Source organism: Chinchilla lanigera, unplaced genomic scaffold (genome assembly GCF_000276665.1).
Source record: "Chinchilla lanigera isolate Chin_1 unplaced genomic scaffold, ChiLan1.0 scaffold00032, whole genome shotgun sequence".
Lineage (NCBI taxonomy): Eukaryota > Metazoa > Chordata > Mammalia > Rodentia > Chinchillidae > Chinchilla > Chinchilla lanigera.
Window position 1 is genome coordinate 13,450,527 of NW_004955433.1, and position 51,548 is coordinate 13,502,074.

The window sequence follows — 51,548 nt, forward strand, 5'->3', positions numbered from 1 at the left end:
TTTTTTTTTTTTTTTTTTGGTTTTTCTCCGGTACCAAGAACCGAACTCATGGCCTTGCGCATGCCAGGCAGGCCCTTTTGCCACTAAGCTAAATCCCCAGCCCCGGAAAACAGATATATCTTGAGACCACAATATTAAGTGAAATCAATCAGACACACAAGTTTTAATATCCTGTTGTATCTCTTATGTGAGAAATATGAAATATAACCAGAGTGTAAAACATAAGAGATAATAGGAAACAGGGAGGTAGATATTTTGCCAAAGAGGAGACCAAGAGATGCTGAGAGTGGGAAGAGAAGGGAGAGGAAGGGTATGAAAAAATATTTAAGATCTGTTATCTATGTGTCACCAACTCCCCACAAGGAATGTAATCATCACTATTCCAGACATGTTCTAATAAAAGCTGCTCGTCTCCATTATTCCACTGATACCTGCTGACTGCGCTGAATGTTTCTGCATGTGGCTTCCTCCCCATAGGCCTGAATTATCCCTTGTCGTGGGGAAGAGAGGGTAACAAATTCCCTTACAAGAGCAACATCTCCTGGTCTGCTGGCCCTGCCCCACCTAAATAATAATAAAACAAAAGTGTACAAAACAAAACTTCTGGGTAAACCCAAAAGGGAATTTATCAGATCTTCACCTCAATGAAGTTAATAATAATAAAATTCTGAATGCAGCAGAATGACCAAAACTACCATATATGTAAATGGTTGAGTATTTTTTAGTATGAGATCCAAAATAGATTTGAAAAATGTCAAAAATGCTGGTTTTAAATGTTTATTTTTGGGGAAAGCAATTTAGCACTTCCTTTTTTCCATTTTTTTTGTATTTTAAAAATTAAAAATACTAACAAAACAACAATGAAGACAAAATCAAAACAACACAAAAACAACAAAAACAATACACACCTCAAAACAAAATGATAGGAATTAACAATGGTTGCTACATTACCTACTGCTTTTAAAGAAAGGAGAGGATATAATTTCTATTCTCAAGTTCTTCTAAAAATGGCGAAAAATAAAGTTAAATGAATGAACCTACATTTACAAACAAATACACAAAAGAAAACAGTATTTTGACAGCTGGGAGGAGGAAAGAGCAGTGAGAACTGTGTTTAGAGGAAGTGGAAGTCAGTGAGAGGAAGGAAGGAGACCTCCAGTAAATAGGCAAAATGGAGACAGAACTTCCATAACTGATAGTAATATAAACCTAAAAAGTAGGGGTGAGACACGTATCTCACCTACATCCATGAGGAACGCAGCCCTCACCTTTGAGATCCATCACAGATAAAAGTTTCCTACAGCCTCTCTGCTTTCAATATTACATAACTAACAGGGATGACCCCTGAAACTCTGAGCACCTCCTTCCATCTGAGCATCATAAGGTCCTTCTCAGGGATCAACATAATATGATTTCAGTCCAGAGATCAGAGGCTTAAAGTAAGAAGTTTCTGAGGTCAAGGATGTGGTTGCAGTAACTAGGACTTTAATGGGGCCCATGTCTGGTCACCTAACAATTGGTCACAGAGGTTATCCTTGCTCTTATCTTATTAACAAACATAGATGGTGCTCTTTTCCTGGTTGAGTGACTTTCTTAGGTGGAATGATTTACTATTTTTAAGCCAAACTAATTAAGGAATTATAAAGTCAGGAATAAGCAATGAAGTGTAACAACTATTTCTTAAAACACTGTGTATTACAAATAATGCAAAGTGACTCTTCTTACTCTGCTGATAGGAATACAAATTGGTACAACCACGTTTGAAAAAATTTTGGAGTATTTGTTTTTAATATATGGAAACTTTATGACCAGCAAAGCCACACTGAAGTATAAATACAAAAGTGCCTGCATGTAGGTAGTTATTAAAGACAGATTCTAGCCAGGAATGGTAATGCACACCTGTAGTCACAGCACTAGAACTGATGAGGCAATAGGACCCCCACGTGTTCAAGGTCAGCCTGAGATACATAGGAAGATCTTGTCTCAAAATAGAAGTTCTAGAGTATTAATGATATTGTTCATAATAACCTCGTTAGAGACTATCTGTAAAAGATTGAATTAAGTCACTCATCAGATTTCTATGTTGAAGACTGAACACCCAACATGAATGTATTCAGAGATAGAACATTTATGGAGGGTCCTAGTGAAGTCACATTGAATTGATGTCCTTAAAAGAAGAATACATATCAAAAAAATTCCCTTCCCTAAACACACAGAAACACATATACACACAGAAACCTGCAAACACACACACACACACACACACACACACACACATACACACATAAAAGACCATGGGATGGACAAACAAATGAAAGACTAGTGAATCACAAAGAGAGTTCTCACCAGGAATCAAATCAGCTGGCACTTAGTGTGGAATCTCTAGCTATCAGCACTATGCTAATGTGAATTTATATTGCTTCAGCCATGCTCTCTGTGGTAATTTGTTATGGTTACTTGAGCAGATACATATGGAATCCAAAGGCCCACTGCTGTAGAATGGACAAATGATGGTTCATTTCCACCATGAGTGACTTATACACTGATCAGGAGCAGCTTACAGCAATGTACAATGTACAGGGGAATCTCAAAAAAGTGGTGTTTATAGATTGAATCCAGGGGCAAGAGGTTGCGTTTAAAATAATATAAGACTCAAATGTGGAAAAACTAACATATTCTGCCAAGAGCCAAGTTAATAGTTACCATTGTGAGTAAATGAACTGGGTGGGGGCACTAAGCAGAACATGGTATTGATATTTGGACAGTTTCTAGGATGCTGATAATACTCTTTCTTGACCAGGGTACAAATTCCATAAGTGAAGACAGCTTGTAAAGCTTAATCAAGGCATAATGTTTATATTTCATATATGTCTGTGTATATGCATATATACTTTAATATGTTCCTCATATGCAATTTAAAACTTAAATATTTATACCAGTCATTAAGACCTTCATATCAAATGGGGAATACAAGATTGGTACAAATAAATTTACTATGGATCATATAAATTAGAAAAGAATATAAATTTTCAAATGTGTCAATTATTTTAATAAGGACTCTATTGTATGTACTAATGGAAATCCAAATTAAATTCATCTGAAGAATTCATTAAATAAATTGCAACACATATTTATATAATAAAATTCCATGTGGTTAATACAGCTTTAAGTACCATTTTATAAAAAGACAGTGATAGATAAATGATTGACAGACAGACAATGGTAGACAGACATGTAGATAGCTGAAAGAATAGATAACATAATCTTTGATCACATCATACTATGATTTGGTTTGAATATGGTTTAAGTGTGCTGCCCAGAGGTCTGTGTGCTGGAGCCTGTGCAGCACTGCTTCATTGCAAGGTATTGAAAAATGATGACACGGGCCTACTTTGATGTAATTTTGTCATTGGAAGCACCATCCTCAGGAGAGCTCAGTGTAGATTTCACAAGACCAGGCTAGTTCTAGTAAAAGTGGTTATTATAAAATGAATTGAGCCAGGCCCTTGCCAGGTCTCTGGCTGCCTGTTGCACCATCTGCTCTTTTCAGAACCTGCTCTCACCACTGAAATGCCCTGCAGTCCTCACATAGGCTAGCAAAACCCATTATCATGCTCTTGAATCTCCAGACCTATGAGGTATACAATCCCGTCTCCTTTATAAAGTTCCCAACCTCAGACATTTTGTTTTAGCTTCTTGAGGGGAAATGCCCATTTTCCCTGTTACACTGCTGTGTTCAATTGCATAGATATTAGGCAATACACAAGGGATGACTGATGTGGTTTGTTTCTACAAAAACGTAGGACTATGATTTCTTTGTGCTTTTTTTTTTCAAAGTTTTTGCATAGGTCAATATAAAAAGCCCAGCTTCCCAAGTCCCCAAGGTTTTCCACAGCAACATCATCAACATAACCCATATGGCTATCTGGGTTGGCTCCACATCACCCTGCACATTCACGGCCATGGATCCACCACATCAATTCCCTTTTCCCCCCTACACCAATACTTCAGTTCAGTACTGAGCTCTAGCCCATCCAGGGAGCACAGCAAACACTTCACCAGTGAATCCATGTTGTATTCTGACACAGTTGAATGGCAAGACCATTGTGCAGGTTTTCCTCTCCTTGCCTTTTCACAGCAAAGGAATGAGGTGTGATCTCAACACAAGTTAGCAGATCATAAGCCTGAATAGGATCCATTCCAGTAATGGAAAAGGAGACTCATCTGACGCTGAGTCACCTGGTCAACACAGGCAGGTCTGCATCCCATGAGCAAAGCCTGAGCTAAAATTCCTTCTCTACCCATCTCTGCTAGGGCTGGGAAGGAGGAACACTGGGCTTCAAAACTGGGGAAAAGGTCGAGAGTACAAGGGGCCCTCAATAGAAGAGAAGACAGAGAGAGCCCTGGGCAGACAGACTCCTTTATGACTTTACCTGAAATTCCTTAGGAACTTCCCCAGAAAGTATAAAGATTAGAAAAGAAGAAAGTGCAGAGAATTTAGCCTTTTAAGGTCTTGAACAATACATTTTGCTGTTTTCAAATGTGATAGAGAAAGAAGACACTATATGTGATATAGGTTTCTTATTGAACCATTTAATATCCTCCTATTCTGCCCAAGTTCTACAATATCTCATCACCAGAAGCCCAGGAGCCTCCCACTGGACAGATGCTCATTTTTCCAATTACACTGCTGTCTTCTGTTGTATATTAGGGACTACACAGGAAATTGTATATTTAATGTAATCTGTTTCTAAAGTTTTGTTGTGTTGTGATTAACAAATTGGATCCAGAATTACTTGAAGGGAATGGGAAGTAATTTTGTTACTTAAATTTTTTACAAGTAGAAAATGATTAGATATTTCATGTTTTTACAATGATGGAGATACTGACATGACTGAGACATGAAATATGCATTCTGGTTGCTAAAGAGTATAAAGTGATGTGGCTTTTTAAAAATGTGGACTTGCAGATCTGGGCATGGAGGTACATGCCTGTAATATCAGCATTCTGGAAGGCTGAGGCAAGAATATTGCAAGTTTGAGTCCTTCCTAGCCTACTTAGTGATTAATGATAACCTGTCTTAGAATAAAAACAAAAAAGGTTGAACATGCAGCTCAGTTCAAAGAAAGAAAAGAAGGAAGGAAAGAAGGAAGGATAGAAGGAAGGAAGGAAGGAGGGAAGGAAGGAAGGAAGGAAGGACAGAAGGGAAAAAAAGAAAGGAAAGAAGAGAGAGAAAGAAAGAAAAAAGAAAAGGAAAGAAAGAAGGAGGGAGACAAGAGACAGAAAGAGAGAGAGAAAGACAGAGAGGAGACCCAGAGAGAGATGTAGGAAGGGGGAGAGAGTATTTCAACACATAAAAAAAAATTCAAAGGTGCCTGGCATTTGACTCACTTTGTCTTCTGAAAATCTGGGGGACATAAATAATAATGAGAAATGAAAGTAATAATTCCAAAATTTGCTCACTAAAGTATGTTCATAAAAGTACAGGATATTAAAGCAGAGGTTTTTAACTGACTCCAGCAACTTGCAAAATACACATATTGCACTGTTCAGACTCAGTAATTCTGAATGAAAATGTGAATCAGAAAGTTTGAAAACTGAAAATAAAAATATATGTCTCAATCCCACTCAGTACCCAAGAAAATTTTACTTTATTTGTAGTAGATAGTGACATGACCAACCATTGGTATTTTGGGAGGGGTGAGTAACAAGGAATCAAAACCATTGGTAGTTTGAACAATGCCTCCAAAGAATTTCTCAACATTCATTCATCTAATATTAATATGGCTTCCTAATGTTCTTTTTTAGTGATGTATTTTTGTGGCGTATCTTTTTCCATATACATTTAACTTCTTTGCTTATGTTAATAATATCTTTTCACCAAAAGTTTGCTTTGCAAGTCAAGACTGATAATACTCCCTGCCAGAAAAATGAAAAATTTTATGCCACACAGTTCTTACAGTTTTGGTGCGGGGGTGCAGGCCTCTCAGGAAGGATCATGTGGTTTAACAAAGCAAAGCAAGACTGCCTGGGGTACTGATGGGGCTGGCAAGGGGATCATGGTGTGGCCTGTGAAGTGTGCATTCTCCCCTATCACCAAAGTACTCAGACTTTCTTATCAGCTTCTCCAGACAAGGGTCAGGTGAGGGCAGAATGGAACTGAAGTTAAAAGTTTTCAGTAGACAGCAATAAAAAATTATACAAATGTGTCCCTTTGATAAAGCATACTGTTGGGGCCTGCCTTTTAAACCCAATCTGACATTGTCTTTTTATCGATGTGCTTAATTATTTTTATTTCATATCAGCACCTTAGGCTTTTTTGGTATTTTTTTCCTATTTGCTTGCTTTGACTTTGAAGTTTTTAATGATTTCATTTTATGTTCACAATTTAGTTACTATGGAGACCTCTTCTAAAACATCTTTAATTGCAGGAATGACCCTGGGTCCTGAAAAGCTTTGAGAGCCTCAGTGAGCTGCATGGGAGCCCAAGACCCCACACTCCACTCCCTGCTGCCTTCGCAAGAATGACGTTGAGTCCTAGGAACCTAAGGAGCCTTGGGAAGTTGCCCAAGAGAGCTGAGACCTCATGCTCCACCTCCCACCACCATCAAAGCAAAGACCTTGAGTCCTGGAAAACCTCAGGAGCTTCAATAATGACAAAATGAAGGAGCAAAATACAATCTTAGCCTGCCACCACACCTAGAACAAGTTCAGGAAACATCAACATGGAAGAACATGGAAGTAACACACCTGAAATTTCTGAAATGATAGCAACTGATGTAAAGAACCAACTACATCAGGCTATAGAGGAAATCAGATCAGAAATAATCTCTCATGTAAGAAAAGAAATCACAACCATAATGAAAGAGTTGCTCAGCATATCAAAAGAAGACAGATTAAAAAAATAGATGGCACAGAAAAATGATGGAAACCTTGAATGAACAAAATTGGAAAGAATTAGAATGCAAGAAAAAGGTTCATAGAGATATTCAGGAGATTAAAAATTCCATTCAAAGTTGGGAAAACCACTTGAACAAAACTGAAGACAGACTTTCAGACCTTAAAGATTCATTGCAGCTAGTTATCCTGAAGGAAAAGTCTCTTAAAAATAACAAGGAAGCCAGGGATATAGCTTATTGGCACAAGCACCTGCCTGGCAAGCAGAAGGTCCTGAGTTCAACTCCCAGTACAAAAAAATAAAAAAACAAAACAAGGAATGAGAAAATAACAATTCAAGAGGTGCAAAATGAAGCAAAAAAATATAAAACTGGTAGATGTCAATGAAAGAGCAGGATACAACATGAATGATGTAAAAAGGCTATTTGCAAAAGTAATAGTGGAAAATTTTCCAAATATGGGGAAAAAAATCTGACATACTCTTAAGTGAGGCATATTGAACTCCAACTAGGCATAACCAAAATAAATGTACAGTCAGACACATAATAATTAAGATCCCAGAAATTCAGCAAAAGAATAAAATATTAAAAACTTTTTTTTAGAGAAAAAAAACAGATCACCTATGAAGGAAAATTCATCAAAATCATGGCATATTTCTCAACACAAACCATCAAGTCAAGAAGAGCTTGGACTGAAGTATTTCAGGTCCTGAAATGAAACCACTTCCAACTCAGATTGACGTACTCTACAAAACTATCTTTCCAAATTAATAGAGAAATAAGATACTTCCACACAAAAATCAACTGAATAAATTCATGACCACCAAACCAACTGTACAAAGACTATTGAAAGATATTCTATAGAGAAATAAAAATGACCACAATTTCAAGAACAGCTATAGAAAAGAACCATCAAGTAGGGCAAACAATAAACAGAGGGGGAAAATATGGAACCAACAGCAGAAAAATAACATGACAAATATAAGCCACCACATATCAGTAATAACCACTAATGTAAATGGCCTCAACTCACCAAATGAAAGAAACAGATTGTCAGAGTGAATAAAAAAAAAATACAACAATATGCTATACACAGGCAACACATGTAATTCAAAAGGAAATTCATAGACTAAAAGTCAAAGGATGGAAAACAATACTCCATGAGACAGGAACCCAGAAAAAAGCAGGGGTAGCTATTTTGTTTGCAGACAATATGAACTTCAAACCAAGAGTGATGAAAAGAGATAAAGAAGGTCATTATGTTCTTGGTAGGAGAAAACTGTAAAATGATGAAATAACAATCATAAATATCTATGCACCAAATACAGGAGCATACAACTATCAAAGACAAATTTTAACAGACATGAAAAATCAAATAACCAATAAAACAATTGTAATGTGGGACTTTAAAACCCATTGTCACAGAGAGATAGATCAATTAGACAAAAAATGACAGAACTAAATAAAACTGTAAACAAATGGACTTAGTAGACATTTAGAAAGCATTCTACCCAACAACATTACAATATACATTTTTCTCAACTGCACATGGGACATTCTCTAAAATAGACCATATGTTAGCACACAGAACATGCGTAAGTAACAGCAAAGGCACTGAAATTGTGCCATGCACATTATCAGACCATAGTGCAATGAAATTGGAATTTAATGACAAAAGAAATCAGAAAAATTCCATAAACATGTGGAAATTAAATAACACCCTCCTGAACAAAAATGGGTCACAGATGAAATTCATGAAGCAATTCAACAATATTTATAGTCAAATGAAAATGCAGATACAACCTACTGGAATCTGTGGGATGCAAGGAAAGCAATTCTCTGAGGGAAATTAGCAGTGGATTTCCACATCAGGAAAATGTAACAAGCACAAATAAACAAATTCATGCTGTATCTCAAGGCCCTAAGAAAAGAAGACCAAGTCCAAAGCCCAAAGACAGCAAGAAATTATAAGGATCAGAGCAGAAATTAATACAATGGAGACAGAAAATAATACAAAGAGTTAGTGAATCAAACAGTTGATTCTATAATAAAATAAGTAAAATTGATAAACCCTTAGCCAACCTTATGAAAAAAAGGAAAGAAAAAACCCAAGTTCATGCACTAAGGCATGAAAAGGGTGAAATCACTGCAGATCCTGTAAAAATTCAGAAAATTGTCAATACTTCACCAATCTTTACTCTTTTTGGATGGAAAACATAGAAGAAATGGACAGATTCCTAGATACATATGAATTACCAAAGCTGAATCAAGAAGATATAAAAGTCCTGAATAATGCAATATCAGTCACCAACATTGAAAATGTAACAAACAAAAAAAAAAAACTAACTAACAAAGAAAAGCCCAGGTCTTGATGGATTCACAGCTGAATTCTACAAGAAATTTAGAGAAGATTTAATGCTAATTCTTCTCAAACTCTTTACAGAAATAGAAAGAGAAGCAGTACTCTAACTCATTTCTGGAAGCAAGTATTACCCTGATACCAAAACCAGTGAGAGACCCAACCAAAAAAGCGACTTATAAGTCAATCTCCCTAATGAACATACATGCAAAATTCTCAATAAAATAATAGCTAATAGAATGCAGCAAATTAGCAAGAAAATTATACACCATGACTAAGTGGAATTCATACCCAGAATAAAGGGATGATTTAACATGAGCAAAATAATAAATGTGGTACAACATACCAGCAGACCCAAAGACCCAACCAAGAAAGAGAACAAGAGACCAATCTCCCTAATAAATATAGCCACAAAGATACTCAATAAAATATTAGCAAATAGAATGCAACAAATCATCAATCATCAATCATCAAATCATACACCATGATGAAGTCAGATTCACTCCAGGAATGCAGGGATGGTTTAATATTTGCAAATCAATTAATTCTATACACCATATCAATAGAACCAAAGACAAAAACCACATGATCATCTCAATAGATGCAGAAACAGCTTTTGACAAAGTCCAACATGCATTCATGATAAAAACCCTACAGAAAATAGGAAAAGATGGTCTTTACCTCAACTTGATCAAAGCCATCAGTGACAAATCAACAGCAAACAATATACTAAATGAACAAAAGCTGAAAGCTTTTACTTTAAAATGAGGAAAAAGACAAGGATGACCACTGTCACCACTCCTATTCAACATAGTTCTGGAAGCATTAACCAGAACAATTAGACAAGTGAGAGAAATAAAAGGAATAAGGATAGGAAAGGAAGATAGAAAATTATCACTATTTGCAGATACCTGATAATTTACATGGAAGACCCCAAAATCTCCACAAGAAGACTCCTGAAATTAATCAACAAATTCAGCAGTGTAGCTGGATACAAAGTCAATAACCAAAAATCAATAGCATGCCTAGACACAAACAACAAACAGACTGAGAGAGAAATTAAGGAAACCACACCTTTCACAATAGCATCCAAGAAATTGAAATATTTAGGAATCCATCTAACAAAAGAAGTAAAAGATCTATTCAATGAAAGCTACAGTACTCTGAAAAAAGAGATTGAAGAGGATTTCAGTAAATGGAAGAACATTCTTTGCTCATGGATAGGAAGAACAAACATTGTGAAAATGGCCATACTACCAAAATTTTTGCACAGATTCAACTCAATTCCCATCAAATTACCATCAGCATACCTTACAGATCTAGAGAAAACATTCCTTAAATTCATCTGGAACCAGAAGAGACCCAGAATAGCAAAAGCAATCCTAGGCAACAAAGACAAGTCAGGGGGAATCACAATCCCTGACCTGAAATTATACTACAAAGCTACTGTAATAAAATCAACCTGGTACTGGCTTTAAAAACAGACCAGAGGATCAGTGGAACAGACAGGAAGAAACAGCTGCAACCACAAACACACTCAGCCACCTAATCTTGACATAGGGTCCAAACAAACTCACTGGAAAAAAGCTATCCTCTTTAATAAATGGTGCTGGAAAAATTGGCTTACCACCTGCCAAAGATTGAAAATAGACCCAAGCCTATCACCATGCACCAAACTAAAGTCAAAATGGATCACAAATACCAATATTAAAACATCAACACTAAATCTATTGCAAAAGAAAGTAGGTAAAAATCTTGAAGATATAGGGGTAGGCACAGAGTTCATGAACAAAAAGCAAACTGCATGTGAAATACTTCAAAGAATCAACAACTGGGATCTCATCCTACTGAAAAATTTCTGCACAGCTAGAGAAACCACCAGGAGAGTAAAAAGAAAACCCACAAACTGAGAAAAAAATTTAGCTGACTGTCCTTCAGACAAAGGTCTTCTATCTAGAAAATATAAAGGATTAAAACACATCAGTTCCCCTGCAATTCAAAGACCCAAGGCAAAAATGGGCAGCTGAGATGAATATACACTTCTGGAAATACAAAATGGCAAACAAATACATGAGAAAATGTTCAACATCATTAGTCATTTGAGAAACGCACATTAAAGCAACATTCAGATTTCATCTCACCCCAGTAAGAATGGCTAGTATTAAGAAATCAACCAATAACAAATGCTGACAAGGCTGTGGAGAAATAGGAACTCTTCTCCACTGCTGGTGGGAGTGCAGGTGGGTGAAACCACTGTGGAAATCAGTTTGGAGACTCCTCAGCAGACTAGGTCTAAAGATCCCATTCAACCCAGCTATTCCCTTTCTGAGTATTTTCCCAGAAGATCTGAAAACATCATATCACAGCGATATACGTGCACCCATGTTTATAGCAGCACAACTTGTAATCGCTAAATTGTGGAAGCAACCCAAATGTCCATCCCCTGAGGAATGGATATAAAAGTTGTGGTAGTTTTATATAATGGAATATTACTCAGCTATAAATAAGATTAACTCGAGGCTTTTATAGGTAAATGGTCACAAAGAGAGACCATACTCATAAGTGAAATAAATTAGACCTACATGTGTAAGCAACGTATCATCTCACTAGTGTAAGAATCTGAAAGAGTGAACAAAAATTAAGAGGTATGACAGACATTGTGAAATGAGAGGAAAACGCTCAAAAGTAAAGAGCAACTGGGGTAAGGGAACAGAGAAAAGAAAGAAGGGGAAAATATGTATGTGTGTATGTATGTATGTATTTGCAGGATAACTAACATAGTTGTACTACTGACTTTTATCACTTTACTGAAAGGAACAGTTAATGATTATTTCATCAATCTTGCATGTCTCTATTTGTTTTCCTGAGAAACCACTTTGAAGATATCAATATGTAATACAACAACCATTGTAAATTTCCTACCACTTTGCCTGTAACTCTGCATTGCAAGTGTTGTTCTTATGCTATTTCGTAAATGGATGTCTGTTTGCTAATGTTTTCCTTCTTTTATTCTTAAAATAAATTTATATACAGTATATATATGTACATATATATATATATATATATATACACACACACAGAGTAACTAAAGTAATTGTACTACTAATTTCTATTGGTTTTTTGAAAGGAGCAGTTAATGTTTAATTATTTGATCACTCTTACATGCCTATGTCTGGTTATGTCAGTAACCACTGTGAAGATAAAAATATGCAATACAACAAACATTGCTAATTCCCTATCACCTTGCTTTGAAATTCTGTATCCTTTTTATTGTTTATGTTGTTTTGTTTATGTCTTTGTTTTTGTTATTTTCTTTTTGTTCTCTTAAAACTAAAAAAATAAAAAACAATGTTTAGTGATTGTCCTCAGTATATAATACCTATCTTCAAGTGATCATGTCATACATTCAAACAATGCAATAACATTTAAATGAAATTTTAAATCCTTGTGACACTGTACTTTAAACTATTATCTTTTTCTCTTACACTATTCTTCATAAATGTTTTCTCTAAGGCTTTAAAAGGGCACAAGCAGATTTCAATTACTTGGTATGAGTCTGTACTTCTACTGAGGACTGATTTCCGTAGTGTTACTCATTTGTCAAAGAGGAGATCCCCTGTCCCCAGTCTATGATGTGGCTTTCTCCATGAACCTGGCCTTCCCAAGAAGTTAAAGATCTCTTAGATTCTTATCCAAACATCTATACAAAACCAGAAATCTATACAAAACAGAAGGAACAAAGCTTTAAAATTTTCCTCTTGCTCTTCCTCAATAGTTCTCCATCAGGGACCCAAGGGAAACAGCTTCTGCTGATCTTTCTGCAGGATTTTAGAATTTTGTCCCTGAGTAGAAGATTGTCAGAGCGGGATTTCAGACCTGCACACTAGTGACAGGTTTTCTCCAGTCTTAACACCTGTCCCAATCTTTCTCATGTTCACTTGACAGATGTCCATGGGGAACAGTCTATGACAGGTGTAAATATTCATGTGACTCTGTGGCGCCCAAGGATTTTATGTTTTCGTTCTCGCCTACACTTGGCATTTGTTACTTTCTTAAATGTTTTAGAGGAATTCTCGCAGGAATGCTTGCATCAAGCACTTGTAGGAGGAAGCTGACCAGTATTCACATCTTGCCTCTCCTCCAATGAGTCATCCTCCTTGAAATTTCAGGGTGATCATTCACCAAACCACTGCTGTGGCAAAACTGAGACCAGGAAAGGAAAGATACCCAAGAAAGTCAGGAGGCAGTGAACAGCTTTCTTTTACACTAGTGCCTTGGCTGGAATAACTTCCAACAAATGCCAGGTGGTGAGTGTTTGTGAGCCAGCCTTTTATATGAGGCATAAGCAGGGGTTACAAAGGCTGGAAACGATAGCCTGGTAGTTCTTCAGAGTAGTGAGCAGGGTGAGATTGTCCGTTACAGGGTTAGTTTAATGGCCATCAGTTACATGATGAGATTAATAACCACAGAGCTTGGTATCCAGAATGTTCAGGTATGTACTCATGGTTACAGGGGTCAAAGTCATGAAACAGTTACAGAGCTAGGCAGCTCCAGCTCCAAAGAGAGTAAAGCTTTGAAAAAGAATAATATTTCCTTGTACAGTTTTCCCCTTCACCACCACTGTGAAAGCGTCTACCTCCCATGATGCCTCCCATCATCCTTCTTATATGAGGAAGATTGATTCATCTTCAGATCAGGATACAGACACGGATTTTTGTGTCAAAATAACATTTATCTCCAAATGTGGGCCACAGTACAAACATAACGCATCCCTGGACTCTGCCAACCCTCCTCAATAGATCTGAAAACATCATATCACAAACAATCCTTCAACCGCTACAAACATATGCAAGCTTGGCCTTCAAACAGTTGCTGTGGAATACACCTGTGTTGATTGTTCTAGGCTCCTGAGACTGGCTGGATTTTCCCCTCAGAGCTCTATGTGTTCTTTCTGCAGTGGATTCACCACTGTTTTCTTGGCTAGAACCTCGGTCTGGAAAGCCACTTCTTTGGCTTTCAGTTTCTGGGCAGGCTGGGTGGTGGCGCCAATCTGCAGGTATCCTTCCTTCTGGTCGTACTCTGGCCAGTGGGGCAGCCCCTCCCCATTGGGGTTCCTGGGAACAGAATTAAAGAAAAATACGCCAAAGAACACCATGGGCCCCCAATATTTTTCTCAGACTTTCAACTTCCCACTGGCTAATTTCTACAAATAGACCCATGCACCTCCAGAAATAAGAGACAGCCCCATCTTCTCCAGCAGCTTGTGTATTTACAGGAAGCTTTCATTGTCACATTGCTATGGTCTACCTGTCTGGTTTTTGATCACTCCAGTTGTACAACACACCCTATGCCAGTAGATATGCCTACCCCCACACCACCACCAATTCTTTCCATTTTTGCCACCAGCCTTACCCAGTCCGAGCAAAGTTGGCCCAGAATTTCATCATCATCTTGCTGAGGTGGGTTTCCTCTTCTGAGGCACCTTCTGCACAGAAAAGGTAAAAGACAAACAACAAAAACCTTTAGTACTCAAAATGTTGTTCATTGGGCCATCAGCAGTTACAGCACAAGGGATCTGCTAGAAATTCAGACTCGTGGCCTTTATTCCTCACCTATGTAGTCACAACTCTGCAGTTTAAGAGGATTCTGGCTTTTGGTGTGCACTTTAAGCTTAAGAATCATGTACATAGGATTCAGCCATGGACCTGAAGTCCAGTAATATGCTGGCTGCTTTTGTCTCCTGCGTCTGCTCCTTGCCCTCATAGTTACAATGCAATATACAATGTTTTCCTTTACCTTATAAAATTGCTGAATGCTATATACACGGTAATTTTCTAATACACTTCTACATTTCATAGAGTCTGAAAAACATCCTAACTGCAAAAGACCTGAAGAACCACCCAAATGAGAGATACAGAGAGGCCCGTGTGTGCCATGAATGGTCCTAACATGCGTCACAAGTCAAACGGAAGGATTTAATACATTTGTGAAAAAATGTTATTGAATATTATTATATTAAATATATAAAGGCTAAAATACATGTTTGGGATACATGAAATGAAGACTGAGAGATGGTCATATAACGTATTAGACTCAAGGTCAGCCCTATTTTTAACCATCTCCTACTCACATTATAGAAGATTCTGCAAGTAGAAAATCAAGCAATAGGATTTTTGCCCTCAAACAGGTGCCTGAAGAAGATCTAATTCCTCTCCAATTTATGGCAGAGGTCAGGACTGCGAGGCAACTGTGGCTTGGACATGTCACCTCACGTCTTCTTTCATGCACACTAGAGCAGGGGAAAGGCTCTATTCTGCCAACATAGTTTAGTCCTATGATATGGAATCAGGCATCTAAGAACAGCAGAGAAGGAGAAACTTGGTGAAGGTCATCACACAAAGACTATTAGGTCTCCTACCTCCAAGTTCATAGCCAGAAAACAGCCATTACCTTTTAAAAATGGACTTCCAAACACTGAGAAAATCTCATCCCCATGGTCTCCCATCACCGTCTTGGGTCTCATATCTGGTATGAAGCTTGGACAATACTGGAACTCATACATGTAGGTGGGGGCTCCAGCATCTAAAATGTCAGGGATTATGCACAATTTATGGTGCTGTATATACACTTAGACAGTTCAGGTTTCTGGTTGTGCAGGAAACGCATGGTAATCATCAAAGGACAGAAAGAGTTTCAAGAAAGTTACTAGGTAGGCAAGCATAGGCACACACAGTTGGCTGGGGTAGAACTTGGATTTGAATCAGATGTTTATTGAATGAATAAAGGCAATGCATCCAATAAACATACTAGATGTGTTTCACTGATAGCCCATAGTGCTCATTCGTGTAAAAACATTTACAGTCAGGTAGGTGTCTCTTCATCCTACTTTTGAACACTTCCAGGTTTCTTCTCATCCATTCTGAGGGAAGTGAAGCAAATGCAATGGCTTTTCCAAAAATGAGAATCCACTAATACAAATATATTCTCATGAGGACCAAACTGTATATTATTGTAGGAAACCCCAAAACTCAAGGTGTCATATTTCAGGCACCTGACACATCCTGCTTTTTTCTTGGTTCAAGGAATGTTAAGGTAGTAAGATGATAAAATTATGATAAAAAAGAAAATGTATAAGAGGAGGATGAGGTTGGTTCTCTGTTCCCCTGTCTTTCCCTCTGTTTTCTTAGCACAAATGCAAATATCTCCAAGCCCCCAGTTGCTACATTTTCTGCTGACTGGATGATTAGAACCAAAAATTCCTACTACTTTATGACTAACTCATGGAAACCAAGTCCGTGGAGTTCAGCAGGTAGCACCAACCATACTGCCTACAGAAAAGTCAGACTAAGAGAAACAATGTGAAGTCCCAGTCAGGCTGGTTGAGTTTTCCATTGTTCCCATGAATAAAGTAGGAAAATGTAAAGATGAAGAAAAAACTATATAACAAAAACAGCGGGCTGAAACTCTCATCTGTGACCCAAATATTTTTTAACAGAACTCAGAATACATTTATGAAGTACAGAATTGTTATGAAGGAGAGAAATTATTTTAGGCAGGGTCCTGCCAACAATCTAAAAAAAAAATAATTTGCCCAAGATCAGATGGATTTTAAAATTTCCTATAACTACCAGTTTTCAAAGGAAAGGAAGCCATAGGTTTAGGAAATAGCAATTATGAAAACAAAAGAAGCACAGACAACCTGATACTGTGAAAATACCAAATATTTGCATAATAACAGACACAGAAGTAGAAAAGATTAAAAGCCCAGAAGATACACTTTAAGATTGTGGCTTAAAACTTCCCTACACAGGGATTGTTGCCAAAATGTAGATGCAGAAAACACAGAGGACTCTGGTACATTTCATTAAAAAGAGTCTATCAAAGCCACAGACTAATGAAATTTTCAAAATTCAAAGACAAGGAAAAATTGTTAGACTATCAAAACATAAGAATCATATCACATGAAAAGACATGCCTGGGGCTGGAGGTTTAGCCCAGGCATGGTCAAGAGTTTGATTCCCCATACTGGGAAAAAATAAAAAATGCATACCTATATAATGATTGGCAGATTTCATAGTAGGAAAGCTGAGGCCAGAGAGAATAGGATAATGTACTTAATGTGCTTAAAGCACAAATATCTGCCGATGCAGAATACTGTATGGGAAAGCTTTCTTCAGAAATAGGGAGGAAATGACAACTTTTCCAAACACACTTATGAAATCATACCCTCTAGACCTCCTTCAGTGGAACTGCTAATCAGAATTCCCTATGCTATAACAAAAGGATACTAATTAGTAACATGGAACATATGAAAGGACAAAAATCAATTTATAAGTAAATCAGAATGACATTCTGAATATTCTAAGATGAAAATGACAATATACACAGGAATTTTCCCTCTGTGTAAGAGTTAAAAGAAAAAAACTTACAAAAATAGTTCAAATAAATCAATTATAGCCAATACAAATTTTCATCATAAAATGATACACATTTTGATATCAAAAAATTAACTGGGGAAAGGGCAAGGGGTATAGCTCAGCAGCACAAGCAACTGCCTGGCAAGTATAGGGTCCTGAGTTTGTTTCCCGGTACCAAGTAAATAAAAATATAAATAAATAAACAAATTGGGGGAAACACAGTTACTACACTCAATCAAAGTTAAGTTGTTACCCATGTAAAACAGACTACTGTAAGTGTAAAGTGCTATATAGAGGCCTTATCATACCCAAGTAAAAATCTGTAGGGAAATCATACAAACAACACACAGAAATGAATAGACGGGATTAGAAGCACACCAGTAGAGAAAACCATCAAATCACAAGGGAGGACAGTAACAGAGGAAGAAAGAAGAAAATGTATTTACAAAACAACCAGCAAACAACTCGTAAGATCATAGTATTTATAAATTCTTGTCTTTCAATAATTACCTTGACTATACCATTTAAATTCTGTAATAAATTTTATATACCATTTAAATTCTGTAATAAAAATTCTATAATAAAATTATGCAAATTGACTTAACACATTGTTCAAAAACCCTGATTATTTGATACCCCTTCAGTATGTAAGAGACACATTCCACCTTTTAAAACATGTGTAAATTCAAAGTAAAGGAATGAATACATTATTATACCCAAATGGAAACCAGAGGACCATGGAGATAGCTAGTTATAACAATAGACTGTAACAAAAACTGTAGAAAGAAAAATAAAGACATTTTGATAAGGAGGTCAAGTCAACAAGGGGCCATAACAATTTTAAACCTATTCACACCCAACATCAGAGCACCTAAATACATAAAGTAAATGTTAAAGGATCTGAGCAAAAGATATATTAACATACAGTCATAGTAGGGGATTTCAAAATACCATTTTTAACAAGGGAGAGATCATCCAGATAGAATATTCAAAAGGAAACATTGGATTTAAATAGCATCTTTGATCATAGGGACCTAACAGAAAAATGTAGAATATTCAATGGAATACAAACATAGCACATTCGTCTGAAACACAGACAAAATATTGTCCAGAATAGATCACATGTTGGGGTTCAAAATACTCTCCACCTAATTTTAGAAATCTGAAATTTCACCTAGCATCTTTTGGGACTACAACGGAACAATGCTAGAAATTAAAATAGAATTTTGCAAAATTTTAGCAATTCATGAAAGTAAAGCATCATCCCCCAACAAGTCAACAAAAAATTAACGTGGAAATTTACAAATTTTTTGAGATGAATGAAAATGGAAGCACAGAATACCAAAAATCATGAACTACAGCAAAGTAGTTCTAAGACAAAGGTATATATCAATAACAGCTACATCTACAAAGAAGAAAGATGTCATATCAACAACTTAAAGTTATGCTGCATGGAACTGGCAAAAGAACAAACCAAGACCAAAGTTACTAGTAGAAATCAAACAATAAAGATCAGAGGGCAAAGGAATAAGAGACTATAAAAGTGTACAAAATATTAACACTTGGATACTTCAAAACATAAACAAAACTGACAACTTATAGCTATACTAACCAAGAAAAAAAGACAACACTCAGGTAATAGTAAAAACACATTACAATTGACACTATAAAAATTCAAAAGATCATGAAATTATTAATAATACCACATGCCCACAAATCTGAAAACATAGAAAAAATTAAAAATTTCCAGTCCAATAACACTGACTTAGGAAAAATAGTCTGAATTTATTACTAGCAAGTAATAAAATTATTTGGTGATGAAATATATATTCAAAGAAAATCCCAAGACCTGATGGCTTCATAGATGAATTATTCCAAAATTAAAAGAATTAATGCCAGTCTTCTCAGTTTCTTCCCAAAAGCAATTAAGAGGAATATTGAAAAGTATGTTATGTTATTGTTACACTTCTACCAACATAATATATTACAAAAAGAAAATGACAATCCAATATTCTTAGTGAATATAGGTGTAAAAATCTTATTAAAAGGCTAGTAAATTGAATTCCAAAATTCATTAAGAGAATAATCTACCACAATCAAGTAGGATTTAACCCTGTTTTAAAAAAATGTGATGCATCATGTTACAAAATAAAAGACAGAAAATGGTCATCTCATTAGGTATAGAAAAAAGAATTTTAAAAGTTTAAGAAATAAAAAAAGAATAGAAAAAATCCAACACTTTTATGATTGAAAGGAAAATATTTGCCAAATTAAGGAGAATGAATGCATCTTAACACAAGAAAGGCTGGGTCTGAAAAGCTCTCTGATGATAGCATTCTACAATGTGAAAAGATGAAAGCCTTTCCTAGAAAATCTGGAAGACAAGGGTGCTGTTTCTTAGCATCTCTGCATTGGAAGTCCTTGCCAAAACAATTAGGCAAGAAAAAAAAATGTAAGGTTATCAAATAGGATAGCTGAGGCTGTCAATCTTTGCTTATGTCATAATATTATTATAGCTGCAAAGCCCTATGAACTTCACTAAAATTGGTTAAAACAAATAAATGAATACAATAAAGTAGAAAGATACAAAATGAATGTGCAAAACTCAGTAGCATTTTATATACTAACAATAAACAATCTGAAAGGGAAATCAAGTAAACAATCCCATTTTCACTAAGAAATACAAATATCTAGGAATAAATTTAATCCAAATGGTGTAATATCTGTACACCAAAAAGCATAAAATTTTAATAAAATAAACTAAAGAACATAAATAAGTGTGGAAACATGCTATGTACCTGGACTGGAAGAATTAATACTGTTTAAATATTCATAGCATCCAGAATAATCTGCTATTTATATGAAACCTTTCTCAGTATTCCAATGTCATCCTTCAAGAAAATATAAAACAATCCCCAAAATCATATGAAATTTTTTAAAAATCTCAAGTTATCAAGGCAATCATGAACATAAGGGACAAACTTAGAGATAGCATACTGTCTGATTTCCAACAAATATTACACAGTTACAGCAATTAAAACTACATGGAATTGACTATAGATACACCTACACACAGAACATGCACACACACACACACACACACACACAGGCATGCACGCACACTGCCAGAGGATAAGGTACCGATCCCAGGAATCAATCCAGGCATACGCAGTCAACTGATTTTTGACAAATGTGCTCAGAACATTCAATGAGAAAATCAGGCTCTTCCATAAAATGGTTCAAGAAAAATTGAATTCCTACATGCATAAAGATGAAACTGGACTGTTATCTGATACCATACAAAATCAAATAAAAATGAGGTAAAGATTCAAATATACCATCAGAAACTCAAAAATAATTACAAAATATATAGAGGGAAACTGCATTGCAATGGTCTGGGTAAATGTTTTTTTGGATTTAACTCTAAAAGTATAAGCAACACAAATGGAAAATAGATAAATGGGATTATCTCAAACTAAAAAGTTACTTCACAGAAAAAAAAACAAATAGTAGTATACAGAGAACAACTAAAGATCTTGAAAAATTTTGTGCAATACATATATATATGTATATATATATTTGTGTGTATATTAAGCAAACTGCATAAGAAGTTAAAAAATCTCAATTGCAAGAAAACAAACCTAAAAATTCAATTAAAAATAAGCAAAGAAACTCAACTGGCATTTCTTAGTGAAGATGTACCACTGAACACCAAATGTATTTTTAAAAGGCTCCATATCACTAGTAATTGCAAAAATCCAACAAAAATCTCAATGAGATATACTTTCACCCTGGTCAGATGACTTATCATAAATAAAAAAAGTAAGAAGTGTTGGCAAGGTTGTGGGAAAGGGGGATACTTATACACCATGTTGTAAATATACAATAATCTGGAGGTTCTTCAGAAAAGTAATAATAGAATTGCTATATGATCCAGAAATCCTAATGCTGGGGATCTACTCAAAGTATTTGAAAGGTATTTCTTGAAGTAATGCCTGTACCCCATGTTCACTGCAGCACTATTCACACTGGTTAAGTTATGAAATCACCCTGTGTCTGACAACAGAAGAGTGGATAGCACGAATGCAGTATTACACACAAATAGCCTCGCAAAGGGAATGTTGTCATTTGCGTCAATATGAATGAAACAGAAGAAGATTGCAAGTATAAGAAGTCAGATAGAGAAAGACAAATACCACATGTTATCACTTATGTGCGAATCTAAAACAAAACACAAATCAGAGGGAAAAGCAGTGCTGATTTAGGTTGGTGTGAGGGATAGAAGGAGATGATAGTGAAAGGATGCTAAATCTCTGTGTCTTGGTTACTTTTCTCTCATTGCTGAGACAAAATACCCAACGCCCAAAATGAAGGAAGGAAAGGTTTATTTAGCTTACAGTTTGTGGAGGTTTCAGTCCATACTTGGCTGGCTCCGAGGCAAAAGGTAGCAAAGCAACAAGAGCAAAGCGGGGAATGGCAGCTGAACAGCAAACAGCCAGAGCAAAACTGGAGGAATGGCGGCAAGCAGCTTCTTTCCCTGCCTTACTTTGCAAACAGGCTACCCCCACCTAAGGGGCGTGTAGCTCTCACATAATCTTTGCCCTCCTCTTCCACAGGCTCAGGATGTATACAAAGTAAGCACCCTGGCTTCCTGCTGAGTCACTTAGCCAAACCTCTAGACTCCCCAAGTTGACACAATGTATCAACCATAACACTCTGATAACTGAAAATTTGTTTCTTCTTTAGTGCATTGTACAGTGTGGTGAATATATTTAACAGTAGACTATTGTACAATTACATTCCTGGGAAAAGAAATGTTACGACTTCCCACCATAATAAATGTTCAGTAATTAAGGAGATTGGTGTGTGCATCAGCTTAATTTAATTATCCCATTAGTATTCATAAATCATATTGTATTCATAATTATTGTAGTTTATATTTATAAATTATGGTATCATAAATTTGTACCTTATACATTTAGAAATGTATAATTTGTAAATTTAATATTTAAAAAATTAAATGTATTCCCTCTTACTTCCTCTCTCTCAAAATATCTTTTGTATTGTATTCACCCAAATGAAACAAGTGGTTTGAAAGGAACTGAAATTGCACAAAGTGAAATGGTGAAAAGGGAGATTGGGATTAGTTTTTTGATATTTATATAAAGTACAGAATATAATAGCCATACCAGAATGGTAAGGATAGAATAAAGAAGTATAGAATAAAGAAGCATTTACTGACTTGAGAACTTGTGAAAGAGTCCTGGGAGCAAAAGAGTACTCTAGGCTTCCTAGGTGGCACCCAAAAGTAGCTAACTTTTGTCTAGGTGAGCTCACCTATCCATAAACACACTCCATCCACACAACATTAGGGCAATGTCACAGGGTCCTGCAATATTCCCTATCTGGACCTCAACTTGGCCACACTGCACACACCAGCACAGACATTGAAAATCACCACATCTCCCCTAAGTCTGCACTATCTTCTGCCTCTACTTTTGGCAGTCTTCCCCCAGAACAACCTCTCTGATCCAGTGATTAACTTCTATTCTTCTTCTATATCTAATAGTGAACCTAACAGGATTCCAGCTCTAACTCTGAACACATTACAAGACCCATATTCCAATATTTGACTTTTGAGTACAACATAGTACCATAACCTCAGTGAAGCAACCCCTGTAGGAGATGCTGGTGGTACCTCATTCTTAACCATGATTTTGGTAGGAATTTACACCTCTTTCTCAGCCTTTTGTATGGCTACTTAAATCACTTGGCCCACTTTGCTGGAGATCAAATCTCATAAAATTAATAACTACTTGGAATAGTCTTCAGTCAATGACATGTGGGTACTGGTGTGCCAGCTACTTGTGGCTCAGACAGCACAATGCTGATATGTGTCTTCTGCTTGCTTCTCAGATCTCCCCAGCTCTAGTATTGCACAATAGGCAAATGCTTGAGTGAGCATCATTTTGGGCTTCCATCTTTTCCCTGTGTCATTTCCTCATCTCTCCTTACTGGTATTTTCTGGGATCACTTCACAAACTAACAATTTGCATTTTCATTCTCCTGGAGAAACAAAATAAAACAATGTCCCCCTCCAGGCCACAAGAAATCAGTCTTTAGCCTGGAACCCCATCACTTCATCATCTGTCTAAGTGGGAAGCAGATAGGTCACAGACCAAAGCTGATATGTCAGGGTCTCTCTCACACAATTTCAAGGACTCACCTCTGTGACTACGGGCCACAATCACAGATGGGATACCGAACATCAAATCTGCCAATAAGTCCAGGAACAGCTCTCTCTTTTTGACAAGGTCATCTGTCCCTCCTAAATACTTCTCAATGGCCACTGGTGTCAGTTCCTCAGGAACATTCTGAAATACAACAACAAAATGGTAACCCCCACTTGGTGAGTAATGCAGATTCTCCAGCCAGTCAACAAGACAGTATTGATGGTGAATCTATTGAGCCTTGTGTAAATCCTTCATTGGTAGTAAAGTGGGAAAGGCAGAAAAATGGGCCAAACCCCAAATTCCAGGCCATTGAATTGGCCTGTGACTTAGGGCTAGCTCCCAGTACTCTTTTATTTTTCTACTAATTCCCATAATTCCCTATATGCTTACAACAAAGGGATAAAACTTCCACAAGAGTGATGTGGCCGTCTTTTGGTCCAGCTTGCCTTCAGGGATTGGATCACCCAACATCTGTTAAAAGAATGATTAATCTTTTGTGAGTACTCATGAAATATCAGAAAACCAATCAAACCAATGTAGAAGGAAGCCTCTGTGTTGGGACCTGATAGTCCTGGATCTTCTATAACTGTGAAAATATCAATGAAACAAATGAACTCATATCCCAAAACCACAGACACAAATGACTAAAGAATACAAAATCACCCTTATGACTTTGGAGTAAAGATTGAGTTTCTTCTGAACTGAGAACTGCAGAAATCTCATCTGTTCAAATCTCTCCACTAAGAGACATAACTCAAGCCCTACCTGCTTTCTTTCAGCTTAAGTTCATGTCCTACCATGACCCCAGTCTTCTAACGTGCTTGCTTGAGAAAGCTTAATAGTGCCATGGGCAGAGATTTCAAACCCTCCCTCAGAGCAGTTACTTTAGACAGCTTATAATTCTCCCTACTTCTTTCCCCTTTGAAATATAAATCTCACCCAAAACATTTTCCTCAATGATCTGAGAGCTAATTTTTTGGAAACATTTTGATACTTCTTAGAAATATATAAACATTTGGGGACATAACTCTTGATCTCTCTGACTGTTCTAACGGGAAGATGAAGGTCTAACTTCTGTAAGGGCCTCACTTCAACTTAAACCTGTGCTTCCTCTCATGAAGATTATTCTGTTTCTTCTGCAGATGTGCATGGTGTAATAAATCCAGTGGTCTGGCAACATGGACGGTCACACCCACATGCCTTCCTGAGCTCAACCAGCATTGAAAATCTCGAGGCTTTGATGTTAGGGATATCTGTTCAGGTCATGCTTGGTCTTTTTTCTATTCATCTCTTCTCTATTGCAATTGAATTACTGAATAAAACCGGTCCTAGTGTTTTAACTTGTACCTAGTTTTGCTTATCACTGACAAGGGAACAGCCTTTCTTCCATTTTAGCAGACAAATGTGTCTTAAACAGAGTGACATTCTCTGAATTTTTCCAACGAGAGACCTGAGAACTCAAGGGGAGCGCTATGGAAGCTGTAGTTCAGGCCCATGCTGGAAGCTGTTGCACCCCAGATAAAATCTCCTCAACTCCCCACCTTTCTCTCCTCTCTAAAATTCCTCCTTCTGTAGAACTGTACAAATATTAACTATGCAGAATGCTCTAGCCTGGACATTTCAGGATTAGTTAAAGGAAAAAAATCAAAAATTATTTTAGGTAGCGTTTCCTAAGGCCGAAGCACCAGGTGATGGTCGAATGTGTGGAGGCGTGATCTGTCTAAGAGGCCCGTACATACTCACCATTGGAATGATCCAGCCAAACTCTTGCTTGTTGATTCCTACCATGTAGGGGATGGTGTTGAAACTCTTTTCAGCCAACATCTCTTCTGGTGCCTTGGGCAGCAGCACACCATCGATAACAGTGGGAACAAAGGGAATGTTCTGGGGATGACAGAATAATGCTTGTCATTATTCTGCCTCAGATACCATGCATGTCAGTCTCCCTGCCTGGATGAGGGTGTGGCCATCACCAAAATCTCCCCTGGTTTGGCCAGTGGCCAGAGAAACCTAGGGTTTTGTTTGTGAGACAGCAAGAGTAGAAATTTGGGAAGTTAGTGGTGATGAGATGATGCTGGTGGGAAAGGAGAAGGCTAAACATCACCCAAATTAAACTATCTATGATTACAATATACATAAAGTCAATTCTGGTGCTTCATAATAGTTATGTATATAAAATCACAATAAATGCTGAGCTAGTCAATATTGGGTGGTTTCCCAAAGGAGATTCCAGAGTTAGGTTCCTGGGGACCTCTGGCATGTTATCATCACTTTTGTTTTATAAGCAGGGACTCATTTAAAGACTTATTATACAACACAACTTCTTATAGAGAATTAGTTGTATGTAAAACTTATTTACGATAATACACCACCCGGGAAGGGTTGAAGATTTTCATGACTCTGAGTAATATCATTTTAAATTTTTGGCTTGTGATCATGACAATGCTATCTATTGTGCTTTTTCAAATTCACTATCTCATTAACACAAAAATTTACCTGTTCTATCATTTTCTTCACAGGTGTATCATACACTATAGACATTACATTACTACTTTCCAGAATGGCTTGACATAGAGGTAGGGAAATCCCTTCTTATTTTCCACTTACAGTAGTATTGACTCATTAACACTGAAATCAGGGAAAAGAGTCTCTTAATTCAAGGTTCACTGAAGTAAATCTATCTTCTGTCTTTTCTGCATAAAGAGTCTTCTGCACTTAGGAACTGTAGACAGCACTTCAACACAATGCTTGAGAGCCATCTTAAACTAAGAAATCATTAATAAAAACAATATCACCAAAAATGGTGCACTTCAGAGGGGATAAAAAAAAACCCACTTCTTGGTATAAAAGATGGACCAATAAGACAGAATTTCTCCTTAGCCCTTACATAGGTACGTGGGCATGATGCTACTCAAGTTCTTCAGCACTCTGCACACTTTATAAATGATCACAAGTCTTGCAAGTATCTTTTTGGTGTAACAAATACAGTTCAGCAAGTAAATGAATTCAAAATTACAGGTTTCCAGATTGTTGAGGATCTGTTGTACCTATCTGTTTATCTATAAAGCTTTTAAGTGCATAATGCAAGGTGCCTAAGTGTGACTTGACTTCCTATTTGAAAGCAAGAAAAGATCAAGACAAGAGCCAAAGCCTACTGCAACAGTGTGACAATACAGAACAGACTCTGGGTGCAAGTGCTGCCACTGGAGAAAGCCAGTGGCAGCCCTTCAAAATGGGCTGCTCTGAGAACCAGCCAGAGGACCAGCTCATTTGAAAGAAGATATATAACAAGGCCCTGGGAGCAGGTGATAGCCATGCACACTAGGATATGAGGAAGAAGTCTATGGCCATGTGGAAAAAAAGGGAGGAATTTCTCAAAAGGGGAAAGTGCTTGAGCAAAGAGACAAAGGAGTCATCGTGCACAACTACACTCAGGAATGTCAAGGAGCACAGGGGTTGCAGGAATGCCTCAGCTCAGGGACAAGTGATATTGTCAGGTGGTACATCCTCTCTTCTGCATAATATCTGGCACATCCTTCCCCTTCAGGTATGTTTTGAAGTCTGACTGAAAATATGAATGCCAATTTGTCTTCTAGATAAGATCAGGCTTCTAAGACAAAACATAATATGTTCTATGTTAACTTTACAGGACAAGTATTGTGACATCATTCACCATAGAACCATGGAGAAAAAGATGAGGCAGTAAATAGTAAAAGTGCAGAAGGCAAGCAATGAAGGTCTCAAAGGGAAAGCACCCATGGGTGATCACTGCAATCAGCAACCATGAAAACAAGAGGAATAGCCACTGTCTACTCAGTGGACATAGGTAGCTGCCTGTGATGTCATCTGCATGGTCTTGCTTGGATCAGAAAAGACAAGGCACCTTCTTTTCCTCATACTCCCTGCCCTGTTTATCAATAAGTCCTGTGGGTTCTCCCTTCAAATACATACAGACTCCACCCACAGCAGTGAGTCTCCTCCTCACTTCACTAGACCTCGAATAATCAGACAGGGTCTCTTGACTGGGCTGCTACAGGATCACTGCTGCTCCTGCATTGGGCTGCTGCAGGGCATTGCCCCCAACCCCCAGTCCCTGGGCTCTCTGCAACTGTTCTGACTCTTCTCTCCTTTGTAATGCAATGGAGGCACAGTATGTTGTAAAATCTAAGATACATCATTGCTCTGCTCAGAGCACTCTGAGCACCATCATCTCATGCTGAATCAAAATCCAAGTCATTTCAATGCCTGTCCCATCCCACCTCCCGTGACCTCCTAAGCCTGTAGTCTCCCCCTCCCCTCACTGCCTCTACAGACACACAAGTCTCCTCCATCAAGGGACTGCAGTTGCTGTTCTGCCTACAGCACTCTATCTCCAGGTTTCCTGAGAGATGACTTCTTCCCTACTCCACAGCTGGACTTCCATACCTCCAACTTGATGTAAAATTCCCCACAAAGCATCACGTTTGGAGGCGAGGCCTGCTCAAGTTGAGAAGGGGTTGTCACTGGTGACTTGGAAGAACATATTCACATCCAAACCCCACTTTTCACTCTCTGCTTCCTGGCTGCAATGGGGTGAAGAGCTCTCCTCCCCAGGCCCTTCCACCATGGCATTTCTGTCTTGGAGCCAGTCTCTCACAGACTGAACCCACTGAAACTGCAAGCCAAAATAAACCTCTCCTCCTTTAAATTGTAGGTGCCAGGTATTTTGTCTCAGTGACAGGAATGCTGATGAATACCCCTACTCAGTCAATTCCTGACATTGCTATTTACATTCACACCATTACCTAATTCTGTCCTTGTTGCACATTCCCTTACCCATTTACAGGCAGAGAGGGTGGAGGAATAGGGAAATCTGTGGGTTTTCTGGGTGCTGGGAAGAGACTTATAATCATAGGCTCCTTCCTTGCATAGATAATTAGCCCTATTCCCTCCCAGGAGATTGGCCTCAGTGAAGGATCCTGGGCCCCTTATCCAGTTTGCTCTACTTCCTGATAAAAGAATATTCTGGTCAAGCCTCTTCTATGGGAGATTTTCAAAGCAGGAAATCTGAATGACAAAAAGGTAGAAAAGTCCAGACTACACAGATTTTCTGACTCAGTGCACATGACGGGGACTGAGGGTAGTACACTTCAGTCCTGTCTCTGATCTTACCATCTGTGTTACTGTAGCAAGTCATGGCCCTCTCTGGGCTTCAGCAATATGCCCATATAAAGGAATGTAATTCCATAAAAGTAATTTTTTCATTGTGAATTGGAGCTTAAAGTTGTAAGAGTCAAAACCCATAATCAAGAAAGAAAAGTCCTTACCTCTCTGGGGTCTCCAAATAAATCCACAGTAGCAAATTTCTGTGAAGTCAAAGGGAAAAGATGCTATGAGAAATCTTCCTGAGAGGGGCTGGGGATTTAGCTCAGCGGCAAAAGCTCCTGTCTGGCAAGCGCAAGGTCTTGAGTTTGGTTCCCGGTACCGGAGAAAAACCAAAAAAAAAAAAAAAAGAAAGAAACCTTCTTGAGGTTAAAGCTGATCCTTTCATCTGTGCCCCAGAGTTATTATATTTTTAATCCTCCTGCATCTTTTACTGGGCCCAGAGTAAAAGGACCCCACACAGGCTCTGCTGGACACAAGCATAGGGTAGCAAGTAAGACAGGGGGGGACAGGCACAACAAAGGGGGTTAGACCAGAATCAGGATCACTGGAGCCCTTGAGAGAACAACTTCTCTTGATGCCTCCATCCATCCTTTTACTTAAGTGTTTGCCATAGCAACATCATCTCAGTTTGCCTCTTGCACAAAGTGGAAGTGAGTTGACTGTAGTGGTGGGGTTGTGACAGCTTCAGCAGTGATGGGATAAGAGATGGAATGGGGTGGTCAGAGGTGGCATTCCCATCATACTTCATGTGTTTCTCTTTTCTTCTGCCACTTTGTGATTTCAGGTGTCCATACACGACTTTGGGTCTTCATTTCCCCAAAATTAAGAGACTAGTGCAAGGACAGGTATATGCCAAGGTCAGTCTAGTTGACTGTACACCAAAATTAACACTGTAGTCTTATGAGAGATGATTCCTAAACAGATAGAAATCCAGAATGATGCTCTGTTTTCACCTCACCAGGGAGTAAATATGTTTCAGTGAGAAACCAAAACGAGGAGTGGAAGCTGAGTGATTAACACACATAGATTTTTAATAATAACTTAGATCCAGCCAAATGGAAATAAGCCACCTGTTCCTGAAATTTTCAGTTACCCAAAGACTTTGTTACATCAAAATTCTTTTTGCTTCAAGTCACTTTAAAAGGAACTTTCTCATTTTGCATTAGGAAACACTGAGTCTCACAAAATCAACTCATGCTTTTCTTTGTTGTGTGTTCACCAGCACTGCAACGTTTCATGGTGAGTGAAATTGTCTATATTAGCTAAAAGATATGACCCAGATATCTGGACAGCAACAACTGAAGATGCCTCCATTATGAGTGATAGTGTGTGTGTGTGTGTGTGTGTGTGTGTGTGTGTGTACTGAGGACAGTGTTAATCATGGGAGCACTTCCTCAGCAACTCAGAAAGATGTCCTAGGATCACAGGTTCTCTGTATTTTCCCAAAGTTACCAAGTATTCCTAGATAAACTTGGTCCTTTTGTAGCACATGGAGAATGACTGAAATGTTTTCTTATTTTCAGATGTTATAAAATAGCAGTTACTTAATTTCCTGGGTATCTTGGTTAACCTAGTGAATATGATGAAGCCAGATCTAAGCCCCAGGGTCACATTAGACACAGTCTGTAAACACAAGGGCAAAACACAGCACTAGAAGCTTGCCCATGAAGATACAAAAATTTATTTCTTGGGTTAGATCACAATAGAGAACTGAGAAGCTCAGGTAACTCATGAGATCAAAACTGAACCTTTCCCACAAAGGGAGTAGTTTCCATGGGCCATGGATGCTGCTTTGTGGATGTTTGTCTTGCTGAGCTTCCCTGTGATGACAGGTGGCCCTAACTTTACATCAGTGTACAAATGTCACCTTCCCTGAGAAGAATCACTGCTGGTTCTTCTGCACTACCACTACACTTACATTCTCACTACATGGTTTTGTTTCTCCTTTCATAGTTCTTTGTGAAGAGGGATATGGTCAATTCATAAATTGCTATTTCATAATAAAAAAGGAAAAATGAAATTCCCAGATTAGATCAGAGGGCTGTATAGCTCATGTCCCCTGACAGCACCCTTCCATACACTCAGCATGGAGAGGTGAATGGGTGTTGGTTTAATGGAACTAAATTGAATTGATATATGGATAAACCCATAAAACAAGCAGATAAGTGACAGATATGTCATTGCTTGTGAAGTATTATGTGAAATGTCTAGAAATATGTTCCCTACTGCTGTGGCTTGTGTGGAGATGTCCCTCCAAAATCTCATGCAATCACAGGTAGGACTTTTTCAAAGGTGGCTCATTCCTTATAGTGTTAGGATTAAGGGAACCAGTATTAAGGTTGCTAGAATTATTCCACTGATTTGCTTGGAACTGCCCTAATCTTGGTAATGTGAAGACACTATAAGTGACAGAAAGATGTTTCTCTTGTCTCTTGTTTGATTTCCTACCATCTGCCCACTATGCGCTGTTTCTCTACTCTAATGCCTGTCTACCATGCTACCATGCCTTGGAGCCAGCCAATTATTAACTAAAACCTCTCCAAACTGTGAGTTAAACAAAACTTTACCCCATTTAACTTTGGATGTCAGGTACTTTGTTTCAGTAGTGAGGGGAAGTAACAGACATCTGGTAGCTCATTGAGATGAATAGAGTATAAATAAACAAAGAAAAAGTTAGGCATGTGTAAAGGTTTGATTGATGAGACTATAAGTGAATTGCATGGATAGGAGGGATAGATGAAAAAGATGGGTGGATGGATGGATGGATAGATGAATGACAAATAAATAATAAGTACATTTAGACTATCTTAATTTAGTCAGTTGTCAGAAAATATAGAAAACTAGGACACTGATGTGTACAAATAAATGCAATTTAATTATATAGCTTGTAAATAAATCAAGATAACCTTGATACATTTTTTAAATACTTAGTACTTAATGTCCCCATCCCCAAAACTCAGGATGGTAGTTCATTGCAGAAATATAGAGAATTCAATTTCTTAAAATACATCTGAAAATGAGAATGTCAAAATATTATAGTAGAAAGACCTGTAGAAGTTGATGTAGATTTCCATCATATTATTATTGGATATTTTTGACATTTGTGTTACTTCATAAAGAAAAAAGGAAAAGTCAAACTCCCAGTTTGGATCAGTAGCCTAACTGTGCAGGTGAAAGTGAGATGCTATCCCAGATGGCTTGACTAAGGCAAAAGAACAGCTGAAGAGACGAAGTCTAGGGCCAAGCACACTGGGACCACTAGAACAGAGGCACCTACCAAGTTCAGTGTGGCCTCCAAGAGTTCATCCTCTGTCTTCTGGCGCAAGCAGTGAACCATGACAGCTGACGAAGTGGTTTTGCACCCAGCAGCAACAGCAATTTTCTGCAATGATGACAAGCAACAGCAGAGTTCCAGAGCAGTGTCCCTTCCTTCCATCATTGTACACAAAGGGGTGTTACCACAAACCCAGGGTCTAAATGCAGTAGGAGGTAGCTGCATATAATCTACACCAGCAGGAGTGGGGTTTGTTTTTGTCTCATAGTGTATTGCTTCCTTCATTAACTGGATATAATCGGGTAACACAATATGTATGTCTCTGTTAGTTCATCTATGAAATAGCCACAATGGTTATCTCAGGGCTACAAATAAATACTTAATGAATAAGCATACCATTCTCAAACTCGAATGTCTCAAGAGAGGTTCTATGTCATGGAGGTCAAACCTTGCATCTAAGACTTCACTGTCTTGTTTCAAATTTCAACTCCTCTACTTCCGTGCTATTTGATCTCCAGAAAGACCCTTAAACTCTTTGGGCCTTTACTTTCCCTTCATAGGTGAGGGCAATCATTGCACTTCTCTTATACAAAGAGTTAATACCAGTGAAGTTCCAAAGTGTGTACCGTCTCCCACAGAGCAATGCTGATACAGAATTGCCGGAGGTGTGGAGAAGAGGATTCACTGCAAGATAGTCTATAAAGTATGAAATAGGATTGGAATATGAGCCTTGAAGTATCTCTTCCTGCTCATCTGTTCTCACTTCAGTGATCCTTTGAGAATCTCAATGATCCCTTGAGAATCCCACAGCAAGAAACACTTCTGTGGATTCCAGGAGAGCAGAGAATGTGCAATATCAATTCAGAATGAAGAAAACGTACATTATATGTCCAGGGTGAGCCCTACCTTAGCCAGAGGCTTGACATCCTTGCTTAGCAGACCAGGAGTGAGGATCACACCACTCTGGGAAATGGCCCTGTGGAAGAGGTTCTTGGCCAGGGGAGAAAGCACCTGGGAGGGGAATGGAGAGAAAACATCAGTTCTCAAAGAATGGAGGTAAGTGACTCACTTATTCTTCCAGGCTTCCTCTACCCATTCCTCTGTCCTGGCCATTCACCTTAAGACAATATATATATGTATATATATATACACACACACACACACAAAAGATAGCTAAGATCATTGTACTACTAATTCTATTAGTTAACTGAATAGAACAGTTAGTGCTTATATTGTTTGATCTATTTTGCTTGGCTCTATCTTGTAATCTGAACAACTATTTTAAACATAACAATATGCAGCATCATAACCATTGTTAATTTCCTATCATGTTGTTTTAAAATTTAGTATCATTTTTATTGGTTTCTTTCTCTTTAAAAAAAATTTTTTAAAAGACACAAATATGGCAGCTCATCAAATTTTCCTCTTGTGTCCCATCCTTCTCCGGGTGCTGTTTCCCCAGGAGACTTTAAAGGGATGAATCCAAAGCCAAGAATAAGGAACAATATTGAAAGTGTGTGGCATATGCCCACAACAACAACCAAAATATTAGGAAGACACTTGCCTTTCCAGAAACAATTCTATTTCAGAATTTCCACTACTTAGAATTTACTCTAGCAAAAATTATCATCATGAAAGAGCTGTAGTTGTTGCTCAGTGGTAGAATCCTTGACACATAGAACAACTGTGGAAAATACTTTGTAAATATATGGCTAATGTTCCACATTGACTATTCATGGATAGTGGAAATGTGGATGACCTTTTGGGGGGTCAACAATTTTTTTCTTCTCTACTGTAACAAATATGCAACATCTTCTTTTGGATATTCCACTATGAAACCAATACCTCATGCAAAAATATATAAATAGGGCTGACCCAGTACTTAACTCTGAGTGCCTGATTCATTTCTTCTGATTCCCAGCACCCTCTGTAACACTGGTCAGTATCCCCCAGTCTCCAGTCCCCATAAGAGCAAGATATCTCAAGACTCCAGGTTGTATCTGCATCCCAAAACTCCTGTACCATGTCTCCACTACTCCCCTCTGCTCTCAATTTCCCCGCCTCCATCTGCTCACCTACCTCCCCAAATCCAATTGGACCCACACTCCCAGAGAGTGTTGTCCTTCCTCTTAGGCATGGACAATTTATGAGGACAAGTTAGAGGAAGCCCCTGGCTGCTCTCAGGGATCAATTCATATCCTTGATCTTTCTATATAGTTTAAATCCAACTCTATTTCCCAAGTGAAATAAGGTGAGGCTTAGTGATTAAAAAATCATACCACAGTAATATATGCTTGGTATATATTTATGCCATAAACCTATGTTTATGGTAACACAGGTGTTAATAATAGCTAGACATTGGAAACAACCCAAATACCCATCAACAGAGTAATGAATAAAGTTATGTGTTTTTTTCTGTACAATGAAATATTACTCAGCCATAATGAAGGATAAACTTGAGACATTTCTAGGAAAATGGATGTACCTGAGACCATACTCAAATGAAATACATTGGTAACACATGAGTAAATATTGCATTGTTTCTCTATTGTGACAAATTGAATGTGTAAATAAGGACCACAGTGTAGAGTAGGTAATGTGAAATACGAAACATGAATCAAAAGAAAGGGGAACCAAGGAGAGGAGAGGAGAAAGGAAGAAAGGGAAAAGAAAAAAGTGAGAAAAGAAAGATAAAATGGAAACAAAGTTCTTTAAATAAGGAGGGGGAAAGGGTTGGAGGAAGGGGAGGGGGATGGTGAAAAAAAAGAATGAAGGCACATCCTACACAGGTACAAACTCCCTTTGATGAGTACTATTATTATGTTTCTCCAAAGTGGACCAATAACCTTAATAAAGATGATTAGAAAAAACATTGAAAACTCAGTCAAGGGGAAAGAATAGTAATGTTATTCTTGCAGGCTGAATTTGGAGGTTCATACAGCCCCAGGAAATTAAGCTGACCCTAAGCCACCAGCAGGACAAGGAGAGTTGGGCCTGGTTCTTCATGAGCTGATAGGGACACTGAGTAAACTCAGCACTGCATCGAGGTCTTATATTAAAGGCACACATGATGGATTTGTCACTCTTCAAGAGGTTCCATCACCAGCCATATGAAGCCTAGGACTGTGGTCTGGTGGCGAGAACACTTACAAGAACAGAGACGCTTTCACCTCCTGCTGACTCCCCGAAGATAGTCACCGAGCCTGGGTTCCCTCCAAAGTTGGCAATGTTGTCCTGGACCCAGTGCAGTGCAGCCACCTGGTCCAAGTGACCCCAGTTCCCGAGGCTATGTTCATCCCCTGTGCTGCAAGAGACAGAGAGGGTGAAGGGATTCAGAGTTATCACGGTGATGCTCTTAGAACTGGAAGGATCTAAGGTCTCTCGCTTAGTCTTCCAGAATGAGGGCTGGGTTCTGTGTGTCTGCTACAGGGGCCTTCCTCTGCCTGTCCTTCCTACAGCAGTGTTCTATGGGGAGCTTTACACTCATTCTTCTAGCTACTGTAGACTGACCATTGACTGTGTATCCAGGAGTGATCTAAGAGCTAGATTGCACTGGGAATAAAGCAGGCAAAAATCTCTAGCTATATTCAGTTCGTACTACAGACTACAAACAAATGAAAAGAAAATATGCTGTCAACTATTGAAAGTACCTTGAGGAAAATAAAACCAGGTGATGAAAGAAGCAGATGTGGGACAATGCAGTCATATTTCAGATCTCCTGACTGGTGAAAGGTTCTCTACTGTGTTGCATTTCACAGAGGTCAGAACAAAATGAGCACATGGGTCTTTGATTAGGGTGTGAGTGAGGAGTAGGTGACAGTTAGTTGGATAAACAGATTTTAAAGTTGGAGCCAAATGATTCTGGGAAAGAAAATGAACAATCCTCCTTACCTACCAGGACTTTACCCTAAAAACAGCAGAATAGAGCTACTAGTGGCTGCAATGTGGACCCTGAGGGAAGAGAGGAAGAGTCATTATTTGGAGAGAGTAGTGGACATCACTATATATATATATATGTGTATATATATATATATATATATATACCATATAGGACATCACTTCTACAGCTATAAAATGATAGGTATCTTGTAGATTTCCACGGGAGTGGGAGAAGATAGCTAAAGATGCCATCTGGCCTTAAATGACAGGTGAACGCTCCAAATAAGGAGCTATAACAGGCCTCAGGGAGTAGGGGCAAAGGAAAAGGAGACACAGAGGACTGAGGATAGGGTAGGAGTAGCAAAGTGGCTGAGAAGGAGCAGCCCAGGAGGTTGTAGGTGGGCAAACTAGAAGGAGGCCCTTCAGAGAGGCTGTCTGTGCCTGGTGGTGAGAAACTCCATGCAGCAGGGCAGAGCTGTTGGGTCACTACTGGCCTCTATGAGAAGAGCCAGGCAGTGAGGTTGGTTGAAAGTTGTTCTCAGCAAGCATGATCTGCACTCCCTCCTGGAGACCACCTCTTTCTTCTTCCCCAGAAGATGTACAGCCCTTCATTGCTCTGCTGACTGCTCACTCTAATCTAAGAAGGAGACTTGTGGACAAGAGTGTCCTCTTTCCCAAGTTTGGTGGGCACTGGCACACACCATAGTGAAAAGGAAATGAGTATTTCAGAAGCAGTGACATTAAGGCTGGGACTGCACAATGAATAGGAGTTTGGCAGGCAGATCAGCCATTCCAGGCAGAGGGCCTCAACAAATGCAAAAGCACAGAAGCAAATGGACAAGTGTGGTTGATCAATGAAAAGTTCACGGGGATCCAATAACAAAAAAACTGGATGAATTAGTAAAAGCCATAAGAAAGGGTGCTTTTAATGATGGCATCACTACAGCTGGGCCATCACATCTTTTGTGTGGCAGCTACTGTGGCTGGGTTTGTACGTGGTCACTTCCAAAGGTTCATGAGCTGAAGCTGTGATCCCTAATGCACCCGTAGCCTAGATCACTAGGCTGGTGCCCTCAGAAGAGTTTAATACAGATCCCATGAAATGCTGATTAGTTCTGAAAAGGATCAGCTGCTCAGAAAGAGCAAGGCTGCCACTGACACCTCCCCATTGGCTCTTTGATTTCTCCTGTGACATATTCTGTTTGCTAAATATTCCCTTTCTGATCTCTACCATGCTGTAATACAACCATGGTGATGTCATCAAAGACTAATGAAGTGAAACCCCTGATGTTGGAATGAAATAAGTAAATAAGTACATTTGTTTCTGTAAAATAATCATCTAGTGTCAAGTATTTGTCATGTCAACAGAAAACACCAACACAGAAGCTAATGAGCGCAAAGAAGAGCCCAGTATCTCACCTGAAGAAGCCCCAGATTCCCAGACGGTACTGAATGGTCACCACCACCACATTCTCAAGGGCAGAGAGGGCCAGTCCATCATAGGGTGGAGTCCCACCAAACAACAGGCCACCTCCATGGATCCACACCAGCACCTGGACAAGGACACATCCACACTGCTTACTGGGAGCAGAATTGGGAAGGATCTCAGACGTTGTTTCGTTTCATTCTCAGGTCCCATCCCTGACTCAGCATGCACATTGTCCAAAGTTCACAGTGCCCAGCTACTTTACCAATGACAGGTTTTCTCTTCTCCAACTCTCCCACCTGCATTCCAGGGCATTACCCGACTCAGTATGCCCTGGTGTCCCCTCCTCTTTCCCCAGACATTATTTGTTATATCCTCCAAAGACCCTTCAAACTGAAAGTATCACCATGGGAGAAGCAAAAGCTATGACTGTCAGATTTTCTCCATCAGTGCATCATCCTTATGCCTGGTCATTCCTCCAGATGACATGATCATGTGCAAAATTTGTATTTCCACTTCACCTCATTTTACCTATTACTGAGGCAATTAAATTTGTGTGCAGGAATGGTTCTCTCAAAATGCACACATTCCTGGACAGTGACCTTTCCTTACATGCCTTCCCTCTGGCTACTCTACACCCAAATCTTCCACCTTCCTGAACCCACCTCATATCTACCTGTTTCATGAAATTGTCAGTGATCTAACTAACATTACCAGAGAGCCTACTATGTGCTAGGGACTGTGATAAGAGTTGAAGATCAGAGGGAATGCAAAGTTCATTATCATAGCTGCTGTACTTCAAGAGTTCACATTTAAGGATGGCCTGAGAGAGGATATAATAATGACATGTTGTATTAATTTCTCTAATAAAATATTAAATCACTAATCTGTATACCTATTCTAAGTCATACTAAATAAACCATTCATGAGACAAACACTAATATTTTCCCATCTGATAGACAGGAAAGCTGAGACATGCCATCTGCACATGATGCCATAGCTAATAATGGTCACAGCTGAACTTCACCATGCAGTTTGGTCCAGCACTTAGATGGGTGGCTGCCTGCTGATTGCAACCCACGGCCACACCATAGAAAGTCAGTTCATGCTTGCATTCATCTGTGCTGGTTTCTGAACATGCACAGGTTGCCAGTAAAAACTGACAGTCATAATTGAATACTCAGAGGTGTTGCTCAGTTTGAAGAAAGAAAAGTTCAGAGAAATTAAGAAGCTGCTCAAGGCTATGTGCCAGTCAAAGGAGTATCCTATAGTTCTAGCTTATGTCCATAGCTGGAGGGCCTCCTGCTTTGTATCTCCTGAAGCCCACAGCTCTTCTTGACCTCTGATTCCAGCACATCTCCAAGGCAGGGAGGGAGTCAAGATCACCAGTGAGTAGAGCCTGAGCCCTACAGCTGATCAGCAATGATAGGCTGAAAAGTTAGCAAGTGACTATGAAGTCAAGATAGTAAGATCCTTGAAGGCAGGATCTTCATGCTTAGTGTGGATACTGTTTCATATTTCTTCTTTTCTTAATCCTCAAGTAAAAATGAGTACAAAGGAGAAAAGTGAGTGAGAGGGTGAGTGAGTGAGTGAGTGAGTTAGTGAATGAATGAGGGAAATTTTGTTCCCACTTCTTGTGCCTTACAAAGCACATACAGGGCCAGCTTCCAGTCCCAGAATCCCAAACTCCTACATAATTCCTGGAATCCATAACACAATGTTTTTGGAGAGTGTCTCCTGTCTTCCAGCATGCTTCCCCCCCCCCCCAGCTGTGGTCTATACCTGCAGCCTGCCTGACCTTTGATGTTTGGAAAATGCTGACTCACTGGAATACCTGCCAGTGCCAAAGGTAATAAGGGAGCTATGATAAAATCTCTGATTGTTTGGCCAAAGACAAGAAAGTGCTTCTGAGATTGTCCCTGGGTTGCTCACCAACACCTCTGCCACAGGAGAGTGAAAGTTCTCACTGTACTTTCAGGGTAGTGAAAATTGTCATAGGTGGTGCATGTAGAAACCCAGCCCATGTGCTTCATTTCCTAGTCCATGCCACAGAGTACTGGTTTGAATGTCAGACCAAAGGTCTTGTGTTGTTTTCCCTACCATGTGACCGCCTGTCATCCACCTGTGCCTCAATTTCCCTATCTGTAAACAAAGTTTTGTCTATTCAATTTTCTCTAAGATTCTTCCCAGGTCTAACTTTCTTGAAAATTAAATCTTAACTGTACAGTATCAGTAAGTGACTAGTTACATTAATAACTAAGTGTAATCATTTCTTCTCCTTTTATCAGTGGAGGAAACTTGGACAATGTAAGGTGCATACTCCACATGGATATAATTCTCACCAAAGGTCTGAGATGATTAAGAGAACCAGACAAAGGAAATTCGCATTTCCTGGAATGAAAGGAAGCTCTGGGCCACTGAATCTGTGCTGGCCTATGGTGCTGCTGCTCCAAGATGCCTTCAGCACCATCACATATGCAGTGGAAGATCCAGTTGCTGGAATGCACCAGTCTTACCAGGTGGTCCCCAGGCTTACCGGCAGCCTACTTTCCCTGGTCAAGTCAGCAGGAGTGTAAACATTCAGGTACAAACAGTCTTCAGAAAATGTAAGCTTAACATTCTTTCTGGTGTTCACGAGGTCTGAATCTGTCTGCCCTATGACTGGATCTTGGGAACACCTGACAGGGATGAAAGAACACAAATTTCAACCAGATGAAAATTCCAAATGTCACCTGGGTCCTGACATTGCACTAGGAAATGTAAGCTTATGATTGGAAATGCCATTACTGGAATGGAGGAATTATACTGAGTAGAAGACTTTCTACAGGCCTTGATGGGAACCCTGGGACTTCTGAGAATCACCCAAACCATGTAGAGTGAGAACTACATAGTGCTCTCCATTCAGAGACTTGGAGAGTCTCTTGTTCATGAACAGCAGGCTGCTCATGCACTGATTGACCCTGGGCAATGACATTTCCTGCACCCCCAGGACAGCCCCACTCTCTGCTGAACTGCTGGTAAGTATGGTCCTCCACCAGGTAACCAAGTTCTAGTCCTTCTTAGACTTCCATCACCTGGTAAAACTTTCCAAATAGCAAACATTCACACTGAGGAAGCATTTGTGAAGACAATCTCTGGAGAATCTGCATTTCATTCTTGCCTCAGGGCACTTGGTATGCTGGGTGACCTTCGGGAATTTTTTTCTGCTCTGAGCACCAATCTTCCAGAGCCAAGTGAAGTGAGTGCTTTCTCTAAGGTTCTTGCACACCCAGTGTGCTAAGATTCATCAACTTGTCTGCTGCCCTAATAACAGCTTCATACTTGTAACATATAGTGAATTGTCCCTGGGTTCCAGGCTCCAATGTAAGTTCTTGTGAACTAACTCATATAAGACACAGATCATCCTCACGCAAGAACTCTGTTATTATCTCCATTGTACAGACAAGAAAACTGAAGAACAAAGGGTTTAGAGACCTCTCTAAGGTCACACACACAGGAAGATTCTTGCTATTTTGTGCTCTATTTTCAAGCACATTGTAAGGAATATTCAAAGATCTTGATAGACCCAACAGACAAGCACTGTCTGAGGTGCTCTAAGGGTGGTTGTGGGGTCAACTGGACATGATAGGAATCTTTTTCTCAAATAACCAAGGTGACTGGAGCATAATAATGTAGACATACCTGTGAGTCAGAAATTCCAAAGTTAACCCCAGGTCATACCCTATACCCACATCTTTCCTTCATTGAACACTCTCTCACCCATACCAAGCCTTAAGATGGGAGAATAGACATCATCATTACCTGTTCTCTCCCTCACTGTCCAACTACTCATTTCCAGAACTCCACGTAATGTCATATAGTACCTAATTCATTTATTAATTGGCATATTATTTATTATCTCTCTCCTCCTGTTAGGTGCAAGCTTCATGAAGGGGTGGATTTTGTGTCCTTCACTAATATTTTGTCAGAACCTAGTCATTCCTGGAACATAGCAAGTGTTCATAATTCATACCATGGTGAATTCAGATAAATGTTTCCAAGATTCTAGTGTTCTAGAAAATTCTAGAGCAAAATATAAGCCAACTACTGAATGTACTGACTTCTCCTGCATCCCTCTAAGACAAACATCCCCCACAAAAGAGCTGACTGGCTTACATCGCAGAGTAAGATGTGGTGTTCTTGACATAGCTCCATGGCTCTGGAGGCTGTGGAGGAGCAAACCGCAAGGATCCAAGAGGAGGTTTGGCAAAAGGGACTCCCAGGAAAACAGCCACAGGCTGTGCAAATCCTTCCTCACTGTCATACTTCCCCAGCACTTTGCCATACACGGTGTCCACCACAGGTGGTGAGGACGGGTGTCCTGCTGGACATAGAGAGGAAAGAGGACACATCAGAGGAGTGAGGTTAGAGCTTGATTGTAGTTAAGTTTTGCCTGTTTCTAGGCACATAAGCTTGAATAAGTCTCCCAAACCCACTAGGAGTCAGTATCTTTTCAAGTAAAATGAGGATAAGGAACACTGTCCTTTCTAACACAAACGATTGCATAGAGGTAAAATTGAAATGGACAATACAAAAACACCAGAGCCGCTGGGAATGAGCAAAACACATAGTCCTTGCCTTGGAAGCATGGTGCTGCGCTGCATATTGGATGAGAGGATGCACATGAGGTGGCCCCTTTTTCAGGACAGCAGAACTTGTAGTTAGAAGGAACCACGGACAAATTAAAAACACTGGAAAGAAAGGGAGTCTGTCCTTGTAGAGTGATCAGAAAGGTACTCTAGGAGTTGGAATAATGAATGAGGCATTGATTGGTACAGAGGAGCTGGGATTTACAGCCAAGGACTAGTGAATAACACAACGTAGAACGGAAGGTATGAACGGCAGAGGAGAGGAGTTGTAGAGCCACAGAGACAGCAAGATACAGGGCCTGGCTGGGAAGCAGGAAGCAGCATATGAATATCGCCAGATGAAGTCTATGGGAAGCAAAAGATAATCCTGCAATAAGCAGGTATGTGTTAAGGAAGGTCTTGAAAGACAGGCTAAAGAATTGTGTTTACCTAGTGTACAATTTTCCTCTGATATCCTGAGGTCTTTCTACAGGCGAGAGAAACAGGATATTTTACTAAGGATAAGTTTCTTGTTTCTTCTTTTGTTCTTTTTGCTAAGTATTAGCAATCACATCAAGATGTACTTCTTCGGAAGCAAATATATTGAGATGCTCATAAGTAGTGGCATTGCAGGGTTCTTTATATTTTTGTTTCCCAAGGCTTCTGCATCACACATAGATGCCTTTTTTTTTTTTTTAAGAAATGGTCCTGCTATGTAGTTTAGGCTGCTCTTGAACACACTATGTACCCCAGGCTGGCCTCGAACTCATGGCTATCCTCCTGCCTTATCCCTTTTTGTAGTTAGGAGAAAAATGTTAGAAAGGAAAAGGAAGATGATGTGCAGGAGGAATTGTGAAGGAGGATTTGATCCTTGACAGCATATGGCTTCCTCAAAGAAAAGGAGGAGAAAGAAGAACAGGTTTAGGCTCCATATGTTACATAGGTTTAAAAACAGTGTCAGTAAGAATCCTGCTAAGAAGATGCTATAGGATAAGGATGTCACAAGACTGTAAAGAGGTAGGTGAGGAGCAGGTGCATAATCCAGCTGAAGGTGAAGATGCCCACAATCTATGTATGTGTCTCACTGAAGATCTGGGCAAGAGAAGAGGATGATGTGAGAATAAAGCACAGAGATAGCTGCAGGTGAGCCTGAGAGCATCTACCAGCATGATGGCATGAAAAGGGCACAGAAGCAGGGCAGCCCAGGAGGAAGACAAGATGGAGCTGGCAGGGGTGTAGAGTGCTTCAAAGAAGCAAGGATAGTAAATCAGGAATTTCGTGCTGTGGTCTGTATTAGCTCCATGACAACTCTGCAGCTAAATAAAGTGAGCTGAAGCCAGAATGTGCAGGGTGAAAATGTGGATGGCTTGGAAGACTTAAACAAGAATGAAAACAACAGTAATCACTATTAGGTTATAAAGATTGTGCACACTTTGTGACAGGCATATACTCTTATTCCTTAGATTAGGACAAACATGATCATGTTAGAGATGAGAGAATTTTAAGTTGTCTTAGAAGTTGGATGTAACCCATATGGACTACCTAAAGATGGCAATGAATGGCATTTCCAGGGTAACCTGAAGTAATGGATAGTTCTGCACAAAGTTTAGGTCCTTTCTCTGCTTTATACTCCATTCCAGTTCTCTCATACTGTTACATAGCCAGACAGAAAGTAAGATCCAGGGGCTGGGGATTTAGCTCAGCGGCACAGCCCCTGCCTGGCAAGCACAAGGTAGTGAGTTAGATTCCCAGTACTGGAAAAAAAAAAAAACCAAACAAACAAAAAAAGAAAGTAACATTCAATTTTTGTCAGTGATCTTAGGATATGGATACTTGATTACTGCCTGGTTTCAGGAGCCAGTGAGACCACAGCATTATTTTCTGCATTATCTTGGGAGAGTACTTGTTCCTCTGAGTCACAATTTCCCTGATCATCAAATGTTACAAATGTAGATTGAGGGCCCTCCTTATAGACCTGTATTAAATAAGAATTTAATTTCTGTTCTGATGCTTCCCTCTGTAAAACCTTGCAGACCATGTCCAATCAATCAGAGCACCTCCCGGCTGCTTCTCCTTGTGCCATACCCCCTCCACTGCATTGATGAGATCCTTTCTCTTGGTAACTCTAAGAAACACACCGTCTTTGCAGTGACCACCAGTTCCTCTTGTGTTGACCTGACCACATCTCAGATTTTCTGTGAATATACTCCATTTAGATTTAACACCTCTCTTGCCCCTTTTCCACATATCTTCTAAGACAAGGACTGTTGGAGATCAGGCTGTACAGGGTTAAATTGCTGAACACAGGGACCTCTGCCTGCATTGGAAAAAAGCATGTGCATAATGTTCTGAAGTCAAAATAACATCACAGCTGAGGCAGCCAAAGACATGGGCACACGGGTGGCTGAAACCCCCTATTCCAGAGCAATAAATCTGCCAACCTTAAAAATGAGACAGTTTTCTTTTTTTGATTTATTTTAATAGCATGAAATGCAAGTATAAAACATTGTATTCTTTTTACTACACAGAGACGGAGTAATACTTTTGTGTTTTTACTCAAATATGTATTACCCAGTACTTGCCACTGTACCAATGGCTTTCCACAGGGATTTTTTTTTCTTTTTACTATTCTTATGCAAGTTTATCATGAATAAAAAGGCTCACAATTCTTTCAACCATTGGAGATTTACATTTAACAATATTATGTTAGAGAACTGTGTTTATCCAACTACTCTGAAGAAATATAAAATCACCTTAGCTAAGGGTTTGGATTGCATAATACTGTATCACCTTGGCTAAGATCCCTCTTATGCTAACACTGGAAAGACTCTATACACTTATTTGGGGTTAGCAGGGTTGTAGCAGTGGCCCTCTTACTATGTAGGAAGGAAAATTAGCATTTACTGAGAAGTTCAGAATATCGTAATAGTTACTGGTCCAGCAGCAGCTCATGAAACCCCAGTGACAGGAGACAACAGGGACAGAGGATTCTAAAGTCCCACAAGTAAAAAAAAAATAAGTTTATAGATGCTGAAACTGTGTATTTTCTACCTTGAAAATGATTTAGCCACATAAGTTAATAAGAATTACAGTGTGGAAGAAATAAAGGTGATTCTGCCAAGAAAAAAACATAATACTAGCTGGCAATTAAAAATGTAATTCAGTTTTCCAAATATGTAACTTTAAATGCATCAACATTTTCCCTTCAAGGTTGACAGCATTGAGTAATTTTTTAACAGCAAGAATGAGGAGAATGGGGCTGGGGATTTAGCTCAGCGGCAAAAGCGCCTGCCTGGCAAGCGCAAGGTCGTGAGTTCGGTTCCCGGTACCGGAGAAAAACCAAAAAAAAAAAAAAAAAAAAAAAAAAAAAGAATGAGGAGAATGTATTTTAAAACATAAACATCATTTATTTATTTATAAAAAATTAGTTTCAAATACTTTGTGAAACTAACAGGATTTTTTCACATTTCCAAACAAATTAATAGTGCTTTCCTCCTTTGTTTTCTCTTAGTTATGAAGGCAATTCTCTACTGAAATCAGTGGAAACCTGTGGGATATGTTATGGAAGCTGAATGCTAGGCATAAACAGTTCTCTTTAATTGACAAAATTTGCTGCTTGGAGAAATCTGAACTGACTCCCAAGGTCTTGCTCACTTCCTGCACTTGTGTCATTATCCCCTTTTTTTGTTTGAAAACCGGATAAATATGGGCAGCCCAGAGAAGTTTGTTGTCTCAGTCTCCAAGTAATCATGAATTCTGTTAGAGGATTTTCTGGAGCCCTAACAGCATACCACTTATCTCTTTTCTTGAAACCATTTGCAGTCCACTTGCTTAGAAGGGTGCAGGCCTGATCAGCCCATAATAAAGAACCTGTGAAAGGGCTTTAAAATGAACAATGCACCCCTCCACATGATACACCCCTGGGGGTTTATATTGACAGGTACTAGTGACATCTTTACCTTAATGGTTGGGTAAAAAAAAATGGGTGACCCAGGCACAACACAGTTAGCTATCTTATTTCAGCACATAGAGTTCATAAATACTAACACTCTTTAACTGAGATAGCTGGATTTGGACTAAGAGTGAAAACCGAGCTCTCTTCATCTTCATGTGTGAGATGTGCGGTTAGTTCATTGAACTTCTGCACGGCTGTGCACTCTGGAAGCCCTGGGTGCTTATCCTCCCCTGTGTCTCATTATGTCCAGACCAGACTCGGTGGTCTGAGTGCTACAAGTCTATTTCAGAGTGAACGCCCCTCAGGACGGACCTGTAGTGCCATTTCCTTATAGCATCTCCACCCACGTCTGTTCAAAACTTGGATTCCTAAATGTGCCCCCGGATCCCAGGTGTTTTTATTTTCAAAATACTCACCCCAAGCCGTGCAAGCAACAAGAGATGCCAAAAGCAGACTGTAGAGCCTCATCATGGAAGGACAACAGCTTGGCAGCCCAGGAGGTCTCTTTCCGGATCCAAGTGGATGCACTGCTCCTCCCCCAGCACTGAACAGGCTCCTGGGAGTCTCGCACAGCCAGCCCGTTTGTGGAATCTGAGCCAGTAAAACAGACTTCTTCTTATAAAGCTCTCCTAGGCTTTCTTTGGGATGCTCATGCTCCACCCATCCAGAGTTTGCCCTATTTTATCTGAACAGTTGTCCATACAGAGTTTAGCTAATCTTTTACTTGAACAGTGTGGACTTAGATTACACTTAGATTACAGATTGCAGCAATCTAGTCCAACAACTTCTTACATAAGGGTTTCCTCTTTGTATGACTCACAGCTCAGTGCACTCTGAGCCTCTCAAATGTGAACCAATAGCAGAAAACAAAGCACCAGTAGAAGAGGACTTAAAGTACAGTGAAACTTTGGTCTGGGGCCACACACAACTTGAAAAATCCATCCTAGAGCATCTCACAGGCCCAGAGGTACCCAGGTCCTTAGGTATTTAACTGGAGTCATACAGTTTGTTGTTGCCAAAAGGGGAGCAACATAAGTCAGTTATATCAAGGCCAGCAGAGTGAGGAGACAGCTCTCCCTTTTCCTATAATAGGCAAAGATGCTGAGGCCCTAAAGAGACAAAGAAGCCATAAGAGGGCTGGAGTCTTAGTCCTTCATCTGTACTTAGACCAGAGCTGCTCTCAGATCTACAACAGGGTTTTGAACATTAATGGAGCAATAAATAAATTATTATTATGCTTGAGCTACCACTCAGTTTGTGGAGCCCACCCTGAGTATACAGGGCAAATTGTAAAAATACACAGTCAGGAGAATCTCAATGAAGGCAAAAGATCCTCAGTTCCTTAGTAGAAGATACTGGTTTTAAATGTTTGTTTTGGGAGAAAGCAATTTAGCACTTTCTGTTAAAAAAAAAAAAAAGAGATCACATAATTTCTCTTCTCTCCTCAAAGTCTTCTAAAAAATCAGAAAACTAAAGTTAAATATACAATCCCCACATGCGCAAACAAATACAGAAAAGACAAGAACATTTTAGAAGCTGAAAGGAGGACAGAGCAGTGAGAACTGTGTTAGAGCAGAAGAAGTGGAGGTCACTGAGAAGGGAGGACGAAGACCTCAAGCAAATAGGAGGGCAGAATGGAGGCAGAACATACTTCCAGCACTGACAGTAATAAAAACTTGACAAATGGGGGCTAGCCACGTATCTCACCTACATCCATGAGGAATGCAGCCCTCACCTTTGGGATCCATCCCAGACAGAAGTTTCCTGTCACAGCCTCTCTGCCTTTCAATCTTGCATAACTAACTGAAATAAGCCCTGAAACTCTGACCACCTCCTTATGTCTGAGCATCATAAGGTCCTTCACAGGGGTCAATATAATATGATTTTTATCCAGAGATCACAGCCTCAAAATAAGCAGTTTCTGAGGTCAAGGTATGGCTTCAGTAAAGAGGACCTTGATGGGGTCTGCCTGGTCACCTAAAAAGTGGTCACAGAGGTTATCCTGGTTTTTACATTACCAACAAACCAAGAATGATGCTCTTTTCCTGGTTGAGTGACTTATTTAGAGGAAATGACCTTCTATACATAGGCCAAACTAGTTAAGAATTACAAAGCCATGAATAAGCAATGAAGTGAAGCATTTTTTTCTTAAAGCACCATGTATTACAAGCAGTGCTTAATGACTCTTCTAACTCTGCAAATTGGAATACAAATTAGTATAACCATGTCTGAAAAAATTTTGGAGTATCTGCTGTTAATATATGGAACACTTATGACCAGCAAAGCCACACTTAGCTATAAAGACAAGAGAAGCACATGCATGTACGTAGTTATTAACAACAGATTCTAGCCAGCAATGGTAGTGCACACCTGTAATCCCAACACTAGAGTTGATGAGGCATAGTTCAAGGTCAGCCTGGGATACATAGGGAGACACTGTCTCAAAAAAAGATAGGTGGGACGGGGATTTAGCTCAGTGGCACAGCCCCTGCTTGACAAGCGCAAGGTCATGAGTTTGACTCCCAGTACCGGGAAAATGTCCTTAAAAGAACAATAGATATCAGAAAACTCCTCCCCTCTTTACACACACACCTGTAAATACACACACACACACAAACACACACACAAAAGGCCATGCGAGGGGCCAACAAGTAAAAGTCCAGGAAACCACAAAAGGAGTCCTCACCAGGAATCAAATCAGCTGGCACTTGGTATGGACTCGCTAGTTGCTAGCACTATGCTAAAATGAATTTATATTGCTTTAGCCATGCCTTCTGTAGTAACTTGCTATGTTCATTTGAGCAGATACATATGGTATCCAAAGGCTCACTGCTGTGCAATGGACAAATTATGGCTTGTTTCTGTGGTGAGTGGCTTGCACACTGAGCTTTTAGGAACAAACCACAACCATGTACAACATCGAGGGGAATCTCAGAAACATGGTGTTTATAGAAGAAAGTCGGGTCAAGAGCTTGTGTTTAAATTAATATAAAACAAAAAAATGGGAAAATTAACACATCCTCCCAAGACCCAGATTAGTAGTTACCATTGTGGGTAGATAGGCAGGGAGGGGACAGTGGGCTGGACATGATATTGATCTCAGAACATTTTCTGGGATGCTGATAATAGTTTTTTGACCAGGGGGCAAATTATATAATTGAAGTCAGTTTGTATAAAGCAATCAAGGCATAATGTTTATATTTTATATATGTCTGTGTATATGCACATATGCTTTAATATGTTCCTCACACACAATTTAAAACATAAATATTTGTATCAGTCACTAAGACCATAATATCAAATGTAGGAGACAAGATTGGTGTAAATAAATTTACTATGGATCATATAAATAATGAAAGAATATAAATTGTCAGATGTGCCAATTATTTTAATAAGGGCTCTATTATATATACTAATAGAAATACAAATTAAAATCACCTAAAGGATTCACTGAATAAATTGCAACTCTTACTTATATAACAAAATTCCATGGAGTACATAGAGTTTCAAGTACCATTTTATAAAAGGACAGTGATAGATAAATGATTGACAGATAGTAAATGGTAGACAGACGTATAGACAGCTGAATGGATAGATAACCTAATCTTCCATCACTTCATCCTTACTATGATTTGGTTTGAATATGATTTAAATGTGCTCCCCAGAGGTCTGTATGCTGAAAGCCTGTGCGGCATGGCTTCATTGCAAGGTGTTGGAAAATATTGATGTGGCCCATTGTGATGTAATTAGGTAATTGGAAACACCATCCTCAGGAGAGATCTGTGTAGTTCTCACAAGGCCAGGCTATTTATAGTAAGAGTGGTTATTATAAAATGAATTGAGCCTGGCCCTTTCCAGGTCTCAAGCTGTCTGTATCATCATCTGCTCTTTTCTGAACATGCTCTCACCACTGAAATCCTATGAAGTCCTCACATAGGCAACGAAAAGCCAGCACCATGCTTTTGAATCTCCAGAGCTGTGAAGTAAATAATCCTGTCTTCTTCATAAAGTTCCCAACCTCAGACATTTTGTTATAACTTCTCAGGGGGAATGCCCATTTTCCCTATCACACTGCTGCCTTCTGTTGCATGGACGTTAGGCAATACACAAGGAAAGACTGATGTGGTTTGTTCCTACAGAAAATGAACTGCTATGATTCTTTTGGTTTTTTAAAAGGTTTTGCACACATCAGTATAGAAAGGCCAGCTCCCCAGTGTGTCCCACAGCAACATCACCAACATAGCTCATGTGGCTGTCTGGGTTGGCTCCACGTCACCCTGCACATTCATGGCCATGGTTCCGCCACACCAGTGCTGTTTCCCTACCCACACCAACCCTCCCATTCAGAAAGCACAGCAAACACTTAATCAGGGAATCCAGTTTGTACTCTGACAGTTTAACGGCAAGTCCTTTGTCTAGGTTTTCCCTCCCTGCCTTTCCCTTCTAGTAAGGGAGTGAGACGCATTCTTAACAAGTTAGCAGAGCACAAGCATTATGACTGAATGGGATTGATCCCAGCAGTGGGAAGGGCCGTTCATTTCAAGCTGAATCATCTGGGATAGCATAGGCAGGTCAGCACCCCAGGGGCAAGGCCTGATCCAAAATCTCCCCATCTCTGCTGCGGCTGGGAGGAGGGAGCACTGGGCTTCAGAACTGGAGCAAATGTCCAGAGTACAAAGGGCCCTCAACAGAACAGAAGAACACAGAGCCCTGGGAGGAGGGGCTCCTTTATGCCTTTATCTGAACTTCATTAGTAACTTGCCCCAAAAGTGCAAAGATTAGAAAAGAAGAAAGTGCTGAGAGTTTATCTGTTTCAGGTCATGGACAATATCTTTTGCCCTTTCCAAGTGCTGTTGAGAAATATACATGATATTGGTTTCTAATTGAGCCATTTAGCATGGTTTATATTCTGCCCCTGTTCTACATTATCTCATCACCAGCAGCCCAGGAGCCTCCTGCTGGAAAGAAGCCTATTTTCCCTATTACACTGTTGTCTTCTGCTGGACATTTGGCAATACACAGGGGATTGTGTATATGGTATATTTTGTCATGATTTAATGAATTGGACCCAAAATTATGTGAAGGAAATGTAGAGTAACTTTCTTTTTTAAAAGTAAATCATTTTATAAATATAAGATGATCAGATATTTTATGTTTTTGCAATGATGTAAATATTGACAAAACTGAGACATGTAATATGTATTCTGATTGCTAAAGAGTATGAACTGATGTGACTTTTTAAAAAAGTAGATTTGCAGAGCGGGTCATGGTGGCCCATGCCTGTAATCTCAGCTTTGTGGGAAGCTGAGGCAGGAAGATTGCAAGTTTGAGTCCTTCATGGGCTACTTAGTGACTTA

General features: G+C 39.2%; 1 protein-coding gene across 2 annotated transcripts; it reads right to left on the reverse strand.

Annotated features, from left to right (window-relative positions):
- Window positions 1–13,966: 13,966 nt before the first annotated feature.
- LOC102009095 (carboxylesterase 1D-like) lies at window positions 13,967–46,849 on the reverse strand. 2 transcript variants are annotated; one of them, XM_005388332.2, is made up of 14 exons: window positions 46,608–46,849; window positions 41,785–41,989; window positions 40,166–40,307; window positions 37,623–37,756; window positions 35,475–35,628; window positions 33,231–33,335; window positions 32,328–32,432; window positions 29,212–29,250; window positions 25,649–25,789; window positions 24,296–24,376; window positions 23,899–24,046; window positions 15,706–15,837; window positions 14,668–14,740; window positions 13,967–14,369 (listed from the first exon to the last, which is right to left on the reverse strand). In XM_005388332.2, exons 1-14 carry the CDS (start codon window positions 46,660–46,662, stop codon window positions 14,186–14,188), a joined length of 1,698 nt encoding a protein of 565 aa, XP_005388389.1. In that variant the 5' UTR covers window positions 46,663–46,849; the 3' UTR covers window positions 13,967–14,185. The 2 variants fall into 2 exon arrangements, with proteins under 2 accessions (XP_005388389.1, XP_005388388.1); XM_005388331.2 differs by having other exon boundaries at window positions 41,785–41,992.
- Window positions 46,850–51,548: the final 4,699 nt, after the last annotated feature.

Bases quoted from the DNA above. Each gene is read 5' to 3' on its own strand.
- LOC102009095 (XM_005388331.2), bottom strand. From the start codon at position 46,662: ATGATGAGGCTCTACAGTCTGCTTTTGGCATCTCTTGTTGCTTGCACG. The intron at 35,629-37,622 runs GTGAGATACTGG...TGTCTCTTGCAG, and splicing joins GGAATCTGGGGCTTCTTCAG to CACAGGGGATGAACATAGCC. The intron at 24,047-24,295 runs GTAAGCATATAG...GTTGTATTTCAG, and splicing joins GGAAGTTTTATCCCTTTGTT to AATGTTCCTGAGGAACTGAC.